The 63585-nt window shown below is 34.3% G+C and overlaps 8 protein-coding genes and 1 non-coding gene across 16 annotated transcripts; 4 read left to right on the top strand and 5 right to left on the bottom strand.

Moving 5' to 3' along the window:
• Positions 1-9498: 9498 nt before the first annotated feature.
• LOC102619486 (membrane-associated progesterone-binding protein 4) lies at positions 9499-13618 on the bottom strand. 2 transcript variants are annotated; one of them, XM_006474160.4, is made up of 8 exons: positions 13409-13618; positions 13245-13321; positions 13071-13142; positions 12824-12861; positions 12584-12627; positions 12058-12104; positions 10468-10708; positions 9499-10005 (listed from the first exon to the last, which is right to left on the bottom strand). In XM_006474160.4, exons 1-8 carry the CDS (start codon positions 13517-13519, stop codon positions 9838-9840), a joined length of 798 nt encoding a protein of 265 aa, XP_006474223.1. In that variant the 5' UTR covers positions 13520-13618; the 3' UTR covers positions 9499-9837. The 2 variants fall into 2 exon arrangements, with proteins under 2 accessions (XP_006474223.1, XP_006474225.1); XM_006474162.3 differs by having other exon boundaries at positions 10468-10642; positions 13409-13614.
• A 517-nt stretch (positions 13619-14135) lies between these two features.
• On the top strand, positions 14136-17581 carry LOC102620150 (2-methoxy-6-polyprenyl-1,4-benzoquinol methylase, mitochondrial). Of its 2 annotated transcripts, none has more exons than XM_006474163.4 (9): positions 14136-14297; positions 14581-14693; positions 14772-14898; positions 14995-15056; positions 15500-15658; positions 15855-15996; positions 16601-16672; positions 16879-16987; positions 17162-17581. In XM_006474163.4, exons 2-9 carry the CDS (start codon positions 14600-14602, stop codon positions 17261-17263), a joined length of 867 nt encoding a protein of 288 aa, XP_006474226.1. In that variant the 5' UTR covers positions 14136-14297; positions 14581-14599; the 3' UTR covers positions 17264-17581. The 2 variants fall into 2 exon arrangements, with proteins under 2 accessions (XP_006474226.1, XP_006474227.1); XM_006474164.4 differs by having other exon boundaries at positions 14137-14297; positions 14589-14693.
• A 331-nt stretch (positions 17582-17912) lies between these two features.
• On the top strand, positions 17913-22530 carry LOC102620628 (18S rRNA (guanine-N(7))-methyltransferase RID2). Of its 3 annotated transcripts, XM_025097290.2 has the most exons (11): positions 17913-18182; positions 18642-18832; positions 19242-19343; positions 19428-19503; positions 19708-19791; positions 19909-19964; positions 20519-20575; positions 20930-20979; positions 21218-21370; positions 21700-21835; positions 22023-22530. In XM_025097290.2, the coding sequence occupies exons 3-11, from the start codon at positions 19245-19247 to the stop codon at positions 22185-22187; spliced, it is 876 nt and encodes a 291-aa protein (XP_024953058.1). In that variant the 5' UTR covers positions 17913-18182; positions 18642-18832; positions 19242-19244; the 3' UTR covers positions 22188-22530. The 3 variants fall into 3 exon arrangements, with proteins under 3 accessions (XP_024953058.1, XP_006474228.1, XP_052290219.1); XM_006474165.4 differs by lacking the exon at positions 18642-18832; XM_052434259.1 differs by lacking the exons at positions 17913-18182; positions 18642-18832 and adding an exon at positions 18839-18990.
• Positions 22531-22684: 154 nt separating this feature from the next.
• On the bottom strand, positions 22685-30212 carry LOC102621102 (pumilio homolog 6, chloroplastic). 2 transcript variants are annotated; one of them, XM_006474167.4, is made up of 10 exons: positions 29880-30212; positions 28808-29493; positions 27049-28424; positions 26826-26967; positions 26620-26727; positions 25520-25732; positions 25319-25429; positions 24961-25149; positions 23777-23948; positions 22685-23160 (listed from the first exon to the last, which is right to left on the bottom strand). In XM_006474167.4, the coding sequence occupies exons 2-10, from the start codon at positions 29423-29425 to the stop codon at positions 23138-23140; spliced, it is 2952 nt and encodes a 983-aa protein (XP_006474230.1). In that variant the 5' UTR covers positions 29426-29493; positions 29880-30212; the 3' UTR covers positions 22685-23137. The 2 variants fall into 2 exon arrangements, with proteins under 2 accessions (XP_006474230.1, XP_024953055.1); XM_025097287.2 differs by having other exon boundaries at positions 28808-30212.
• A 1444-nt stretch (positions 30213-31656) lies between these two features.
• On the top strand, positions 31657-34994 carry LOC102621557 (mitochondrial outer membrane import complex protein METAXIN). The gene is made up of 6 exons (XM_006474169.4): positions 31657-31917; positions 32391-32725; positions 32879-32955; positions 33102-33162; positions 33840-34002; positions 34637-34994. Exons 1-6 carry the CDS (start codon positions 31758-31760, stop codon positions 34816-34818), a joined length of 978 nt encoding a protein of 325 aa, XP_006474232.1. The 5' UTR covers positions 31657-31757; the 3' UTR covers positions 34819-34994.
• Positions 34995-35389: 395 nt separating this feature from the next.
• LOC102622049 (hypothetical protein) lies at positions 35390-40979 on the bottom strand. 2 transcript variants are annotated; one of them, XM_006474171.4, is made up of 5 exons: positions 40818-40979; positions 37957-39382; positions 37548-37759; positions 36969-37192; positions 35390-36238 (listed from the first exon to the last, which is right to left on the bottom strand). In XM_006474171.4, the coding sequence occupies exons 2-5, from the start codon at positions 39266-39268 to the stop codon at positions 35506-35508; spliced, it is 2481 nt and encodes an 826-aa protein (XP_006474234.1). In that variant the 5' UTR covers positions 39269-39382; positions 40818-40979; the 3' UTR covers positions 35390-35505. The 2 variants fall into 2 exon arrangements, with proteins under 2 accessions (XP_006474234.1, XP_006474236.1); XM_006474173.4 differs by lacking the exon at positions 40818-40979 and adding an exon at positions 39771-39905.
• Positions 40980-44040: 3061 nt separating this feature from the next.
• Positions 44041-46454, top strand: LOC102622752 (2-oxoglutarate-dependent dioxygenase DAO-like). 2 transcript variants are annotated; one of them, XM_006474174.4, is made up of 3 exons: positions 44041-44532; positions 45577-45892; positions 45997-46454. In XM_006474174.4, the coding sequence occupies exons 1-3, from the start codon at positions 44198-44200 to the stop codon at positions 46246-46248; spliced, it is 903 nt and encodes a 300-aa protein (XP_006474237.1). In that variant the 5' UTR covers positions 44041-44197; the 3' UTR covers positions 46249-46454. The 2 variants fall into 2 exon arrangements, with proteins under 2 accessions (XP_006474237.1, XP_006474238.1); XM_006474175.4 differs by having other exon boundaries at positions 44050-44532; positions 46000-46454.
• A 649-nt stretch (positions 46455-47103) lies between these two features.
• Positions 47104-47853, bottom strand: MIR169A (microRNA MIR169a). Its single transcript, NR_129295.1, has one exon. It is a non-coding gene; the product is annotated as a microRNA MIR169a (primary transcript).
• A 4208-nt stretch (positions 47854-52061) lies between these two features.
• LOC102623242 (putative inactive cadmium/zinc-transporting ATPase HMA3) lies at positions 52062-59089 on the bottom strand. Its single transcript, XM_006474176.4, has 9 exons — positions 58584-59089; positions 57360-57617; positions 55438-55535; positions 55048-55303; positions 54817-54954; positions 54395-54722; positions 54103-54305; positions 53719-53921; positions 52062-53583 (listed from the first exon to the last, which is right to left on the bottom strand). Exons 1-9 carry the CDS (start codon positions 58774-58776, stop codon positions 52243-52245), a joined length of 3018 nt encoding a protein of 1005 aa, XP_006474239.1. The 5' UTR covers positions 58777-59089; the 3' UTR covers positions 52062-52242.
• Between the last annotated feature and the right edge of the window lie 4496 nt (positions 59090-63585).

Below are 63585 nucleotides of genomic sequence, written 5' to 3'. Positions count from 1 at the left end.
GTAATGGGAACTCACAGAAAAGGTCATTTACAATAAATAAATTTGGTTATTTATTATAATATCTTGGAACTTCTCTCTCTTCTCTCCCTTCTCTCTAAAATTCTCTCTCTCTCTCTCTCTCTCTGGGAATAGGAATCTGGAATCCGAAGACAAAAATGAATTTCTCTTGTCTTCAGATTAATTTCCCATTATTTTCCTTTCTTCTCTACAAAGAAAACCAACCGATGTAAGCATTTCATTCCAGTTTCATTAAAGCATTTGTAATTTTATTTAAAGCAATTTACTTTCCGCAATTTAAATTTCTGCGATTTAATTTTATGTAACATTTAAATTTCCGCAATTTACATTTAAAGCATTTAAATTTCAGTCTTTTAAAGCTTTTATGAACGTACAATTTATATGGCAGATCTGATACAGATCAGTCTGCAGAGCATGCATAAAAACTTTAAAAGACTGAAATTTAAATGCTTTAAATGTAAATTGCGGAAATTTAAATGTTACATAAAATTAAATTGCAGAAATTTAAATTGCGGAAAGTAAATTGCTTTAAATAAAATTACAAATGCTTTAATGAAACTGGAATGAAATGCTTACATCGGTTGGTTTTCTTTGTAGAGAAGAAAGGGAAATAATGGGAAATTAATCTGAAGACAGGAGAAATTCATTTTTGTCTTCGGATTCCAGATTCCTATTCCCAGAGAGAGAGGGAGAGAGAGAATTTTAGAGAGAAGGGAGAGAAGAAGAGAGAGAAGTTCTAAACTTAGAAATGAAAAACCTGAGGAGTCTGAGTCTTTCTCTCGGTTTTTATACAAAGATCTTTAAACTGTTCACTGTAGTGGGATTTTAAGTGCACAGTAAACTCTGGAAATCTGCACTATTCACTGTAGCGGAGCTTTAAGTGCACAGTAACATTTGGATCGTATCTTTGAATAGTCGATTCTTTGTAAAAAAATTGAAATACGATACGGGTGAAGAGACACGTGCGCTCTCACTTGTGTCTAGAGGACCACCCGAATATACAGAAATTTTTTTTTTAAGTAAATAACTAAATAGTTATTTACAATGCTTTAAAGGAGAAAAAATTCCAAAACAATCATCTTCATTTTCCTCTCCAAGAGAAATGAATGGCTCTTCATCTTCATCTTCATCTTCGTATTCAGAGGTGTCAGCCACTGATGACTTTGACCGGGAGGCGAGGAGCTGTTCCATGGCTTTGAAGTATTCTTCTTCTGTTTTGGCACCTGTCAATAGTGATTGGGCTTTGGACTTTTGGGTCAAAAAGGTTTGTTGGGCTTTGGAATGAGTTATGGTGGGTTGAAGAAGGCCTTTGGCAGAGAGCCAATCTCGGACCAAATTTTCAGTCAATTTTGACTGTTCGTCAAATTTGGACCACCATTTTACTTTAAAGGTTCTTTGAATGATGAGTTGGGAATCTTGGGTATGAAGCCTAAGGTTCCACATCCATACCCATGGAAGGAAGAAATTTGTACAGAAACAGAGAAAGATGGGAAACATTTTCTCGGAATCAGAAGGAGTATAGTGGGCTTTGAAGAAGTTTAAACAATGGGTGGCATTCGGGGTTAAAATTTGTGGTATTGGGCCAAAAGTATTCCACCAATGATGGAACCAGTTTGGAAGGCTTTGGACGGTTATTTTTGGGTTAAAGAAAAATAACCAAGAATAGGATTTTTTGGGATTTTGGATAAAAAAGGTGTTATACCAGGCTTGTTGGTAATCTCAGTAGGAATAAATCCGACAATGAGGTAAACGTATTTGAAAATTTAAAGGGAAAGTTTTAAAATTATGGAGTAGGTCACCCCATTGGTTTGGGCTCAAAACTTTTAAAATAGTAGCCGTGGAATAGGCTGGTTCTGAATGAGATTTACTGAAAAAGAAATGTTTGAACTTAACTGAATCAGTGATTTCTAAAATGCTTTGATAATAGGACTGGGGTTTTGTTAAATCCCATGGTTTAAAAAACCAGCCCTTAGGGAAATACTTTGAAATTGCTTGGAAATGATCAGCATGGTAAAATCCATCTTCTAAAGAAAGAATATTTTGAAAATGGGTTTTATCAAACCAATCGGAGGTTTTCTTTGAAGGTGATGGTTGGGAAAGCACAATTTGGGAAGAAGAGCTTTCACTAGAGACAATCACATTTTGAGAAGAGGGTTTTGAGATTTCTTTGGAGATAGGGTTTTCTTTTTCTTCTTTTGAGAAAATCTGGCTTTGGGAAAGGTTTTGTAAGGCGAGCATAAGCTCAGGAGACTTTGTAATGGAACTCATCCATTGTTTTACTTGGTCATCAGAAGAAGTGGTTTTGTAATGGGCACCATGTTCTTCAACCATTTCTATCCAAGATTTAATAGGCATGGCTGAGGAAAGTAATTTGTCTTTAGAAGGGGTAGCTTGGGGTTCTTTAGAGGTTGCTCTAGATTCAGAATCTTTAAGAACAGCTTTACCTTTGTCTTTCTTCTTTGGCGGCATTATCTGTTTTGAAGAAATTTCCGAGTTAGAAAATCAGGAATAAAATTTGTATCACCTTTAATATATTCAATATCAAAATCAAAAACACTTAAAATGGCTTGCCATCGTGCAAAAATCTGTTTTGATGCAATATTTTGAACATCTTTTTCCAAAACATGTTTTGCAGCTTTGCAATCAATCCTAAGTAGAAATTTTTGATTTAATAAATCACTTTGAAATTTTGTAATGCATAAAACAATGGAAATGATTTCTTTTTTGATAGTAGAATAATTTTTCTGGCAATCATTCCAATGTGCAGAAACATATTGTACTATCTGTTCTTTATCATTTTCTTTTTGCTTTAATATGCCTCCATAACCTAAATCAGATGCATCAATTTCAATAATTTTAGGTAATGTAGGATTAGCAAGATATAAACATGGGATGCTTTTCACAGAATTCTTTATAAGCTTTACAACCTTGGTATGTTCATCTGTCCAAGGAATAGGTTTTTTCTTTAATCTATCATGCAAGGGTTTAGACATCCTATTAATGTTAGGACAGAAATCAAGAACATAATTTAAACTTCCAAGAAATCTTTGTAATTGGGTTTTGTCAAGAATTTTATCAGGAAATTTATCAACAAACAAAAGAGATCTCTCGATTGGAGTGATTGTTCCTTTAGAAATATGATGACCAAGGAATCTGACTTTTGTTTGAAATAAAGAAACTTTAGAACTGGAAATTGCCAATCCAGCCTTTCTGGTGGCAAAATAAAAAGTCTTTAAATGTTTGAAATGTTGATTGATAGAATTTGAAAATATCAATACATCGTCAATGTAAACAATGCAAAAATCAGAATAAGGATTATAAATATCATTCATAATTCTTTGAAATTCTGAGGGTGCATTCTTTAAACCAAAGGGCATAACAGTCCACTCATACTGTCCAAATGGAACAGTAAAAGCAGTTTTGTAACGGTCGTTAGGATGAATTTGAATTTGCCAAAAACCAGATTTCATGTCGAATTTTGAAAAAATAAGAGCAGAACATAGTTTTTGGAGTAAATCCTTTTTATTAGGTATTGGATACCTAATCAATTTTAGAGCGTTATTAAGAGGTTTGTAGTTTATAACTAATCTAGGAGTGCCTCTTTCAATTTCAGAATTTTTATTAACATAAAAAGCGGCACAAGATCATGGGGACCTTGACTTAACAATGAGTTCTTTTGACTCTAAATCTTTGATTTCATTTTTGCAATGTTGTTCCAATTCCATGTTCATCTGGATTGGACGTGCTTTAGTGGGGATTTGTCTTTCATTAAAAGAAGTTTCATAAGGTAGATCTACCATGTGTTGTTTTCTGTCCCAAAAAGCAGAAGGTAGATCAGCACAAATTTCTTTTTCAATGAGAGTTTTGAAATCAGAAACCTTTCTTTTAATGAAATCACTTTGTAATTGGCTTTCAATTCTTTGTAAGTTTAAATCCTTTTGTAAAAACATTAGATCACACTATTTTGATTTAAGTAGGTTATTTATTCTGTTTTGATAAACAGAACAGGCTTTAATAATATTCAAATTCCTTGTTTTAGGTTTTTCAATAAAAGGGAAAACAAGTTTCTTGGTTTTTGCTTTGAAGGATATACTATCATAATTGACAGTATATGGAGTTATAAGATTTATAAAAGGAGTTCCCAAAATGATGGCATGATGAATATCATTTGTGAGGACAAAAGAAGTTTTAAAATCAAAACCATTATTATGGATTGAGGCTTCAACCTTGGAACTGACATTCAGTTTTGAATTATTAGCGGCAGAAAGTCTTTCTTTTGTTTTTTCATGAAATCTTTTGGGGACGATGTCTTCTCTAATGCAATTTAAATCGGCGCCAGTATCAAAAAGGGCAATGACGTCCATTGCAAAATCATCAGAAAATATTAAAGTGACTTTAACCAAATACTTTCTTGTGGTGATTTGCTTTAAAATAAATAGAAAATCATTGGGTACTGACTCAATATTTTCTACTTTAATATCATCACCATCATCAGGATTAGATTCATTGTCTGAATTATCCTGCAATTGTTTTTGTAAAAGAAGTTGGATAGTATCAGAATCACTTTTTTGTTTTTCTTTTAAATCTCTGATTTCACATTTGATTTCTTTTATCTCTTTCTGAAGATCTTGGATATTAGGAACCGTCTTCTTTGTTTTCTTTTTATCCAAAATTTGAGTAAGATCATAAGAATTCTGTTTAACAATTGGGACTTTAGAAGTCTCGGCTTTATTAAAATCTAAAGTTTTCAAAAATTTATCAAGATATTCTTTTTGAAGATTTAGATCAGAAATATGCTTTACAAGTTCAAGAAAAATTTCTTGGTCTTTAGTCAAAACATTGATTTTCTTTAAATATGAATCAGATTCAAACTCACTACTGCTAGATACAGAGTCATCTGAGTCAAAAAGCTCATCAACTTGATATGGATCACTGTCTCCCAACATGGAAGATTCGAAATCAGAAGATTCGACAAGAAGGGGGGCTAATTTGGAAAGGATCTCTTCATCGAGGTCAAGTTCATGAAGCTTTTTGTTCATCCTGCAATAATTTACAGTATGACCTTTCATGCCACATTTATGACATATAGCTTCTTTGTAATTAAAAGGGGTCTTTGGTTTGGCTCTAAACTTTTTTCTTTTAGAGAATTTGAGTTTCTTATAAGGCCTCAAAGGTTTCTTATAAGGAAGTTCTCTAAAATTACGGAAGGGTTTCTTAGAATTTTTTGATTTGTAATGTCTCCTGCGGGGTTTAGTAGAACACTCGCCATTACAATCTTTGGAGATAGAAGTTTTAAAGGGGTCATAATTGAATTGTTTACAGAAACCGCCTAATTCTTATTTAGACTTCTTAAGCTCCCACTTAAGTCGTTTCTGTAATTTCAAATCTTGACAAATCTTTAATCCTTCTTTATTGACAAAACTGACGAGTTCACCATAGGTGAGCTCATCATAAGGAATACGGTTATCATAAAGGGCTTTAATAGAATTTCTTACCTTTTCACCTAGAAGAGTAGGTAATCCAGCGAGAAATTTTTCTTTCCAAGTTATATGATTTGCATCATCTCTTAGAAATAGTCTGGTAAAAAATGAGATTTTGTAACTTTGAAATTCACTAAGTTTCCTACATATTAAATTATGTAGTAACTCAGCGTTTTTATCACGAATGTGTGAAGGGTCACCAATGAAATTGAGGGAAATAGTTAAAATTAGAGTAGCAACAGCATCCTGAATTGGATTATTGAACTCATCAAGAATAGGGACTCTATTTTCATCGACTTGAATGGAATTTAGAATGTCTAATTGTTGCTGATTAGTGAGAAGATGATCCCACCAACCTTTTAATTGACCAGTAAAACCGGCAATGAGGATTTCTGATATAGCACGATCAGAAGTTCCTGCTTGGGTTTTATAGCCATTGGCTGCCATTGTCATTTGTTGCAACAATCCTAGGATATTGTATTCGGACATGCCGTCAATATTCCACTCATAGACTGAAGATGCATTATATCGGGATTGATTTAATGCACTTGGTCTACTATCTATTGCTAGATCCGGTGGAGTCTTGACAGTGGGAAGGGCTAATTCCCAATGAATTTTGTTGGCTTTAGGAGTAGAAGGTTCTTCTTTGAAGGCTTCTATATCAGAAGAGGCTATAGACATTTGGTCTTGTTCTAATACTCCAATCTTGCTAGATTGAGGAGTATCAAAGGCTATCTGAACTTTGCTAGATGAGGAAGAAGCAGCTTCTATCATATCTAATTGTTCTCTAATGGCTTTAGCAAAATCTGATTTTGACTCTTGAACAAGCTTTTGGCTAGTTTTCGAAACCTGAAAGGATTTGAAAATAGGTTCCTTAAGCTTTTTGTCAGAATCTGATTTTGTTGGAATAGGAGAAATTGATGGAACAGTAATAGTTGACTTCTGAATTTGGTTTTCTATCCTAGTCAACTGCTTTCCGATTGTATTTAAGTTAGTATTACAGAAATTATTCTGTTGGATAATACTACTTAAATTTGCCTCTGAATCATTTGGTTTTGGAATTTTGTAAGGTGAAGCTCGAATTTGGACAGGAGGTTCACCGTGATCAACGGTTACACTCCGAAGAGGTGGGTGTTCAGACTCTATAGTTCTATCACTATCAAGAAGTTTCCATTCAGGAACTTTCTTCTTAATAGTAATAGGGTTTGACTCTTTAAAAGGATAAGAGATGTTGTTATCAGAAGAATATATCTCAAACCAATCAAAAAACAATATATGAATTTTATGAAAATTCACAAATTCATAGTAAGTTTGTTGGATTTCTTTTCTTTGGTTTAAAAAGTGTTTGAAAAACCGAAGTCTTTTTTCTTTGTTTAAATCAGAATAAAAATCATTATGCAGAGAAGTTTTATCTAATTCAAATTCTTTTTCAATGACATTAATGACATTTTCTGTAACAGCAGAAAACGTGGGGGAAGTTGGAGGAGAAGGTTCCTTCTCTTCCTGACTTTGTACATGTTGATTACTAGTGTAGATCGGATGAGGAACACTAGTGGTGTAATCAACTGATCGAATGGAAGTACTAGGTATATTTGAAGTAGAAAACCTTGGTTGACTTTTTATGGACTGAAAAGGGAGATTTATAACAGAGGGTATTTTTGTAAATTTCCTTTCTAATGAAGGATTGCTTGAGCACGATGCTTTATCAGAAAATCTGGATGAGGTAGATCTCCTGAATGACAGTTTGACTTTACCATCGGAATACTGAGTCACATTTTGCAACTCTGTATTAGGCTCAAGTTGTTTCGGAATCGCTGGTGGAGCGGCTCCTTCAAGGATCCATTCCTCTGGAAGATTTACATCTTTCCATTGGATTGGTTTAGGAATGATCGTGTTTGCTTTGGACAAATCAGTCTGCAAGAGAAGGGTCTCATCTCTTTTCGACTGGTATTTATGCTGTGTGCTAAATGCAGAAATCATGGCTTTGTAAGAAATTTTAAAAATTAATGCAACTGGGATGGATCCCTTAATCATATGATAATTATGGGTTTTGATTTGTAAAATTATGCTCTTTAAAATATTTTTGTCTTTAAGAGAAATTGTTATATTTGGATAACAATCAAAAGATATAGGACCTTTACATAGACTAGATTCGATACTACTTAGTAAAGAATCATCAAAAGAGATGAATCGCCCATCTCTAAGGACAACAATGATAGAAGTATCCAAGCCTTCTTTGGTCAAATGTTTTATTCCTACTTGGATTAAACTAATGTGAATATATTTGAAATTCTTTTCTTTTAATTTCTTTAAAGATTTTTCTGAAAACAAATAAATTGTTTCAAAAGGCTCTGAAAGAGTTATATCACGTTCTTCAGTCTTTATAATATAATCATGCTTTAAAAGATCAAGCATTTTTGTTTTGTAAATCTTTTCTTAGGAAATTTTTGGAAGTTCCCAACAATCAATTGCTTTATCAAAGTTCTTAATAATGAATTCTTCTGAACTCACAACATGCTTTGACTCACTAGTCTTCCCGGAAGAAGAGCTAGAAAAGAACAATGTTCTACAGATCGGAGGATCCATGGTCAAGACCTTATGGTCTATTTTTGGTTTGGTCAATATGGCTACAGGTATGGATTTACAGCCCTCAGCGGAATCCTTATCCTCTTCAAAGCCCACTATACTCCTTCTGATTCCGAGAAAAGGTTTCCCCCCTCAGAGGTTTGTAGTTTATAACTAATCTAGGAGTGCCTCTTTCAATGGTGTTATACCAGACTTGTTGGTAATCCCAGTAGGAATAAGTCCGACAATGAGGTAAACGTATTTAAAAATTTAAAGGGAAAGTTTTAAAATTATGGAGTAGGTCACCCCATTGGTTTGGGCTCAAAACTTTTAAGATATTATAATAAATAACCAACAAAGTATTGGCTCCACCGGCAGTGAAGTTCCCTTAAGTGGTTTGACTAGGTTTGCTCCTCAGTTCGAGCCGCAAGGAAGTCGCTTTATTGAGAGAATATGTGCCTCTCGATTCGAGCGGGGACTTCTAGGCTGAGTTGTGATACGAGTTTAAAGGTGTCTCCCACAATTAGGGCCCTCCCCAAGATACCTCATGGTTAAGATAAAAAAAGAAATATCTTATTATAAATACCAAATTACCAACGAATCAAAATAACTTGTCTAAGTTCAAATCACTAAGATTTTGAAACGTCCATGTTCTTTATCCTTCTTGCATTGTATTCATAGCAGCTTTTAAAGAGTGAGATATTGGATCTATCTTTTTCCTTTTATCAAAATATTTTGATTTTACTTGGTGCATGCAAAATAACATTTTTCTTTTTCATTAGTATGGGTTATCTCAATAATTAAAATATCAATATTTTCATAACAAATTCTTTTTTTCTTCACTTGAATTTGCTCAAACTTTATCTCAAAATAACCACGCTGATATAGGGCGTATTAATCTATAAAAGTAACTTTTTTCAGCCAGACGTACATCATATCACTTTCGTTGAAATTTCAGTCTAACGCATTTCTATTCGGATACCATAATATTGCAAGAAAATACTTGTGTGCTGCTGTGTACTAATTTGATTTGATTTCGGTTGATAAATTGCGATATAGGTTCATTACTTAGCAATGTGAAAGGAGAAATATGCTCAGAAGATTTGGGTCCATGTTATGCTGCTTGTGATTCAAAATGCAAATCAAGACACTAATGGGAGAGGATCCTGTGAAGTCTCCTTTGGAGCTCCAATATGCAAGTACTACTATGAATGTGGCACGGCTCCACCTGATCGCTGCCGCTGCCAAAACACAAAACATGCACCGCTGGCCTTGGTCCATGCAGTGAAGCTTGTAATGTGCAATGATGTGATGAAAATTGTGCAGCAAAATATGGCCAGGGAACCTGCAGTGAACTTGATCTGTACAGGTTTTGTGTCTGCACATTTATTTGCCGAAGTTTCTCAAGTGAAAGAATTGACAATTACTGAAAATCTGAAATAAAGAGCTCTTCTTTCTATTTATTTCTCTTATTTGATTTACATGTGATAGACTCAAGTCTTGTTGTAACAAGAACTTCATCAAAATTTCAATGTTCCTAATCAAACTCAAGAGATAAAATCAGTATTGAAAATTTTCACTCCTCTTCTACTAAAACTAATCGAATAAATTTCCTGAAACAGCTGCCGATTTTAAATAATGCAGGAAAGTTTCTCCATATTTATCACTCTGTTTCTTTTCATCTTTTCCCTATTTCAATATATGAACATGGTGTGTATGTCTATGAATATAAATACACTCGAGAAAAAAGTTAAGATCTCCAGTATAGGACCTTTTAAACTCGGCATGTCTGGGCAAGATAATCACATCCTTCGTACACTTCCAAACCTTGCTGATCAAGCTGATCTTCTAGAAAGCAAGCACATCGCTTGCTCATCTTTCCAGTCAAAGCAATTTCTAAAGGTCTTTGAACTAACCTTGGGAAGCCGGTGTCGCACCAAACCTAGCAAAAACAGACGTACGAACTGTCAGAAAACATGAAGATGATTCATTACAATAATACTGAGATCAGGTTTCATCTTTTGTGCTATGGAGCCTGGGGTTAATTGCGGTGTTGCAGTTTTCAAACTTCCCATTAGAGGTTTCAACTCAAGAGTTTGGAGGTTACAAGTTTGTAATATTACAGACATGTATATTACCCAATCCCAAACATGAGAGATGGTTCTTAATCTGCAGGAAATAGAGTTGTGTCATTTTAAAGGTGTGCCCCTACTATCATGACTGGCTTGGCTACAAAATTAGTTCAGATGGATACAAAACTCCAGTTACCTCAGACTGATGGCTTATATACTAATTATAAGTACAAACAGCAAATTTTTCAAAACTATATCACATTAGGGAAAGTGGCATTGCAACTTGATCATGCTTGGATAAGATGACAATGCCAAGTTCCAGAAACTCATACCTCTCCACCCTCATCCTGACTCCACCTTGAGTTGCAACCAGGTTGTTTAGCCTCTTCAGCCTTCTGTTTCTCCAAAAGCTGTGCCCCTCTAGCAGCCTTTGCTTCAGCTCCTTTCAGATATTTTGTAGCATTCCCCTGGTTATCGTAGTAACGACCCACTAGCTTACCAACAAATCTGACAGCAGGAGAAGGCAGAGTAAATACCAAGCACTGTCCTTCAGAGGATAAACTCAAGCAACAACTGCACATAAAAAATAGATTTCCAGATAGATACCCTAAGAAATTAAAATCTTCTCAAGGATGGGCCAGGAAAAGAAGAAATTGTCTCTTTGGAAATAAAGCTGATGTTTCACATTCGCAATACCTTTGCTAGCAAATCGGGAATCAAAGTACCGCATCCTTTTTGTTAATAGATATTGCAAGTCATTCACAACAATAGGCCGCCAAGGAATTAACAAGGTTACTAGACACTACATAACAATTTTGCTTAGGTACCTGATTGCTCATCGGCATCTAATTGCAGATACAACGTCGTGGTCAAAGTTTTTTTTTGGGACAAGAAACTCAAAGAAATATTAATGAAGAAGATTTAAAACAGATAGAGGACCAGCTGTCCACTAAGAAAACAAAAACTAGGACTGTTTGTGCTATACAAAAGTATATACCCAATCATCCCTATACAAGGCTAGAATCAGTTATAACTTCGTATCTCAAAACCCCATCCCAATTTAGATGTATGAAGACAAAGGATGAATCTTGAAACTCCTTTGAAACTGAAGCCCAAAGTGAAGCAAGAAGACAAACTCTATCCCACAGTCCTTCAGCATTATCTACACTTTTCCCCTAAAAAAATACAAACATTTCTTTCCTCCCATATTACCCAAAACAGTGCTGCCACTGCACATTTCCAAAGAGATTTACCCTTTGTTCCTCTACCAAAAGCAAAGAAATACTCCATAAGATGAGAATCACAAGCCAAAATGAAATGCAAAAATTAGCTTCTTTGCACAACTTGTAATCTTGTATCACAACTTTGAAGCCTCAAACCAGAGAAGAAAAAGATGATTCGAAGCTTCTACACTTCTGTTGCGCATCACACACCAAGAAGGAAAGAGACAAAAATTAGGAAACTTTCTTTGAATCACTTCTCCAAAATTTAATTTTCCTTGTGCCAAGGCTGACAAGAAGACATGCACATGGTGGTCAATGTGGCCATTGTCACTTTACTAATGTGGCAATTGGCTCCAACAACACAAAAGGTGACTCCAACTTTGCTTCACTGCTGACTCATTTGCACTATGAAACTTCAGAAACAGTGCCATACGTGATGGCAAATGATACTTACGGATCATCACATTAAATATTCACGGAAACAAGTTTCTTTCTTTTGGCTGCTTTATGATTGATTTTGAAGATACAAAATGCTAGCCTGTATCTTACCAGTAACCATGGTGGACAGGGAATGAATTACCACTTTAGTTCACTGGCCCTTTTTGATAATTTCCTTTACAATTACTTTTTCTTTCTTGCTTCATTTTTCAACTCAAAGGACTGCGCATGGAAAATATAAATAAATCACGTATTACTCACGTGTAACTTCTGAAATAAAATTCCCGCCATTCGACAATGCTCTTTACCTGCAAAATTTTCAATCAGCAAACCAAAAGTTATGCCATTCATCTGTTCTAACGACATTTGACACAAACCGTGCAACAAAAGGCCTGTGCAGATAGCATTGGGGTTTTGTTTTCGGTAAACTATTGTTTTTGAAGAGAAAAATTGAATGAAAGTCAGTTGATACATTGGTTAATGTGTACATGTCGGGTGTGTATACGTGTGAGAATGAGAGAGAAAGAGAGGGCAAGGAAAGAGGCATCTCAGACAGTTGAAAGCATAACGATATTTTAATATACACATTAAAGCATAGTCACCATCATCAGGTGCATCAGCAAAAGTGGAGCCACCATTTGTAAATGCTTAGATTCAAGCTTCAAAAGAAGCAACTTTAGACAAAAATGTTTATAATTCCTGTTCTCTTACATGCATTAATAACTTGCAATGACTAAAGTAGAACTAAACTCTGACAATGAGAAAGAGCATGCAGAAAAGAAATTACCTCTGTGCTGGATAGACCACGCAATGAATCAGTGAGTCCATCTCCTATGTCAAAAACAAAAGAGAAGAAAGAAATAGACAAGTAAATGAATGAAAGTAGCAGTATGTAAAGGAGCACTGATATAGCAGCTTCGAAAGTAGGAAATTTAGTGCTCGTTTGTTATGACTTTGCAAAATTGTTATCCAAAACTTTACATCACCATAAGAAAAGCAGAAAAAGATATATCATTGAAGATTGTACCTGTAAAGTTTCCTGAAACGAATGCACGGGAAGCATCTCTAAGATTACAAGACAGAAAAGCAAGAAGCTATCACCATGAGTATATATAGCTACTAAAACCACTACCTCCAAAAGAATAAAACACTAAAAATTCCTACAAAATCATGTACTTCATACCAACCCAATTCTCAAGCTGAAACCAACTCACTCGATTACAAAGCATATTAATAAAGCAAATGATACTAACTTTGAAATTGGTTTAACTGACCTTCCAGCAAAATGATTATAACCTCCTCCAACGCCATAATGAGATTTTCCTTTGGTCACATCAAACACTGATCTGATTCCAAAAAAAAAAAAAAACCCACCAAATAAAATCAACTAAAACAGCAAATCAACATCACCAACTGAATTAAACAAACATAAAAATAGAGACGAGTACCCAAGAATTCCTAAAAGGATTGGTATTGATTCATCAGTTCCATTGTGCAATGCCAATTCTTCAGCTGTGAACAATCTCTGAAAGTAAAGTAAAGCCAATATCAAAGTAAAGTAAAATAAACAAATAATCATTAAAGAGACATAATTTAGTTAAAGGATTGAAACCTGTTGACGGCTGAGGAGGAGTTTGGGAGAAAATCTGAAAATTACAGCGACCAAAGTCACTAAAACTGCAATTGCCACAAATGGGGATGATATTATTTTCTTAACAACCATCGGAAATTTTGTTAAAAGGCTCAAAGTTTATGTTTTTTCAACGGAGAATGAGAAAACTCAATCGGAATTGGAGATTAAGAAAATGGCAAAGTAAACCTGCAGGTCAGAAGTCTATACTCTCCTATTAGTCAACATTTTCTCGTTTTATCAGTTAAGGGTAATGTTTGTTCATTTTTATCAAATAGGTCCCAGATCCGGTGACTCGTTAACAAACTAGCCTAACCAGCAAATAAAGGTTCTAACTTCCAACTAACACGTTTAAAGTAAATAACTAATCGGCATATTTTGTATAATCTTTTATTCTTAGGTAGAAGTTGAATTAGAATCTCGTACAACTTTTATTTTTTGAATATTTACACTAAAATAAAAATTTAATAGGTACGCTGAAATTTTTTTAACCAACAAAAAAATCTAACCACCACATCATAAAACCTTCGCGACCCTATGAAAAAAAATCACAATCCAATTATTCTCGTAATTGAAATCTGACCATCAATAGCAAGAGTAATACTTAAGGGTATTCATGCTATTCCCAATGAGGAAGGGACCAAGTTGACACAAATTAGAAAATTGTCCATTTTATAAAATTAAAAACAATAAGAGACCCCTATGTTATTATCCCAAAAAAATTTCAGAAGAAAAGAACACTCGGCAGCCTGCAATTTCACCGACCGAAGAGCGAGGGAGAGTTGGAGAAGCGAATATTATTAGAACAGAGAGTGTACAGTTTTATTGGGCGCCCGTTACTGTTTCAAGGTTTTCAGCATCCATTGCATTGGTATATCGTCGACTTTCATAGCTCAATAGATTTTAAATTAGTTGGAAAATTGTATAAATTTGTTTTTTTTTTTAATTATTACTTAAACTGTCAGTTTGAGTTTTATATATGATGTTTTCTTTTGGGTATTTATCAAATTTTGATTTTTTTTCTTTTAGGTAATGAGATTTAGTGGAATTTGTTTTATTTTTATCTTTGTTCATGTTGAATGTTAATTAAGAAACCATATGTGATAATACCTGTAAGGCTGTAAGTGAGCCGTGTGTTTGAATTTGACTTTTAGTTAGAAAGTTGTTGAAGCCATGGCAGTGCGGGTGGTGACGAGGAATTTGGGGAGTAGACTCTTACCGATGCTCTCTTCCACTTCTTTACTGCATTCACATGCTACAAGCTTCGGTAAGCTTTCTTTCTGTCTTTGTTAATGTTTTTTCAAATGCTCATTTGGATTGTAGATCATGTTAGTTAAATTTTCAGGGTTCAAAGAAGTACCGGCAGAAGAAAAAAGTCAATTGGTTAGCAATGTTTTCAGCAGTGTTGCTAAAAACTATGATCTCATGAATGATTTGATGAGTGGTGGATTGCATAGATTGTGGAAGGATAGGTTAGATTCTTGGTGGCATTTTTAAATAATTTTCTTAAGTTTGAAATCTACTTTACTTTACCTAACATTGTTGGGTATCCTCTTCGCATTGCTCAGACTTGTTTCCAAGTTGAATCCATTTCCGGGAATGAAGCACCTTGATGTTGCTGGTGGAACAGGTCAGTTTAACTAATGCTATTACTTTTTGCTACGCATTTAGAGGTATGTAGAGTTTGTAGAACTTCAGGGCACGGGAATATTTAGAGTTGGTGGAGAAATTTGAAACACTATTATATAAGATAATACATGCGTGTTCAAGGGAGACTTATGTTGCATCAGCTATGAATTTAAGGGTTGACATTTGCAGGGTCACATTATAATAACTGTTGACCTTTGATATGATCTGCTATTCTGTTCATTCTTCTATGAGATTTTCCTTCTTTTACTTGTCTGGCACAAAAGTTTTATTTTGAATGCTCCATCTGCACCTTATCTTGAACAAAAATGATATTTATTGATGTGTGGTGATTCACCTCTCTCTCTCTCTCTCTCTCTCTCCCTCCCTCCCTCCCTCTCTGAGTTTTCTATTGAGGTCTTCAATTTAAAGGACTTAATTTTGCAGGGGATGTTGCTTTCAGGATTTTAGACACTGTAAATAGCATCAAACGAAGAGCACTCCAGGATGTTCTTGAAGATGATTTACAGGAGGAAACTCGGATATATGTTTGTGACATCAACCCAAACATGCTAAATGTTGGTAAAAAGCGTGCTTTAGAGAGAGGTAAAATAGAGGGATTGTTCATGATTCTGATTTTTTGGTTTTTCTTCTGTACGAGTGAAACTCAACAAATTGAATATTGGTTAAGAAACTTTAATTTTTGTTAGGAAGTGAAGTTTCTATCTTGAAACCTTTTAGGTCGTGGACACCGTGTTTGTTTACGAGGATATTTATTTACTGAAGAATTACTGTTCATTAGGTTACCAGGACAAATCACTTTTGTGGGTGGAAGGAGATGCAGAAGCCTTGTGCTTTGAAGACAGTACTATGGATGGTTACACAATTGCCTTCGGAATTAGGAATGTTACTCATATTGAGAAGGCTCTAGCTGAAGCTTACAGGTGTGCTCACAGTGTTCTCGGCATAGTTGTTCTCCTTAGTGAATTTAAACATTTAATAGATATGTAGAGTGCAACCGTTGTGTAATAGTGCTAAGAAAGAAACACTGTCAAAAGTGGCCGTAACATTCAACGTGAGCCATCTTTAGAATCAATTATTTTGTCAAGCCTGAACCACATTACTTCCATTTGTCATAGAAAGTGTGGGTAAAGGAAGCCATCTTTAGAATCAATTATCTTGTCAAATCTGAATTACATTACTTCCATTTGGAATAGAAACTGTGAGTAAAAGATCAAGAAGACTTCAAATTGGTTCACTTGCCCATGGACATGGTTATGAGTGTGATTGTGACTATTCATTATTTTATTTACTGCTCAATGCATAAGTTGAATGGGTAGGGACCTACAAATTGATGGGTCTAGCCAATGGGATATAACTAGGATATGAGGCTGTTAATATTGTGCGCTATGTTTGGGATTTAGTTTTCAGGATGGGTATGGCCTTTGACTACCTTTATGCTTGAAATATCTTCCAGTTTTATACTTCTAGCTGTATATTATTACTTTGTTGTATATATTTATCATGTTTGATGGTTTTGTTCATTAGGGTACTGAAACGTGGAGGAAGATTTCTGTGCCTTGAGCTGAGCCACGTCGATATTCCTGTATTCAAGGAATTGTGAGTATGTTTTGCAGTTGGATGTTACCTGTAATTAAACTACTTAACCCTCTTTACAAATCGCATGCTTAACATATTACTGTCCTTGCTTGTAGTACTCCAGCATTCCTGTTGTTACTGAAGCTGGATCAAAATTTAATACGTGTTTCTCTTGTATACCATATGAATTGTAAGTTACCTTAGTTTTCTTTTAACCCCTAATGCAGGTACGATTATTACTCATTTTCAGTCATTCCAGCAATAGGGGAACTGGTAGCAGGTGATCGGGGTTCTTATCAGTACTTGGTTGAGAGTGTCCGCCGTTTTCCCCCTCAGGTAATTAATGATTTTCAGTCCTTTGCATTGTTTTCCGTCATCAGAAGAAGCAAGTTTGTTGTCCTACTAAAAATGTGATACATTGCGGCTATCAGTTTCTTCCTTTTTATATACAATGTGATATTGTTTCTGTTTTGGAATGACATTTCAATTTATTCCAATTGACGAATGCAGGAAAAATTCGCTGCAATGATTTCTGATGCTGGATTTCAGAAGGTTGAGTATGAAAATCTTGTTGGCGGAGTCGTCGCCTTACACTCAGGATTGAAAATTTAGAGGTGTAAATATGAACGAAAAATCCCATCTTACCCAATCTTTTGTTCGTTTGAATTTAAATGTTGTTTTATTTATTGAAAGGAAAGAGAAAAAAAAAAAAAAAAAATTTCAGTTAGCCAAACTGAGCTAACTGTCCTCTGTAACTCTTACGTGTTGGTTTTTTTTCCCTTGCATTTGATACTTTTTGAGTTAAATTAGAGAGAGACTATTCTATTCTTGTAAAAGTTGCTTCTAGATATTTCAGTAGAAGTTGTATGTACCTCCGTAACGACGTTATGTGATGTGTGATACTTGCAATATCCAAAGCCAAATTTATTATCTAATATTTTAAAATTTGTATTGAGGATCAAACAAAAAAAAAAAGAAAATGGCTAGTTTTTCGTAATGCTAGGATTGAGTCTCGGCAGTCAAAACGTTATGTTAGATTGACTTCTTTTTTTTTTTTTAATGGGAAGGTTAAATTGACAATATGATTATTTTAGAAATAGAAAAAAAAATTCATTATTAATGGACCAGCCTAAGGGTGGCAATAAAATTCGGATCCGTATATGAAAAAATGCGGATTCGGATATGTAAAATGAGGATCCGTAATGATAACAGGATATCTGGATCCGGTTTTATTTTGTTTTAAATTAAAAGTCTTAACTCTTAAATCAAAAAAATCCCTAACCCTAACAATATTGCCGTAACCTTCAAATCTCTAACGCCGGCCAAATCTGAAGGGCTTGTAACGCCGTCGACCGGTCGCCGTCTTCCTTGCAGCCTCGCCTGAGCCTCGCGTCGCAGCCTCGCCTGAGCACGTTGCTATCGCTGCACACTGCAAGCCTTGCTGTCGTTGAAGCTCGCCACACCGCTGTTGCTGCATGCTTCACCCACGTCACCATCGTCCAAACCTCGCCTGATTGGATCATTCGTGCCTGTAATTTGCTCTTTGTTTCTGTTAATTTTCTTTTGTTTTTATTAATTACATGGGTTTTTCCTTTCTCTGGTCAATAATACTATTTTCATTAATTACATGGGTTTTTCCTTTCTCTGGTTAATAATTTGGTATTGTGGTTAATTGATTGTATTTAATGAGTTTAATCTAATGTAAACTTGTTTAAACTTCAAAATATTGTTAGCTTATTTTCATTTCTTGTTGATTCAATTTAATTTGATTTTGATTAATTTTCTTTGCTGATTTATTTAATTACTCTAATTAAATACATTAAATTTCAATATAATGTAAAATGCTTAATTTTTTTTTTCCACATATGTTAACTCATTTTACTTTAATTTCTCTAATTAAATGCATTAATTTTCTTGTTGAATTGTTAATTTCTGCATTATGGTTGGATTTTTAAATTATATATTAAATTATTAAATTTTAATTTTACAGATCTGGATATTCGGAATATCCGCAGCATCCGTTGCGGATCCGGATGCATATATGTAAATCCGGATCTGAATCCGGATTTTGCCAACCCTAGACCAGCCCGGTGGGGATCCCAGTAACCCGCTGACCTGTAGCCCACAAACTTGTGGCAACAGAACGAAACAGAAGTAGAAAAAACATGTCATCAAATTTAGGTATCAGCGAGAACAAAGCAAACAGAGAGTCTTGTTCACTTGGCCGCTTCAAGCCCTCATTGCTTCAACCATAAATTACAAAATTGAAAATCGTTTCAAAAACCCTTAATTTCACAGCTCTTTAACGCATCTTTTATTATTTCAGCTATTATTTACAGGTTTGCCACTTTCAAATTGAAAAAATTTATTACCTTTACAAAGCAAAACCTTAGTAATTGTTAGAACATGGTTCACTTTGAATCAGTTATTTTTTTAGCGAGTCTTTATTTTTTATTTTTTAATTCAGCATTCTTTCTAGTTTAATGGGCATGAGCAATTTTTTTTTTATTTTCTTTTTTTGGAGGGTTTATGGCCCCCGCCGGCATGAAGGGTTTAAGCGTATAATGATATTTTCAAATGGATTTTGCAGGAGATGGCGAACCGACCGGAGTTAATAGCGCCACCTGAGATATTCTATGATGATACTGAAGCTCGGAAATACACGTCCTCTTCTCGTATCATCGACATTCAGGTTTTGTTGATTGCTCGTTATTAGTGTTACCTTATTTTGGGATAGAAGAAAGATAGCAGAATTTATTTTTGATTGTCTTGATAGGCAAAGCTTTCGGAGAGAGCATTAGAGCTGCTTGCTTTGCCTGATGATGGGGTCCCCAGATTACTTCTTGATATCGGTATTTGGAGGAAAAAAAAAAGATCTTTCTTTTTTAATATATTTCAATAGTTTGAGATAATTCATCTCATTAAATTAAGTCAAATTAATGTTAAATATTCTTATTAAACTATGACTTAGTTGTCTTCACTTGAGGTGGATGTGTGGTGAAGGATTTAGTGAGCATTCAGATTTCAGTAGTTGTTTTTGGTATTTATCTTTGTAGGTTGTGGATCAGGTCTTAGTGGTGAGACACTATCTGAGAACGGGCACCAATGGATTGGTCTAGACATTTCCCAGTCAATGCTTAGTATGTGAACTGTCTTATTTGCTCGAAGATATAATTTCCTGCTACAGGTTCATTTTATCTGTAATTTTATTTTATTTTATTTTATTTTATTTTTATTTTATTTTTCCCCAAATCCAGATATTGCTTTGGAGCGAGAGGTTGAGGGCGATCTATTACTTGGAGACATGGGTCAGGTATCCTCCGAGTTATTTTTGCTTTATTTTGTATTACAGTTGCAGGAACTAGGATGCAGGGTTTTACTGTGTTTCTTTCATTTGAAAGAGGGAAATGAAGGAAATTTTTTTAAGATTTGAGTCTAATTTTGTTTCTGTATTCTTACCTATTTGTATATAACATGCATTTCCAAATTTGTAACACACACACGCATACACACACACATATATAAGCAACAACTCTTCAGTATGATTAACGTCACTTAGCTGACAGAAAATAATTTACAGAGCAACATTTTATATTTTATTAATGTAATGCATAAATTTCTGTCTCTCCCTCTTGTATGCATTCAATTGTTCGAGCCATATAACTTTTTATACGTACTAATCTTTGTTGAATGTTAATCTTCTGCACTGCTTTTTTTCTGAAAATTCTTTTGGTTGGCCTTGACTTTTGTTAAGTGCTCGTTTTATTCTTCTTTTGGTACTTAAAGAGTAAAATTTCTGTAATATTTAGCAGTAACTTCAACCTGGAGTTGACTGGATGTGTATAATTATTCGTTATTATGTGGCAGGGCTTGGGACTTCGGCCTGGAGTTGTTGACGGGGCCATCAGTATATCGGCTGTTCAGGTTTAGTTTTTGCCTATGTTCCCCTGACACATTTGTGTTGCATGTTGGTTTTGGGTTTTGTTATCAGTAAATTAATTGCTTTAGTTAATTCTCTCTTTAGACATGAATAATCTGAAATTTTGAATGTATTTGACTGTTATTAGATTCCTGACAGTGCAAATGAACTGAATAGAGTTGTAACAATCAGCATACAACACTGTGTGTAGTATATTCAAATCCTAAAAATCTTGTCCGTAGAGCCTTGTTATTTTCTAACTTTTGTAAGATATCCTTCCTTTTTTAGTGTGTCAGCGAAGTACCTTACTGCATCTGTCTTGCTAATATTTTCCTTGTTTCCTTTGATCGGCCATGCAGTGGTTATGTAATGCTGACAAGGCCTCACATGAGCCACGATTAAGATTGAAGTATGTTAGGGTTCTTTCATCCTTCTTATTTCTTATTATTATTGTGATTATTATTTTCAATTCATGAGTAGCATAACTAAACTATGTTAGGATGTCTCTCTTTTATTCACCGGTGAGCTGAAATCATGAAGGTTGAATCAAATGAAATGTTCTTTACTCTAAATTCTCTCTTCAGTTTCCGCCCTAATATATATTGCTCAATCCCGTGTTCAACCCCCCCCCCCCCCCCCTTTCTCAGGGCTTTCTTTGGGTCATTATATAGATGCTTGGCGAGGGGAGCAAGAGCAGTATTTCAGATATATCCTGAAAGTGTAGCCCAGCGTGAGTTGATATTGGGTGCTGCTATGCGAGCTGGTTTTGCTGGTGGTGTTGTTGTTGACTACCCACATAGGTATGCAAAAGATCTGGTGAGAGCATCCTTATAATGGCTTTTCATCTGGTCCAACAACGGAAACTGTTTTTGGAACTGAATTTTTTATTTTGTAAGCATGTTTTGTGCATATTTGTACCCCATAACTTTTCTTTCCTTTGTTGACATTCCTCAATAAGGGTTAAATTTTGAATTCTTGGTAATGGTATTTGATGAGAATTAGCATCTCCAAGGAAACTTTGACGATAAGTTTGCTTGGAAAGTTCTAATTAAACATCTTTTTATGTTGGTGACATACTTCCTATTAATTATCATGGCTCATTAAATAGAGAATACTTCTCTTCTTGTAGTTCCAAAAGTAGAAAAGAATTTCTAGTCCTCACATGTGGTCCACCATCCATAAGCTCAGAGGCTCCAAAGGGAAAAGTTGGAGACATGGAGAGTTGCTCTGATGATGAAAGTAGTGGGGATGAAGAAAATCGAACGGTGGGTCACATTTCAAAGAATCTTGAAGTTTTATTTCTCCTCAGAGCTTCTATTAGGTTTTCTAATTTGAAGAATTTCTTTCAACATTCTTTTATTTCCCCCGGAAATGGGAAATAAGTTCTTCAATCCTGGTTTTGCCTTTTCTTTTTTACCAAAAGCAAATTAATGATTCTTTTTGTTCGTGTAGGTATGCATTTCAGACAGGCACAGACCCAGGAAAAAGCAGAAAATAACAAACAAAGGGAAAGGTAGAGAGTGGGTGCTGAAGAAGAAGGAACAAATGAGAAGAAAAGGATGTGCTGTGCCTCCCGACACAAAGTACACAGCTAGAAAACGGAAGGCTCGCTTTTGATCTTCTGAAGGGAAGTTTGTTCTTCCTTCCTCTTGCACATTCCAATCTGTGTTGATTCTTTCGAGTGACGAGCTTTCTTCTATTAAGCCTGATGAAGTTAGAAGTCGTCTGGGTGGAAGATCACAATACAAACATTAGTCGGTCATCTTTGTGTGGGAGCTGACGGTAGCACTTGGTTACTTATGTACAACCTAATGTACTAGATATGCTTGGTTAACTCTTTCAGGCATTTGCTTTCTGAGCATCTGCAAAAGTTTTGGATAAATTGTTTGAATTATGCGGGTGGATAATTTACAATTCGATGCATTTGCATAATTCAGAATGCGAGTAACATCTTTGTCTACATTCTCTTATTTTAGAATTAAGCTGATTATGTTAGAGAACCGTTACTTTCATGCCAACCTGCCTCCACTTAAAATTACCAACATCTGAAGCCGTGCTGCAGAAAGCAAGTAAACATGTATCTTCATTCTTCTACTGCAACTATCGTTGTACATTTAATATGTATTCTATAAATTTTAATTTTCATAAAACCCACAAAATAGAAAACAATTCCAAGTAACGCTTTACGATAACAGCAAGATCTCCCTTCCATCTAATCTACATGAATATGCTGCAGCAACTACCCTACAGTTAATTCTTTTTCTATATCTTTTTGGAGCTGTGTCAATTGTTTTATTTCAGAAACATAAACAAACCATATGGAGATTTACATATGTACTGACTGAATACCAACAAAGAGACCTTTTACTAAAGGTTAATTAAAGCCTCCTAGAGCAGAAGACACCAAATTGCAGAAGCTGCATTCACAGTAAAGCAGAACAGCTTTCTTAAACCGCATGGAACTGGAACATTTGTCTCATCCTCAACCAGGTTTTAGCTCAGCTGCTTTCCTACACCACAGCAGCAGTAGCACAAAGATCCAGGATTAACCCCAATCTTGCTCTACTTCAAGATTCAGATGTCTGATTTTCTGCATGCATGAGAAAGCAAATATTATACCATTCATAGTCAATGCAATACAACAACTTAGAAAGTGACAAATGATTGGAAATAACCCCTACATTTTGACTTGTATGGTTGTATTCCAACCAGCAACCACTATTAATCAACCATTCTTCTCAAACTATTGAAGAAGAAAAATGAATTTACTTTAGTTAAATAAAACATTAAGGGGTAGTCTTCTACATCAAAGAAGGTAGAAGAGTATTAATGAAACAAAGGGGGTGATTTTCTAGCTAGCATTAACAAAAAAGAAATGGGGGGGTCCGCATGAAATTAACCCCAATTAATTTATATCTATCTGGTGGTCCATTGTTGCCCCTAGATTGAACAATGTTAACGAACTTCAACTTGATCCAGAGACTGGCAAAGATCTAGTAGACTATTTTGCTCGGTGAGAAATATGTGACCATCTTTGAGCAGATACCATTCTTCGCCAAAGATAACTACTCTCCACAGCAGATATTATGTGGAGTACAGTAATTCTATGACATGAAAGACATCTTCCAATACTGAATTTGAAAATTTCAATGATGCAAATATCAAATTTAAGTAACTAAAGCAAGTCAATACATAAGAGCCCACACCTTCTCCAATTAGCATTTCAAATCGAGCAACAATGTGCTTCCCATAAGTGTATTTCTTTAAAACATGAGCATGTGTTCTGATACGACTAAGCATCATGGCCTGCTGACTCTCAGAACTTAATTCAAAAATCTTCTGGACAACATAATTTGCAAACTGGTCCTTCATCATTGTCTGGGAAAAAAAAGGTTAATGCACACCGTGAGAAGCAATTTTCAAGAATCTATCTCCAAAGCCTACATTGATCTATATAAATTTAATATTTGCTGCCCCACAACAAGCATGCTACACAGGTAATAAGAAATTTAGCCTTCCCAAAGAGGTTGGAAAGGAAAGCAACATTATCACATAAGTTCTCGTCAAATTCAACATACTCAGACCCTCAAAAAATAAAATGGAATACAACAGAATAATGGATGCAACTTGAAATATTTTGTATCTATATAAGAGCAGGAATCGTTGTCTTACTAAACTGAGCAAGACAATGGTGTAAAGTTGAGGGGGAAAAAACAGAACATAACTGAAAATGATTACTTATCCAGTGAAATAGAAAGTTAATCAGACATTTACGAAAAGCAGCAGTTCATCATTGAAATCAATACCAAACAAGAAATGGAAAGAACAAATAAAATGTCAAAATCATATATCATGTGTTAATTTAATATGACATTAAGCGTGTTTAAAACACCCTAATTGCATCAATTATAGTACAATAAGTTATTTTTTGGTCTGTCATGCTTGCAGTGGTGGTTGAGTTTGATGCAAGTGCCTGCCACATGAAAAGATGTCCAAAGCTCTTAAATATTATTATTGGGCCCTCACCTATCAACATAAGCTCTTGTGTTGAGTAGTTATTGAATAATGTATCAAAACCAATATGACACTGTGGTCTTGTATGTGAGACTCCCCATCTTTTTAGTATCAACTTAATGGTAATCAATTTGCTTAAAATTATGCTTGTGAATATGGTTGTAAACTGTCTCTGAGCTTTGCATGCAAGGGAGGCCTATTAGAACTTAGTTACTGAGCCCTTCCCAATCTGCTTAAGGACTTTAGAGCAGCATGTAAATAAATATTAATAGACTCAAGAAGTTACTATCAACCTCATACAACACCAAGAGACATGTTAAAATTTACTTTTCAAATTATCTTTCATACCAAGGCCATAAAAACTTATGCAAATTACCAATAAGGTTTCCTCATTATGCCCAAGAATTTCCTCAATGATAAGTTCTCGTTCAGCAGGACCACCATATGCCAAGCATTTCTCAATAACATTTGATGCAAATTTATGCTGGCTCAGTTGTACAATATGCCCTGACAACTTCCTAATAATTTTGCTTCTTTCAAGAGGTTTTCCCCTCTGCAGTACATGCTGCAAAGTGTAAAGAGGACAGCCACTGATTAGCATTAAGCAATAACAAGAAGCTCACGTATAAAAGGAATTTCATTGCACACCGGAAAGTAGATTTCAGGAAGTGACTATATAAAATTCATGATCAGAGAAAAATTGCAAGTTAAGCGATCAACAAGAAAATACCAACCTGGGTAACATAATTGCCATACTGATCCTGAGCAAGAGCACAAACGTTATCCAAAATCTCATCCACTATAAACTGGCATTGATGCTTATCTGCACAATGCTCTAAAACTCTCTACAAGAAACCAAGACAAAAATTCAGAATGTTAAAAGCACCAAAGAAATATAGAAGGGAAAGAAGAGATTCCAATAAAGTGTCAGTAACCTGTATAACACGGCAACCATACGGATGCATTGAAAGTGCTGCAACTTGGCCACAGAAAGCAGAAATTATAAAACCAATTTTCTCTGGTGGAATGCACTCGATGCATTTTTGTATAACATGATTTCCATTTTGGTCACGCACACATCTCATAACCTGTCCGTCCAGTTCACGGACAAGTTGTGCTTTCTGTTCAATCTCAATGGTCTCAAGTGCCTACATTAGCACAGGATGAAATGAAAATCTTTTCCACTGAAGCAATTGGAAAGGGAGTAACAGAGGATAACTTACGATAGCAGACCAACTAATCATCCGTAGAATGCTCCATTGCACTAAAGACGCTACTATGAGTAAAAACAGGACATGTTTTGGAATTCTTTTGGCGCAAATCAAAGTTTCATAAGCATGCATTCAAAGCCCAGTGCGGGGAAATTTTCACCTCTCTAACTCTAGAGGAACATCTTTAATATAGGAGCATAGCCTAATTTTGTGTGGGGAAGTTCATAGTCCCCATAGATCAACCATATTTTATGGAAGATAATGGAAAACAAATTTGAAATTTCAGGTCTATCATGATTCCTAATTTTAATTCTTTAGAAGCTTCAAATCTCACAGTACAACATATTGGAAGCTTTCAGTTAGGAGTCTGATGCTACACATATGGGAATAGGAGCTGTTTCAAGTCAAGAAGCTCAGCATAAAGATCCCAATAGAAGCTACTACTACTTACTTATCCCAGGTTCGGGATAAAACTTGAAACCCTCAAAACGAACCTAGTCCGGATTATTTCCTTATGTAACTAGCAAGCTCTTAGGTCAACAGTCTAAACTGATCTTTCTAAGAAGCAAACTCTAACATTCCAGTACATGGTGGTGTTTCGGGTTACAAGTAGATGAAACATTATTCAAAATGGAAATTAAATGCACAAAAACAGTTAAGACAGACAAGAAAAGCCAGGAACTGCTAATAGAATGCAAGCAGTTAAGACAGACAACAAAAATTCAATAGTAAAGAAACACTTCTACCATATATTAATATCATATCGGTACATAAATGTACCATAACAATCTCACATATAAATGTACCATAACAATCTCTCATACCTTTTGGATTACACGACAGCCATACATCTGCATACTTAAAGGCAAAATCTGACCAACAAGCTGATTTGCCAGCTCCTTCCGCTGTGCAGGGCTTCCATACTCAAAAAACTGAAAGTACACAAAGGAAAAAGGAAAACAAATAAATAAGAAAAAAAACAAGCTGTAGGCAACAGTTACAAAAGTGGAAAAATGTTCAGAAAGCACACCTTTTGAATAACATAATTACCAAACACATCAGTCATCAATTTGGATGCATGTGGAAGAATTTCTTTAAAAACAGATGCCTTCTCATCAACACTACAATTCTCCAACTTCTGCTGAATAAATCGACTCCCATGTTGATCAGCACTAGAATCAGAAATACTAAGTTAGTTATGTTTCTAACAGGGAAAATACATGGAAAATGAAACTAAAAGCTCAAAAACTTGCCTAAATTCAACAATATGTCCAGTGATATCAGACAGCTCAAATCTTCGACCTTTGCCAGATTTCAACTCTTCAAGAAAATTACATATTTTGGGATCATTATAACTCTCAAAACCTCTTTGACCTTGCCAACCAGAATATCTATTAGAAACAGGTGAAAACCTCATTTCATTTCTCCCTCCAAGAAGGCCTGTCCCCACTACGGGAGACCCAGGCAAAGCTGGACTAGCAAGTGGTGAGGAGGGGTACACAAACATACCCATGTTTGGTGGGTTCCCCATATGATAAGGACTCACAGTCACTTTACTGGTGCTTGGATTTTCTGTTTCTCCACTTCTATAATGTTGGAATGTCTGAACATCAGAAGCAGCCATGTCAGACCCCTTTTTCAATTCATGGGAATTAGTATGGCTCCCCAAAACACCACCTTTAGAACCCAATGGCTCAAATTGACCAGAAATATTATACGCCTCCCCAAAAGGTTGCTGATAGTATTGCAAATGCAGAGGATTCGCAAAAGAAGGCTGCAGTGAAAACCCAAACTGTCCATAAATCTTGTTAAGATACTGCATATCAGAACCATGAACAACGCTTCCTCCAGTTGAAACCCCAGATGGCTGAGGATGAAAGCTTGGACCAGCACTGCCATCAAGAACCATTGCAATACCACCATGGGGAGGATATCCGGCAACTAAAGGAGGACCAATTGATGAATTCATTACATATCCACCTACACCATATTGGGGAGAATAGAAGCCTGGGGCTTGAACATTAGAGTAAAATGGATTAGGAGAAGCCATGTAGGCAGCTGCACTTGCATATAGTGGAGGTGTGAACCCAGATGACTGGACTACTGGCTGCACCGCTGTTGAAGGCCTAGAAGGACCATGATGAAACTGATCCATGCCAATGTGTGTGCCAATTAGCCCTAGGGAACTTACTTGAGAATGGGCATTTTCAACTTGAGATGAACTGCTGACTTGTGAATGTACATTGAGTTGAGCTTGATTTTTCTGATTTCCTAAATTTGAATGGCCCGTATTAAAATCCTTCATATTTGAAATAATAACAGAAATATCTGAATGACTGATATCCCGATCTAAAACTTCATCTTTTGTCCAAATATCTGTGTCATTTGAAGTTACTTCCTCAGTTGGAGGAGTAGAAGATATGGTTGCTGTCCAATCATGAGACGACGAGCTTACATTATAAGCAGTTGACACATCCACTTTTGATGACACCCCTGTATTATGAGCACCAGTAGTTGTTGAAACACCATTTGACGAGATAACAGAGGGATCTCTCAAGGAACTGGAATCAGAATAGCCGAAAGAATGAGACTGATTATACACTGGTGATGAAGAACGAGGAAAGTCTTCCTGTAAATGTGAAAACATAGCTATGCGTTCACAGGCATGCAATTCAAAGAATAAAAAGCTAGAGGTAAATTTGGTAATCAGTAACTCTAAAATTCTAATCACCAAAAGGAAAAAACCACTCTGAAATTCACATGACGGTATATGCAGAGCTTATTTCCCTACAGTACTATTAACAGAAGATTATTTTCCTACAGTACTATTAACAGAAGAATGAGGAGTTTAAAAGTTAGCATCTGAACATCGGAAATGGATATTAAGAATACATTAAGGATAAATGGATCGTGAACAAAGTAAGTGATGTAAGTTACTTGAAAAATGTCACAGAGATGTTTACCTGTATTATATCAACCAAATTTCTTGAAAAATGTCAGAAAGATGTTTACCTGTTTTATATCAACTAAATTTCTGTTCTGGCCTGCCACTTTAACAGCCTCATTTCCAGAGCAGAACCCATTTTTCCTGTCTACCATTTCATCAGAAAAGTGTTTTGGGGAGCGATCATCCTCAGACTCTTCCTTATGTGTCGAAAGGGTGACTTGAGACACATGCACTGAACAGTTACTGCTATTGTCTAAAGAAGTTAGTCCCCTACGATTACCAAACCTATTGAGATCGTGATCTAGATGTCGAGGAAGTCTAGGATTCAAGTTGACGTTTGAACCGTAATATTTTAAACATGTTTGATTAGCTTGTAACCGTTCCTCAGACTCAGAGTTTCGAATATTGCCATTGAAATTAGCCAAATTCACCCCCGAGCTAGAGCTCTTACGGGCTATAAGATTCTCTATAGCCAAAAAAGAACCCTCCATGTTCGGGGGTGCACTTCCACTTCTATTAGGCACAGCCCTTTGCACACTTCCATGAACATCACAACCTTTTTGGAGCAACCCTAACTCTTCTGCTGCCATGCTCGCAGAAGAGTGTGCAAATGCTGCTGCTTTCTTCAGAGCAGGCCATTTCCCACTTGTTTCCGACATTCTAATTGGACTCTCAGTAGCCATACTTAATGAAAAGATTTTATCTCCTCTTTTTCAATAAAAATTCAGCCAACTGTTATTCACATGCTTCCCTGAAAAACACCACTTATTTTCACTCAAAGCTCAAAAAATTGGACCAACACTATAGAAAGTATCGATAGAATAAACCCAGAAGAAATCATCAATTGCAATTAGCACTCTCACTTTGATAAGTAATATTTTAGTCCAAAACTACAAAGGTGCAAGTGAGAGTCCAATCAAAACAATATCAAGCATATGGGGTTGCAAGCATAAAGATACACTTTGACAAATCACAATCACAACCCATGTAAAAGAAAAAACTTTAGTATCCAATTCAACTATATATTCATTCGAGCAACCAGAAATGAGAAAGAAACAAAAAGCATAAAAAAGTTGCCATTTTTTTATGACAAAGCTTCACTTTTTGAAGCCCACAAATCAACACAGAGTCCCTTACCAAGTAACTGAAGAAGAAAGATTCAGAGTAGAAAAACCCTAGATTCTCTGTAGAGAAACCTTGGCTCTGAAAATTGATATATTTGGCTTTAGAGGGTTGTTTGAAAAATGGATGCGTGTTGGTATTAATATTGGCAAAGAGTTAATAATACAAATAATAATAAAAAAAAAAACAGTAAAAATTAAAGCGCTAAAGGCAGACCAAGTATTGCTAAGTTTCAGTTATGTCTTAGTTTTGTTGTGTTTTTGGGGGTTTTGTCTTTTGGTTTAGGTTTTTTTAGAAGTAGAGGAAAAAATGAATTGACAAAAACGGGAAATAGCCGTGAAAGTGATTGATAGTTTCATGAAGATAACAAAGCCACTGACGCGAGAGTGACACGTGAAGTTAATTAAAAAGACCTTCCATTTTTGAGGAATTACATCCATTCAATGATGTTTTGTCCCTTTCTTTTTCCTTTTTTTCTCGCAGTCATGTTCCTTTGAATCAATGAGATAATTTGAACATTTTTTTTTTCCCAAAACCATGGGATAATTATTGAAAACACAGTCTTATGATTAATTGGATATGTTTAAGCTCATTGACTAGAATTTTAACTTGATTTGTATGTTCCTTTCCATTGTTTTTTATCCATTATCAGTATATCATATGCACGATGATTAGAAGTTATTAAAGACATGATTATCATAAAATATAAAAGATAAGATATTTCTTAATAATACTTAATAAGTGACTACAAATAAAATCTAACAAAAACAGTTCTTTTAAGTTCTATGAATTGTGCATTAGTTGTTAAATCCTATCAAATTTAATGGCATAAGAATTTGGCTAAACGTAGAGATAAGAATAGGTGGTAAGAATTGAAGAGTATAAATGAGTTTGTACACTAATTTGACAATAAATCAAAGAGTTCAATATATATATATATATATATATATATATTTGGGTACTTGATGCAAAGTAAGAAATTGAAGAAATCATATTAATATTTAGGAATACTTTAATTAATTTATATTATAGTTCAATTTTATTACCCTTATTTGAGTTTGTATTATTAATTTAGGTATGAGTCTTATTTAAGTAAGTTTTTTAGTTAAATTAAGATAAATTATAGTTATATAAATAAATATCTTTTCTATCTTTTACATGCAGACTTTAGTTATTTATTATTAATTATTTCTTGTAATAAACTCTTGGTTTGAATTTTGTTCTTTTTATTTTTTGATATTCTGTGTAATCAATAAGTTTTAACACCTATATTTGTGTATATTCTTAAAATCAATACATATTTAGTTTATTTGTTTATTATAATTTTTTCAAGAATTAACAGAATATTAAAAATATACTCATCTATTTATCACCCCTATATATATATATATAATTTTTTTTCCTTCCGCTGCATTAGTTTCACTATCAAACCTTCTTTTTTTTATCCGGTTGTAGAATTTTTACGCATCATTAGTTTGAAAATTTTAACAAGCCAAAGTCTATGAACTTTATATATATATTTCAATTTAATGATGCAATAACGTGCCAACGTGCGCTGCGTAGCGCAGGCCTTATCTTTTGATGCATTGTCCACTCTAGTGGGTCCATTACGAACCCGGTCAGAACCCGAATTATATGTCTACATAACCGAGCCGCGAGGGGGAATCCGTACCTAGGACCTTTTTGGGCCTCAATAAAGTCAGTAGTTTGGCCCAGCCCATTGGACTGACTTGGCCCAAATAAAATATGCAGGGCTATTCCAAACCCTCCTCTGTTGCCATCACCCACCTGCAAAACCCTACTTACTGACACAGTACTTGAATTCAAAATCATTTTAAGTAATTATTTGTTTTAGTTGAAAAACCCCAAAAAGGGCAGGCGTTAACGTAAGCAATGGAACGAGTTAACGAAAGAGAAGATTTCACGCTGGTGACGAGGAAGCCTTATTTCGGTTTGCCCACGGCATGCCCAATTTGCTTACCTGTTTACATTTATCTCAAGTTCGCTCGCCTTCCTTTTCACTTGGCCTTCGATTCTACTTACCCTGACTCCGGTACCCTTTTATTTTCATTTTTTCCTTTAAATTTTCAAGCTCTGCTTTTTCTGCTTCATGTTCTGTTTTAGGCTTCTGATTATGCCCTGTTTCGGCATTTTTGTATAGGATTTTTGGTTGCTTTTCTAATTGTGTTTTTCGTTTATTTTGGTAAATTTGTTGTCTGGGCAATGCTTATTTTTGTTCATTTAAAATCAAATGATTGTCATTGTGTATTGTATTTTGTAATTCTATCTCTGTTAAAGGCCGAAGCTTTTTTTTTTTTTTTAAACTAATGTTGATACAAAATGGAATCAGTAGCTGGGTGATTGATAGACAATTGTTGTGGATTAAAATGGGTCCTTGTCAAATGTTTGAGGAGACCAGCAGTAATAAACGTACCTGTTTCGTGCATATGACTATTCGATGATTTTTGTTATCTTTTGAAGGTTTGTAAAAAGTACATGTTGATGTTGTATAGATTTTAATGTCAGATATAATTCCTTATGTTGAGTCGGCCACTTATGTGGCATGCAATAATGAGAACGGTGGAGTTATTGAATGTTTAAAGAAAGATGGCATTGTTGATTTGGACAATGGATATCAGTCAGTACCAGAATGGATATCAATGAAAGCATTGATTAGCTCATGGCTTGAAGAAGCACTCATTTACGAACTCTGGGTGGGATCTGATGGAAATTCTGTTCGCAAGATTTATTACTCTGATCTTGCATGGCCAATAGGAAAAGTTTTGTTCCTACAGCAAGTACGAACAGTTAAGCAGCAACTTGGGATAACTAAAGAAAACTCTGATAGAAGGGAAGAAGAGGTTGTACTTTTTTTTCAAATGAATATTTGTACTGCATAAACTATTTTGCTCCTTCACTTTTGTCAAGTTGTATCTTTTGGCCACGATCCACTTCATTTTAAGATGTTACTCCTGTTGCCTTTCTTTAGATACTTATGTTCAATTTCTTGACAGATCTACAAGAGAGCGAGCATTGCTTATAGAGCATTGTCAACTAGATTAGGAGAGGAGAGCTTTCTGTTTGAGAATAGGTAATTTTGGATGTTCTGTTTTAATATCTGGTACGGTTTTAAGGAAAATTTGTTTTAGACTTTTTTGATTAACTGGTTCTTTGCTTATTTGATTTGACAATTAATCTTAAACCTACTAAGATGTATCTACTCACTACTTCTTGCAGGCCATCAAGTGTAGATGCAATTTTGCTTGCACACGTGCTTGTCACTCTTCATGCATTACCAGTAAGTTGCCTTACAAACTGCACACTTTCTGTCTACATTGGCAGTTTAAGATCCATATAAATTGTCCTTCCAGTGAAAGCTGATACTAATATGGTTGATTGATAAAAAAGTTGACATACCTAGTTCTGGAGTCAACTCTTGTAAGACATATATGAATTGATTCTTTATCAAATATGGATGAACACTCAAAATACTTGATTCTTGTAGGTCCTTTGGTATTCCATTTCAGGAACTTCAAGGCAGTGGGAAAGACATTATGTCCTATTAGGTCTCAATGATTTAACTAATGGTGCGGAACAAATATGTGTTGACTTGCTTGACCTGAACTTTACCTGTCCAGAGAATTAGCATAGATCCTTCGGTATTACAGTTTAGGAGCTTCAGTACTTGCATAAGTTGGCAATTACAATATAATGTTTGTAAGATGCTTCAAAGGGATAGTTCCTGTACCTCTTGGTGACGTTATCATCTCTGGTATCTTGATTATTGAAAGTCTACATTGTGAGCACTTGTGCAGATGGTGTTCTTCGTATTCCAACCATGTATACAAGCCTATAACTGTTATTAATTAAACATTCTAGTTCTTTTACCATATACTTGTATATGTTCATTTATTATTTCTGACCTTTATATTAACATTATACATTTTTACTTTTTTGTCTATTATGAACTATTAGGAAACATCATTGCTCAAGAGCAAACTCTTAGAGCATGGTAACCTCGTAAGATATGCGGAAAAACTTAAGACGGAGTTTGTAGAAGCTGGTTCATCTTCTTCCATCCCACCGTTCCCTTCTGATCCGTCATCATCAACTCCAAGAAAAGGTCCCTCACATTGGAGTAAGATATTCAAGCTACATATGTTTACATTTACAATTTATATTTGTTTGAATTCGCACCCAGACGTTGGTTTTAAATTTTGGTTTTTGTGCCAGAAATTTTTACTATAACCAAACCAGTTAGGAATAATGGGATGGTGCACCATTCTTGCTTGATTATGCACTGATGATTGGCTGTTTGCTGAAGTTTAGTAGAAATCCAAAAATGTGTCTGATAGTTTTGTAGAACTCAATTTCTATGTAAATCTTTTCAGGAGGTTTGCAAAACCCAATGATTTTTTTTTAATTTTAGGAGCTGTGTGTTCTCTTTTTTTGGGGTATGAGTATCTGCTTTAGTATCATTGGGGTACATCATTTGTGCTTCCAATGAGTTATTACGTAAGTTTAATGATATTAAAATGTAAAACTTAACTTTTTTCTTTTATATCAATAGAGTTACACGACCACACTTGTGCACTTTAGTTCAGCTATCACATCCATACAAACAATGATTCTTCTGTCATTTGTGTTAGTTTATTTCAATTTCCCATTTCAGATGCTGATTAAGTTCAGCTGGTAACTTCTTTCGTATGATACGAATTCAAACTATCGTAACATTTTTGGTTTTTTGTTTTTTGTTTTGTTTTTTCTATTAGGTTCAAAACCTAAGCCAAAACCCAAGAGGGAGAAAACAGAGGAGGAAAAAACTTTCAGAAGAAGGGCCAAATATTTTTTGGCAACGCAACTAGTTGCAATTGTACTTTTCCTATCTGTTATGAATATATACGATATTTCAGAACCTGAACTTGACAACGAGGGAGACATCGATTTTGACTGATGTCATAACTTTGTCTTTCAGCTTCTGTTGCTCAATACCAAATTTTTTTTTCCATGATTGCCACCGGTCAGAACTGACTCCATAATGAGGATATTGCTATTTATTTTCTACCCCCTCAATTTTGTAACTTTCCTTTAATGTTTTTGGAAATAAAAGCAAATTCAAGTTGAAGGATATGTTGTGTGCAAAGATTAACTGTAATTTTGGAGGTTTCAGGACGCAGAGCGAGCATTTATAGCTGGTTTCTGATATTTGACTTTTAAACTTTTGCGGTGCATATCTTCATTAGCTAAGTTTACTTTCAAGTTTCAGATGATGTGGGGAATGAGGCACTATAAAATGGGTGTTTAGCACTTTATAGCCCACTATTAAGGGATTTTGGTTTGCCTAGATTGTACTATTTAATTTATTTATTTATATTTCGAATGCAATCTCTTGTTAAAATGCAACAAAAAATGGGTATGCTTTTATCATCTGCAGAGTCTTGCAAAGATTATTCCCTCCAAGTAATATTTGATATATGCCTTTTATATGTGAAGTAAGCTTCATGACCATCCCATGAGCAATATGGTAGCAAAGCAATAGGAGACTAGAGGCATTTATAAATCTATGCTACCTTGTCATAAATAGCCATATTCGTAATTACTACAACAGCTTCAACCAAACTACCTAACAAAATATCGTAAGTTACGCCTTCTCCCTACCTGAACTTTGTGAACACATGGTATTCTCCCACTGATTAACAAGTTCTGTATACCCGTCTGCAGAACCGATAGAAAATTCAGCCAGTGAACTCATTGCAACTGACATTCCAGCACAAAGTACTCTTATGGCAACTTCAGCCATTTTCTCTGCAGTCATAACATCTTCTACTTCTCCAACCTCCACCAATTCCATATTACCACCAGATTCATCTGAGAATCCGGTTGTAAATCTCTTTGACCCAACTGGGGTCCTACGAGAGTCCTCTCTTTGTTGCTGTGCATAGAGGGACCCCATCCCAGCAGCAAAAAAGTCCAATCCGTCAAGTACTGGCATCTCCTGGATGCCATCAAGAAACTTTGACCACTGTATGCAAAGTCCAAATATTGGAAGGGTTCCACTGGACCGTCTTGGAGAAAATGGTAATTTTGACATATCAGCTTCACATCTCATGCAACGAAGAAGCCAGCCAGTTAGTGCATGCATATAGGATCGTTGAGAAGTGATCCATGACTCAAAACAAGCTCGCCAATTTCTAAGCTCTGTTTCAAGATTGGCAGCTGATCGTGCTAGCTTGTGAGGGTCAATAACTGACATGGAAGAGTGCCTCTTTGCATGAAGTTTTGATGGTGTGCCTGCTAGTAAAATCTTGGCTTCATCTAAGGTCTGTTTCTGTATTTGATGGCTTTCAGCCATTACTTTCCACATCCTCGCTAACCTGCAACACAATTACCATTAGTTTTCAGAATAGTATACAAAAGCCAAAAGTTCAGTTGCTGCAGCAAGTTTAACTCTGCCAAAGATTTTTGGGTTCAGAAAGTAATCATTTATGTTTTGCCATAGAAATTTCTGGGAACATGTAGAAACTAAATACCACATAGTAGCAATGAAGAGTAGCAAGATATTTAAAATTAATCCATATTGATACTGATTCTTTAGATAAACTGCTGATGCTTTCAATTTACATTAAGACTGACATATAAATATGAGAAAGGGGACAAAGTCAAATCTCAAAACTGTTTGTGCTGTTTATACGAAAGATATGATGTGAGAATGAAGCTACCAAGGAAAGGGAAAAATGAAGTTTGAAAATGAACTTGGATGAGAGGCTAAAATAAGGCAACACGAATGATCATACAATTCACAGCATGAAGAAGGTGTCAGTGAGTCTAGACTAATTAGGTTCCATAATGCTAAATTCAATATTAGATAAGAGTTGAAAATTAATTATATTTATCTTTTGAATCCATGCCCTCAATTCTTGCATGGATGATAATAAGACATTTTGAGTGCCAATTTAGATGCAAAATGGGCATTGAATGACCATTGTGTTCACTCTGCACTTGTATTTGAATAGAGAATGATACAGATGACTTTTACATTATGACATTTCTCTGGGTAACTTAAAGTCTGTTGTGGAGTGTACAAAAATAGTGTGAGTGACATACCCTTGTATCAATTCTACAAGTTGAGGCTGCAATTCTTCATCCCTCAAAGTCTCAATCCTCTTTGAGATAGCTTCAATTGAGTGAATTGAAACCTTTATCTGGGTATGCAAATCTCTAATAGCTGCCCTAGTTTTATCCACAGCAGAGGGATCGTCCCCTTTCACATCTTGATTTCTGAGTTGCTTACACTTTTTGTCATAAGCAATCCGAACCTTTTCTCCAGACTGCATTACAAGGTAAGAAAGGATCAATTTTCCATTTTTACTTTTGGGAACACATAATCAGCAATTAGCATAGCTTTGCTAGAAAGTCTAGAGAAAATCAATTTTATTGACTATATATTTTAACTGCAATGAGAATCATGGGCGATGTAACTTCAAAAGCAGAGAAATCATTTTTATCCAAGTGTATACGATAAGGAATTGGTTAAATTTTTCAATAATTTCATGATTACTATGCAAAATTTCGTTGAGAGTAGATTTTGCTTGAACTTTTCATTCTCGGATAGAAATTCATCTGAAGAAAATTCTGATAAATCACTGACCAATGTAATATGTGAGTTGAAGTTTATAAGTATACCCTGACTTCGTCGTAGAGTTTCTTCTCCCAGGCATATAATCTATCCAGTGTTGACTGGTGGCTGCCAGAAAACATGCAGGATTCCTCTGAGAAATCACTACTGCTTTCATCCCCTTCATCTCTGGAACTTGAAGATTTGATTAAAAATCTTGATGAGGACGAGCGTGATGAAGCTGAGCGGAACAAAGCTACTGGATTCAACATTTTCATGGCTGCAAAAACAAAATATAAAAAGGATTCAAAATCTTCAGAATTTTCACTGTTCTAGATCCCCAATTTTAAACTTTTAATTTCCACCAAATCAAGATATCATAAAGATCAATAAGATATCTTTTCTCAAGTTATCAAACATAGAAGTCAATCTTCATTCTAGTTGCAATGAAATAAATCTGTTAATATAAGTATGAACCTGAGAGTTCATTTGATGTTGCTGAGTGCTGGGCTCTGCTAGCCTCTAACAACACTGAAACTTCATTGGCAGCATTGCAAACAACCATGAATTGAGCTTCAAGGTCCTTGATCACTTCTGCCATGCTTGTTGGCCTCCGGTTTACATAGACAGTAAAACCTGGTGTTTCCTTAGCTTCCTGATCACCAACTGCCATTTCTTGATTTCTAACTCGAACTTGCCCAGCTGTTTGAGCTCGCGACACTTCTATGCTTGCCCTATCATGGGATTGTAAATCTTGCATTTCATGTGTGGCATCGCATTCACAATCTGTTTCCCCCTCCTCCTCCTCCTCATCATCATCATTGTCGTCGTCGTCGTCGTCATCACCAACATCTTCCACAAGAACTTCTTCTGTTCTGCAATTTTTATCAACTTTAGCCCTTTCATCTTTTACATGTACCTTATTCTCAGAATCTTCTTGTTCAGTTACATCTTCCTCTAAGTCAGGAATCCCTTCTTCTTCTCGAACCTGCCTTAGCCCTCTGATCTCATCATCCAAGGTTGTTTGTTCAAGACTACTTCGGTTGGGATAGCCATAGTAGTCCAATGATGAAAATGGATTCCAAAAGAAATCCCATTGTGAAGTCTGTGGTGAAGGGGGAGGAATATTGGGCCTATTGTTGGGGGAATAAGAGAAAAATGAAGAATTCATTGGTGACGATTGCGTTGCAAAGAACCCCTCAATTCCGAAGTGGTGCATTGGAGAGTAAGTTTCAACTTGGACTGCTTCTGGTGATTGAGGCCTTTCTTCAACTGAAACTGCTGGGTTCCCACGTGGCCTTAAGTAATTTAGGTTCATGCTTGAATTGTGTTGAGATGGCATTGCAAAGAATCCATCGTCAGTTCCAAATTGGCGAATTGGAGAATAAGTTTCAACTCGGACTGTTTCTGGTGATTGAGGCCTCTCTTCCACTGAAATTGCTGGGATCCCAGTTGACCTCAAGTAATTTACTTTCAAAGTTGAATTGGGTTTAGACTGAATTTGTGCTGGTGAGAAGGATGTTGGTGAAATTGAGATGAAGCCAGAACTCTTTTTCTTTACTGGGGTAAATGGTGGGGTTATAAATGAATCTAGCATGAACTCGCGGGGTTCATCTCCTTCAACATACTCTTTAAGTGCAGCAGAAACTCTTTTCAAGGACTGGATATAGGCTAAATGTCCAGAGGCAAATCGGGTTCTTTGCTCTACGGCCTGTTTGATGAATCGCCTTCTATCTTTACAAAGCTGAACTGCCTCTTCATCATCCAGCTTCGAAGTAGAACATCCCATTTCTCACTTCTTTCACTTTACCTTTACTACCTCTGAATATTTAAAGCTCAGACCAAAATGAAAATTCCAATAGCTTTCTTTCGTATTTCTCACTAGATTCATAGAGCTGTGATGCTGCTCAACAAGAAAGACAACGGTCAAAAACAAACTTAAATCATATCAAAAGATTATCAAGCATGTAGAGAGCAAGAACACAAACAAACAGGGATGAACGACTAAGACATAAGTTTGAGGGTAAATTTATTTGCGAAAGAACTTCAAAATCTTTTGGTGCCTTTCTTAAATTTCAAGTCATTTAGAAGCCTTGCATAACAGAACATGGAAATCAAGATTCTTTTGATCTCTCTTTCAAATAATCAAGAGAACTCAGCCCCCTCAAACCCTCACTAAGCAACAACAGTCACACAATTTGGAACAATAAGCCTGACACGAAAGAAAGCATCAATGATGACCATATAATTATTTGCAAGACCAAAGGATAACCACCAAAAAGCAAAATTACCGAGAGATTGTAAGAGAAGAGCAAACAGAGAGAGATATAAGTTCCTATAAAGAAAAAAGGAATGAACAGTCAATGTGTAGAAAGATTATTTTTAGTTACAAGGTAGTGATCAAAAGAAGATAAAGCTTTTAAAGCAGAAAAAAAAAGAAGGAATACCAAAATGCAGAGTTCACACGGCAAAATCTGGAAGTGTTATAAAACTAAATTGCTACAAAAACAAAGGAACAAAAAACGTAAACCCCTTCAAAATGAAACATTTTCTTCCTGCTCAAGATAATTGTATGAGCTCTCACACTTTGATGAGAAGCAAATTCTGAGAGAATATTACTCTTGAACCTCATGTAGACCAGAAATTAAAGTATCAAAAAGAGGCAACATAACTGTAAATGGAATCATCCATTGGAAAATAAAAATAAAAATAAAAGAGGACGCAGATGCTAGAGTACTAGCAGAAAGAAGAGTATGATAGAAGATGTATCCAAGAAAATAAACTGAAAAATGGTTTTCAAAAAAATACTTAAAATTCCCATTTCGAGAAATAATAAATTCTCACAAGGAAGAAAATAAGTACTCATGAAGACGGAAAAGAAATTAAAACCATATCACAATATGAACATTAAATACTACCATTTGCAAAAAAATGACAAATGACAGATTAACTATAAGCTAAAATTTTTTGAAAAAAAAAATGACCGCCCCTCTGAAAAATCTGGAAAAATAAATTTCAGTGTGGAAACAAATAAAGATGTGAGCTTTACATGAAACATAACTAAACGTACAAACTTGAAATGAAAAATCGGAACTTGGGTTTCATTTTAGGAATTCTGTCAGCTCTTTAACCAAAAATAAATAAAAATAAAATAAAACAAAATAAAATCCATAACTAAAACAGCAATGAATGAGCAAAAACAAGCTTCCCAGGGCATGAAAATTAGAGGGGGAAAAAATAAAGAAAAATGAACAGTAATGTCGATTGACATTTGCATTTTGCGGCATAATAATTCTCAAGAAATGGGAAAATTAAAAGAAGTGAAGAACGTTCATTACCTGAGAGAATTATAAGCTGATTATGAGAAGAAAATGGAGCTCGATTAGAGAGAGAGAGAGAGAGAGGGAAATGAGAGAGAGAGACGTTGAGAAAAAGCAACGGTCAAAAATTGTAAAATTGCAAGTGAAAGAAGAAAAAAAAACATAAAAAAAACAAAATTAAAGCTTCGGGTTGGAGAACTAACTAAAGTGAGAGAATAAGATGAGCAAACAGCGAATATGACTCGCTTGGCTTGTTGCCCTCCATGTTTAGTTTTATTTCGTTTTTGCCACTGAACTTTTTCTCTAGTTATAAATTATTTTTGTATTTGCATAGTTAATTCTTTTCGCATTTTAAGACTTTTTAGACTGAAAATCTCTCCATTAATGAAGTTCGGCTTTGAATATCAATAGACTTCTTTAAAAGGAAAGAAAATCTGAAAATGATTACGGTAGATTGCATTATTGCCCCCCAATTTGATTGAAACGGACTTATTCCAAACCATCAATAATAATCAATAATTCTAAAATTCACAATTATTATCTTAAAAAATTTTAAAATATGACAGCTCAATTATGACTGATACGTCGTTTTAGTCATCAGTATTAATAAATTTATTATAAATTATAATTTCACATGTGACAACTTAAATGTTACATTTATTAAAATTAAATTGTTGGAATAATAGTTAGAAATCGAACACCTGTAGTTGTAAGCTATGCTTCAAGATTGAAACTTGAAAGAGCATCAAATCACGTTATGCCATACGAATTTAGATATTTGGTGGACTCTTTATTAATATAAATTCATTTGTGTAAACTTATTTATTGTTATCCGAATATCTTTATTAAAAAAAAAAAAGGATAAATAATGTAGCATCCGAAACGCATTTACTTACCGCTGTGTACTTACAAGCTGCTGGTAACGTCTAACAAGTAACAGAGTGGGACCCACAATCACAATAATGTATCTGATAAGTTCTCACGTGCCGAGTTAAATCAACAGACGGTACGCTACAGACGTCACGCCATCCAATCCTCAGAGACAAAATTTATATTTCGGATGGGACCCATTCGACAGCGGCACTGATTCTGCGTGCGCCTGTCTTGTAATTCCGTAAGGAGGTGAGGGTATTTGAGTAATTTAGGCAGTCGATAAAGTAAAAGCAAGCCCACCGTAATCACTGTAAAGATAAAGAAGGAACCTTGTCCCACGCAAGACTTGGAAGATGCCTCGATAACGGCAACTTTGGAAAATACCCTCAGCTTGTCTTTTAAATTTCAGAATTGCCCTTCTATGATAATGTGAAGTCTTCCTCGACTCCATCGGGTATTAGTTTAAAGAATTTGTTCCCACTAATGTTTGGGTTATTCAAAGTGAATGATTAATTTTATTGCAGTGTAATTTCGGTAACATATCAAATTTATCTAAATAATTTTATAAAAAAAAAAAAAAAGACTTTTCATACGGGACTTGAACTCTTACTTAATAATGTGGATTAGAATATAGGCGATCCTAAAAAAATTAAAAATCGTTTAAAGCTATTGTTTTGGATTAAATTAGTTATGATGAACATTTTCATTATTTAAAACTATTGAAAGAACGGGGGTTTGACTTTATTATATATGTAATATCCAAAAACTAAGAAAAACAAAATAAGAAAATTACCATTAGGGACTCTTGAATCCAGATGTACATCATGTGAACCAACCAACTTGGGATCCTTCTTCCCAATTGCATTATCATATTTATATATATTATTCCTTAATTTGTCCCTGTAATCATAACAGCGAAATAGATTTTTTTTACTTTAATCAAATCCCCTAAGATTCTTTACTGCTTGTACCTTTTTATTTTGTTTTATTTTGGTTAACTCTCGGATGGAATCTGCATCTGTATGCGCAGTACAGAAGTTATACCTTAAACTATGTAACTGTTGTTGGCTAATGATCATGTTTGTTTACTTATGTTATGTGGTTAATTAATGTAGCTAAAAGGATTATTTAAGAAGTTGGCTAGTGTACAAAGGTTGTCCTTGGATGCATGACTGTATAGTTTATTATATCACACAAGTCAGGAATGTTATGAGACACAACAGTAACTCTTGTGATTTGATATGTTAAATTAACAGTTCTAGTTATGACATTATGATCATTACCATGCAATAACCAAACTTATTAAACAAAATAGTTATAAGAAAAATTATTTTGTGATCCCATAGATGATTCGTTGATAGAGTCGAGGGAGTTAATAATGTGAAAACAAGAAAATAAAAATAAAAAAGCAAGAGAGTCTGAGCTTATAATTTCCTGAAAGGCAGTCCATCTTGGATGAAATTGCCACAACTTTTCCAAGACATGCCGGACTTTCAGCATTTTTGTTTATATTCATCATATTGGAGCTGTGTCCTTTTCCTAGATTGTAGACAAACAAGTAAACAATTTTTAAAATTCAAATTAAACTATGAGTATATGAAAAAGGGAAAATAAAAAATAAAATAAATAAATGCGTGAACAAAGCCCAATTCTTCCCCCTCACAAAAATACTCCATATTTATTATTTGTTTACTTATTTAATTTCCCATTCCTCTTGTAAATGCACGACAGTTTGTTGAACCGTTCGATTAATATTGTATTACAACGGGGCATAAGTAATAAACTGAATTGAAACGTGCAATCTTATATATGTTAATTCAATACCTTCAATATTATAATCCAAATTATAAGCAGATTCAATCTCAAGTATAGTTTATTGTGTGTCACATAACTCAAATAATTAAAATCATTTGTGATTATAACTAATACTACATTGTCTCCTTCCATGTTCCCTACTAGCTTCTTTGCATTATAATAACTAGAGGCATTTCATAGAATCGATGTTCTTGAGTTTCAAGTTGATGAAAGAGTTTGTAAGTGTCCAAGTGTAGAGACACGCAAATTAAGCGTACAAATCAAATTCCCTCTTTTTTTTTTTTTTTAAACCGTACGTCGATCATTTTTTATGGCACCATCCTTGTCTATCTTGGAGCTAATCATTACTAGAGTTTGTTCAATCAAATATTGTCAACAAAATTACCTATTTTTCAATTGCAAATCCTTCATGTGGTTGTTTTAATCATGTCACAACCTTTTCAAAGAACGTAATGATGACCGATTTAATAATTGAATCCTATCATATAAGGTTTGTTCGTGATCAAATATTTTGACACGATTAATGTACATGGATACATCCTAACATTCTATGCATTTTGCAGGCCAAGTTAACATTAGTCAACAGGCCGGGACACATTTGTCTTGACCATGATGCTTTTTAACATAAACATCCAAAATTGGTATAAGAAAAGTAGTTCAATCTTGTCGGGCAAATTACGTATTCACCAGATAAACAAATAAAAAGTGAGATGGAGGAGAGGAGAAGGATCCCGACGATAGATCTGGGGGAATTCCCGAAGCAGCTGAAGAAACTGAGAGAAGCAAGCGAGGAATGGGGATGCTTCAGGGTGGTGAACCACAAGGTCTCGTCAACGCTGATGGCGGAAATGAAGCAAGTGGTGAGGGAGCTTTTGGATCTTCCTCTCGAGATCAAACGACGCAACACCGATGTGATCGCCGGCAGCGGCTACATGGCTCCCACCCAGAAGAATCCTCTGTATGAAGCTTTGGGTCTCTACGACATGGCTTCTTCTCAAGCTGTTGCTGACTTTTGTTCTCACCTGGATGCCTCTCCTCATCAGAGGTATGTCGTGTCGTGTGCAAAATTTATTTATTTACTTTGTTCAATTATTTAATTATTCGCTCCGTATATTTTACGGATTTTGTTCAGTAGTAGTAATAGAACGAGTCACGTCTTGACAGTACGTAATACGTGCAACAGTGGGCACCGAATCAGAATTGATATCAGAGAGTTTATCATCATCAATTTGGATTACACAAGTCCTTTTCTGAAGAATATAGTCATTTCGATGTAAAGTCGGGAACAAACTTATGTCCTCAATTAGAAAATCGTGAAAAGTCAGGAAAAATCTGTGGAAAATCATGAAAACTATGATTATTTCAATATATTGTAGGGACTAAACTATCTCCTTTTTAATTTATCCATTATTATTATTATTATCATGAGCTGCCTTCCCAATGAAAATGTGCCACTAGATCAAGGTCTCAGTGGCGGACTTTAAAAGTTTACTCCTACAATTTTTTACTCACTTAGTTCCTATTGAATGTTATAATTTTTAAGTTATAGTTACTATAAAAAAAATTATAATTATAAAATAAAAATTAATAGTGTATAATAAATATAACTTTCACAAAATTAGTAAAAATATCATGAGTTCTTTATTACATTAGCGGTAGATCAAATGAATTTATCTTCTAAATTATAGCAATTAGTGTTTATCAAATATTTTATTATTATAGTTTAAGTTACAGTTGTTCAGCTTCAATATTAAATACGTCTTTAAAATTTCAATTCTAACTTTGCATTGAGTAGTTTGCATTGGTAACGGTTTAAAAGAAAAAAAAGATTATAATATATAACAATTCTCAACTTTTTATATCAAATTGAGTTAAAGTTTCTAAAATTTCTTTTTAAGTTAAAATAAAAAAAAATCAGTCAAAAAATCTAACATATAACTAGAAAACATGATTGGAAAATTTGAAAAAAAAAAAATCATATGATGAACCATTTGGTAAGTTTAATGTATCCTTAGTCCTCACTGACAGTAAGTTATTTTCGAGTTGCAGTTTTATTCACTCACGTTTTCTTTGTGCTTGAAATTACCAGAGAGACAATAGAGAAATATGCTCAAGCAATACAAGAGTTGGCCGTGGATTTGGCGCATAAATTGGCCGAGAGTATGGGGTTGATGGACAGTGTGTTCCAGGATTGGCCTTGCCAGTTTAGGATAAACAAGTACAACTTCGCTCCAGAAAGCGTAGGCTCCCCTGGAGTGCAATTACACACAGATTCAGGGTTCCTTACTATTCTTCAAGATGATGAAAATGTTGGTGGCCTCGAAGTGATGGACAGAGCTGGTGCATTTGTACCTGTTGATCCCTTGCCCGGCACCCTCCTTGTCAATCTTGGAGACATTGCCACGGTGCGCAAATTGTATTTTTCACACATGTATAAATTTTTTTTTTCCATTGACAATTAGATTCTTAATTAATTTGAGTTAGTTGTTTGTGATTTGATAAAAATCAGCAGGTATGGAGTAACGGAAGGTTGCTCAATGTGAAGCATAGAGTGCAGTGCAAGGAATCAGCAATAAGAGTATCGATTGCCACATTTCTATTGGGACCAAAGGAGGCAGCAGTGGAAGCTCCAGCAGAGTTTGTTGATGCAGAACACCCACGTCTTTATGTACCAATTACTTTTGAAGACTACAGAAAGCTCCGACTGTCCACGAATTTGCAGGCGGGTGAAGCTCTTGAACTTGTACGTTCTCATTCCTGAAACAATAAGCAAGAAAATTACATTGCATAGCTGACTGACATTTTAAATAACACAGCTCATGCGCAACTCCCCGTCTTTATCCATACTGCAAATTAAATGTGCCTAAATGGGATTCAATTTCTAGAATTCAGGTATCTGTAATAGCTTTCATATTTCAAGAATGGTATTTAATCAATCATAAGCCCACGAGAGATTGATCCAATTAATTAATGCTTAAACCCATGGTTAGCGCTCATGATGTTTGGGGTTAGAACAGCACCTGTGGGCGCCTCTCGTTGGCGTTTGGCACGCAATTGGTTACCCCTCGTACAAGCAACTCCATATACAGAGTCTGGCATCATCAAACACTCTTAAAGACAATCAAGTGAAACCGTACAGTCTGACAAAGGATCAAAGAGAGCGAACTTGAACGAAGGATAACCAGACCGCCGGAAGAAATTAACATATAGCTAATACATTTAGCTATCAAATGCTGCGTATGCATTAATTTCGACGCCTTGTCATCCCTATAACAATGTGTGATAGAAATTTTCATGGGACCCTCTTATTCGGTCTGGGATTATACATACCTCGGGAATCAAACTTTTCAATTTCTTTTTCAGGCTGAGCTCGGAGATGGCAAATACTTACCTGACCTAGTCCATTGTCATCCCTACTGCAAAATGATACAGAATTACAAAGTTGTAAATGAGATATTCATGAGATGTTTTCGGTAATTGAAATATCTTGCATATTTCAATAATTTGGGACGGATTTTTCATGAAGTAGGGACTTCCCGGTTGACCAATTGGTACTTCTTTTATAAAATTATAATAGTAGTCATTAAATTCGATCGTAACTTTCATAGACGCACACGCTATGTACAAAATTATTAAAATTTCATGATAATGCAGATGAGGAGAGGTTCCTCACTCCTTGTCAAAATTGATGCACGATTAATTATTTTAATTTGTTCGATAATCAAGCTATCTATTCCTTCGCTCCAGTTCTTGCATGAACAGTGGATCGACGAGCCCGCTATTGTGTGCATAATAAATACAGCATAAAATCACACTCCAACCAAAGATTGTGTCATCCCCAATTCTACAACTGTTTGCATAAAAGGTTGTACAAATGCAAGGAGAAACGCCAAAGCTCCAAGAAAAAACTTTTAATTATTTCTAACTAGATTATTGCAAAATATATGCCACCCTAAAATAAGCTTATCATTAAGAACAGCATTGCTTAACTCTGTTGGTTGTAATAGAGATTTTGTACTGTTCATGGATCCGGAAAAATGGCTCAAGGAGGAGAAGTCAGAAAAATGGGGGAAAAATAAAAATGTGACGCAGAGCTCATTAGATGAACATAGTATCATAGATCACCTGAGAATAGAAAGAATCATCTGGTGCTGCATTGCTGAGGTTGGTTGTCAGTGTCCGAGAGTCTCAGATGAGAAGATAGAGAGCGGAGTTGAGACAAGAATGGCCTGCCGTATGATATTATGGTCAATGCCGTCGGCAAGTCATTCTTGGCTCTAGATCCTCTACCTGTCCCTTCATATAAGAAACCCTAGACCAATTTCCAACCTTTGTTATTCTTTCTATATATAAGGTAGCACTTGATTGTAAACTTCTACACACTGTGAATATTTATCGGATTTTGAGTCTCATGTGCTATTGGGGGCATCATGCGTTTTGTAAACTTATTATCCGAAATAAGTTTGATGCTATTAGTTGCCCATACTACTTGCATCCCAAATTCCCTCTTAAGACTTTTTCGTGAGGTATCAAAACAACTAGCTCAATAAAAGCTTTTGAACTTTATTATTATACATTAATAATTTTTGGCCGAGCAAACGAGATGAACTTCTGAGTTCTGACCTACTAGTTCCCTTGCAATTAAGTTTATGGGGACTGAGAGAGCGAGCGATCAATATGACCGTGGCCATGCTTCGTATACAACATGTTATTAGTGGGGTATTTGTTCTGACTCACGATCAACAAATATTTCAAGTTCAAGGATAGAAAATAGGATAAGGCTAATTTTGACTCCTATTAGGGCATCCATGTGGCCAATGAGCTGGTTGAGTTCTTGTTCTAGCCTTTTCTTTTGCATACGAATATACTCTAAAGCTTCTTCAACAAAGAACCTGTAGTTCTTGTCTTCGCCATATCCAAATGGTCACCACAACCCTAGCTAGCAGCTAGATTAAAGACGTGTAACGCACTTCAACCGGGACAGGGAAAATTAGTAATCCAAATTAAGCAAATTAAGTACAGAACAATGGAATAAAGTTTCTAGCTAGATTGAGAGAAAGAGAGAAAATTGTTGCCGTGCTCTTCAATTCTTGATGCCGTCCCGCACGTCTAAAGGAATTTATTCTAAGAACAAGCATGCATGATTTAACACATTCACAAGGTACAGAAAATTGGATAAGTTTTTGGCCCAACGTTATGGCATCTGTGTGGTCAGTGAGGTTGGTTTTCTTGTTCCATATATAGGCTTTTTCTTTTGCTCACTAATTAAATATTATAAAGCTTCTTCAACAAGAACATGAGTTCACTTCTTCCCCACATGCACTTGAAGACCTTGGCTGGTTTAAATGTGGGGAATCCTAATCCAATCTATCGTTATGATTGTATGTGGGGAACTTATGTACATAATTAACACTTGTCCGAGAAGCGTTTGAGTGGATAATTTTTAAGTAATTTTATTTAATTATTCACTTAAAGTTGAATCTTAAAAAAGATAGGAGTTAAAAAAATTGATTTAAACTTTTTCATTCCCTATCTTAAATAATAATAATAATTTATGTGGGTAACTTATGTACATAGTTAACACTTGTCCCCAAAGCGCTTGAGTGAATAATTTTTAAGTAAGTTTATTTAACTAGACATCTAAATTTAAATCTTAAAAAAAATAGGAATTTAAAAAAATTAATTTAAATTTTATCTATTTCTTATCTTAATAATAATAATAATAATAATAATAATAATAATAATAATAATAATAAACTCTCAAATAATTATAACTTTGAAGAAAAGTTATTGATGTAAAATTTTGACTTTTTGAAAGGAAAGAGGCATGAATTGTGGGACTAAGGGAATCGCATTCGCATATAGTTTACAGATTTTATATCCTCTCATCTCATGTTTCAAATTTTCAATAAAAACAACTAATTATCTATTATGTTAACCCACTAAGAAACAGAATCAATTCCAGCCGGATAAAATTTTACATCAATAACTTTTCTTCAAAGTTATCAATTCTAGATGTAAACAAGCACACAGCTATTTTCACCGCACCCTTGCGTGTGTGTGTCAACAGCTTTTCAATATTTTACCACATAATCTCGATTGATTGAAAGGAGACGACTAACATATTAGTGAATTGTAGAATCATTAAAGAAAACACAAAAAGATCGAAACATATTCCATAGCCGTAAAAAGGGTAGGCATCACTTCTTGACTTTGAAATTAACTTGGCGCAGCATTAAAAAATATGGAATAAATTAAGATCATGCTCCCAATCTCTTTTGTCTCACACTTATTTGACTCAAACATTTTTATTAACCAATCAAATTCGATTAGTTTTCACTCTTCATAAGCTGTCATGGTGCTACCTTTGTAGTTTAATATATAGAAGCCAAAAGTTGCATTCACGATTTAAAGAATTTGCTAGAGTCAGAGATTTTGAGGGAATGTACCTGCTTATTCCTTTTGGGTGGCAAGCAGCTAGTCCCTTTTAGAAAGACGCTGGTCGGTTGAGAATAATATATATCAGAATCATCTATTAGTTTATGGCATCTCCTTGCCTATATATATATATATATATATAAGCTGTCAATAATTTTGCAAGCTATTTTACAGCCTTTATGGTAAACTGATACTTCGATGTGGAGGAGTTTTTGTTATATTGCTTGTGTTAATTAATTTGGTCCGAGAATTATGCGTAGATAGCAGGGTGGACCCAGCACTTTATATTACCATGGACTAACTAAAAATTTTATATTTTAAAGTGAGTACAAATATTCATTAGTAGAAAGAAGTATATCAAATAAGAGTAACACAAAAAAAACCTATAAATATATACTTTAAACAAGAATAAATTTACAAAAAGAGTACAAAACAAAAGACAATTCAAATATAAAAATACTATTTTTCAAATATGGAATTTGACATTACAACCTATAATAATATGTAATTATATAATAATTAATAAATCAACTAAGAATTTGAAGTTAGAATAAATCAATACATGTAATTATAATCAATTAAAAATTGCAAGTAGAACTTTTATGTTTGAAAAATATTAATTAATAGGCTTAAATAAATTAAACAATTAAAATCTATTCATTTTTTTTTTAAATTGTAAAAATATTATTAGTCAAAAGTTTCAATAATAAACTAAACTCAATCTAGTAAAAAGGTATTTGTGTGTCGTTCTTTCTTTGTCAGGCCCTTTGACTCTCTTTGAAAAATCATATGCTGATGATTCTTCTTTCAAAATCTCCTCAAAATACTCAAATTTTACTTTTTAACTCATCTTCTTAGTTGATGTAACTAATAAATAAAATCTCAACATTCAAATAAAAATTTATGAAATTGTTAATAATTATTACTCTATGTTTTTTAATACTTTTAATACTAGTGACGATGTTATGTTACATTTACATACTTTTTTCAACTAAAATTTTTAAAATTAAATTAAAGCAGCAATAAAATTTTAGACGCCTAATGTTTTCAATCTATTCAATAAATATATAATTAATCATTTTATAAATTAATTTCAAATAAAAAATATATAAATGAATTAGGGACATATTTGAAAATAAAATAAAAACTCTATTGTTGTATAAAATTGATGAAAATATATGGGTATTTGAATTAGGGACATATATGAAAACAAAATAAAGACTTTATCCTTATATAAAATTAATCAAAAAACAAGGGGTTTAATGATTTTATTGGACCAAGGATGACTTGCCGGTCCGCCACTGAGGTGGAGAGCAGAATGCAGCCAAGGATGACTTGCGGCGGCGCCATTTGCTTGCTGCGAGGCAAAAGGCTGCCACAGCGCCACATACGTTGGCAAGTTGTTGTTGGCTACATTTGGTTCTCTTCTTTCTCATGTAAAGTCTCAATGGCCTATCATTGGACTCTAACGGTGTCCAGCAAACATGCTATGACACACTCAGATAAAACCCAAATAAGTCTAAAAACATATGGCTATTTTGAAGTATAAAATTAACTATATTTAGACACTATTTTGTATTGAGGTATCATGAAAAGCTATTATTATTGTAAAAAAAATTGTAAATTATAAAATAAAAATTCATATTGTGTATTAAATATGATATTTAAATAATAATTTTGACAAAAATAGTAAAGATATTATAAATTTTTTATTATACAAGTGGTGGATCAAATTAATTTATCTTCTAAACCACTACAATTATTGGTGGATTAAATTAACTTATCTTCTAAACCACTACAACTATTATTTACTAAATACTTAACTGTTATATCTTTAAACTATAATTGCTAAACATCAATACCAAAACAGAGCTTTAGATGGTAAATATTTTACTTACAACTTTTTCTTCGTGCTTTTTTAAGATGAAAAAATTTCAAAATTCTTGCTCAAATTTTTTTTTTTTTTTGGGAAAGTAAATTGTATGAAACATATAGACTATAAGAAGCTACTAGTGTATATGTGCGTGAAGCGCAGGCCTTTAGAGACTGATGATTCTTCTTTATTCCTTTTGAAGTTGTCACACTGTATGAGGATAACAATCGGGCACTTTCCTAGTTGGGATATATACACTACACTTGTAATGTTAATGGATCTAATTCATATTCATATATTTCGTTGAGTAACTTTTGTCCTTGGCTTGAGCCATTTCCATTACTCAAAATTTGCAAAAATGCTCTGCAGCCAAAAAAAGGCATGTAAGTACAAATAAAAACTAAAACGATCTTAAATTTCATGTAAGCTAGGTACACTTAAAATCTATTCTGTGACGATTTCACTTAAGCCTCCTCCAAACTTAGTTCCAAAATGGACATGGTCTCCGCAACATTGCTTCATGTAGTAGCTCTTGCAACACCTTTCATTTTCTCTCTTTCCCAAACTCATACATGCACTCTTCGCCACAGATGATTCCACTTGATCTGTTCCCAACGGCATATGATAGGCAGCGTTGTGACGCCCTTCAGAGTGATCTGTATAGCACTTTTTTATCACTGGGATAGGCTCAGGGCAATGATGCCCACAACTATGGCATCCTGAGTCCGTCACATGAACATGGTTTTTCTCATGCTTTTCACTGCAATGGTGCGAATGCTGATGTTCATGATTTGTCACTTCTCGGCATATTTCTTCAGAAACAGAATGGTTTACATGATCTTCCCCACAGTTACCTTTTCTTCCAAAACAATTTGGCCATGTATTGTTTTTGGAGAAATTTGAATTGTGATAGCCTGAACAATTATGAGTGTTCTGTGCCTCGATATCATTATCATCTTTATTGAAGCTCTCATGATCACAAAGCTTATCCTCTTCAGCTCCATGATCACTGCCTGCACAGCACTGATTATTCCCGCATAGATTTGGGCTGCGAGAGCCCGAATCATTGCTTCTTGAATCACATCCGTGGGAAGAATAATCTTCAGGTTCACATCGGTTTTGAGCTTTGCTATCAGAGCAACAAAGCTGTTGGTTGTCAGATGGATGGAAATGATTGGACTTACATCCATGTCTGTGAGTATGAAATTCAGCTGGAGATTGGCAACATTTTCCTTCATGCTTTCTGGTTTGGTTTGCAGCTGAAGATTTGCAATGCTTCCCGCTAGAGTTGCAACATTTTTTTACATGTTTGGGAGTATGTGATGAAGAAGAAGAAGATTTAATGCATTTACCTCTGTGACTGTGTGTTTCATGCAAAAGTAGCATGCTATTAAGGATCACAATCAGGCATGTTCCAACATCAGCAAGAACAGCTGCCCAAACAAGAGGGTGACCACCCAAGGCCAAGGCAATGATACCAGCCTTAGTTGCAATTGACACAGCGATGTTTTCAATCACTTTCCAATGAGCTTTTCTTGCAAGTCGGATGGCTTCAGGTACTTTTCTTATGTCATTTGACATTAGAATGACTTGTCCCGTCTCAGTTGCAAGTGCAGAACCTGAAATTCCCATTGATATACCAATGTCAGCTGTAGCCAATGCTGGAGCATCATTTATTCCATCTCCAATCATTGCAGTTTTTCCTTCTTGCTTAAACTGATTGATGATTTTTGCCTTATCTTCCGGTAGAAGTTCTGAATGGACTACATTGAGAGCATTACCTAGCTGCAACATTAACATATTTTTGCTTGTCTTGTTACCTAAGGTTCATTAAATTTTTCAAAAGCACAAAAGTGCAGCAGTTCTAAGTAACTGATGCTAATGCTGTCAAACGGAAAAAGCACAAGACTTGAAGTGAACCTGCTCTTGTGCCTGCATAGCTGCTGCTTGATTATCTCCAGTAAGCATAGCAGTTCTGATGCCTAGTGACTTCAGCTGATTGACTGCCTCTGCAGCCCCAGTTCGACAGGCATCAGAAAGACAGAAAATTCCAACAGGGGATGCTCCTAAGAATATGTATCCAATGGTGTTTCCTTTCATTTTAGGTCCATCTACAGATGGAACTACATGCCAAAAGAACAATATACGGTCAAGAGCAATAAAGCATAATGAATGCATAGCTAATAAAAGGAATTACATAGAATGAGAACAATGGATTTGGAAATTAGTTGAATGAGAACAATGGATTTGGAAATTAGAGGCTTCTTATTCAACAAGAAAGGTTAGGAAAGCGAAGGCTAAAACCTGTGCCACAGCCAGCTCTCTGTGCAATTTTTCTGTTTCCAATGTAAATTTCTTCCCCACCAATTTTCCCATATATTCCTTCTCCAGGAAAATTTTGATAATCTTCTACATCTTCGGGCTTCGGCTCAATGGAAAGCGACCTCCCGTACTCAACAAGTGCAGCTGACATCGGATGGCTTGACTTACTCTCAATGCTCGAAACCCTTCAAAAACTTTCAGTAATTAGTATAACTTTATTGCAAAACTTTCGTCCCTAATAATTGAAAATATGAAAACCTGTGACGGTTCTTACCAGTAAAGCAAAGTGTTTAAGTTTATATCTTCAGATAGTGGTTGAAACTCGGACATAACAAATTCACCCCTTGTGATTGTTCCGGTCTTGTCAAAAGCCATGAACCTGACTTTTGCAAGAGTTTGAAGATAGTCTCCTCCTTTGATTAGAAGACCAGAAGTTGCAGCCTTTGTAAGGGCACAGTAAGTAACAACAGGTGTGGAGAGGATTAGTGCACAAGGACATGCACTTACTAACACAACCAATGCTAAATGAAACCACTGCTTGTGATTTGAAACTCCCAGAGCGATTGGAATAACGGCCACACAGGCTGATATAAATATAACAGCTGTAAAATACAGTAACCAAAAGAGCTAAATTGTAAGTTTCTGTACACTTCGCCATTCTCCTGTGAAAATGAATTTGATGAAAAATTGACTAACCTGGAGTGTAATACTGAGAAAATTTATCTACGAATCTTTGTATTCTAGATTTGCTGTTTTGTGCTTCTTCCACTAGCTTTGCCATTTTAGCCACGACACAATCTTCGGCTACAGCAGTAGTTTCTACACTAATATAACCTGTAAGTTAAGAAACCCAAACACTTTAGTATAACAACTTCAACATCTTGGATTTATAGATAAGCATTAACAGAGAAATCAAATAAATGGAACCATTTAGATTAATTGTGCCAGCCCAAACAGTGGAACCCTTTTGCTTTGAAACAGGATATGACTCCCCGGTTAAAGTTTTCTCATCCACTTCACATTTCCCATCCACAACGATTCCATCAATCGGTATAACTTCACCAGCCTTAACCGCAAGAACAGTGTTCAATTTCACCTCGCCGGCATCAACTTCTTCTCCGGTTCCAGCTATTATTGCTTTTTGAGGAGCAATGCTCATCAGTGATGACATTACAGCAGTAGCCTGAGAATTAATTGGATATTGATGATTATTGTTCGAGTGATGAAATGTCCTTACAGCTCACGTTAAATTAATTCATTTTATAATTTTGTGAGCGAGAAAAAATATTGAATGAGGAAGGCAGTCTGATAGCAAACCTTATGGCTTGCCCTGGACTCAAGCCATTCGGCAATTGTGAAGAGGAAGACAATGATGCCAGCTTCAATATAATCGTTCATGGCAATTGTACCTATCACTGTTGCAAGGATATACTTTGCGTGTAAGAGAACCCATAAAAAATTAATCTAATTCGTTGTCTTATATATTCTGAATTCAGGCCAGTGCAAGTTATTTGAGTTGAGCATCTTCATCATATTTCATCGTTGAGAGAAATTTATGAAATTTATATGTATTATTAAAATAATTCTCCAGTGAGGATGTTCGGACATATAAAGTTCAGATTTGATATTATATAGTAATGTATACATATAGCTACTAAATAACATTGCATAACATCAGTTCAAATTTTACAACATGCAAATATCTGCACTTAAAATTTTTTTTACCAATAATAATTCTTAAATTTTAATGTTTGTCTATCCTAAAATATGAACGTCCACGCCTAATAAAAAGTATAAATGAGCATATATGATTTTGTTTGTTTTTGGTTGGATTTACTTTAGCTAGATTACAAAGCAAGGCAACAAAATGCATGACTAGTGCATGGTCAAAAGACACTACCAAATGAAATTTAAAAGAGAAGAAAAGGATAGGAGAACGGGCGAGAAAAGGATGTAGCTTTTCCAACCTTTTGAATTTTGAGTTGTAAAGTGAATGAACACGTAGCCCACTCGAACAAGTCACAACGTTTCTCGCGTTTGATATTTTGTCTTTTGTGTCAATGCAAAAAAAAATTTTAAAAGAAAAAAGAGATTGGAAACTCAGTTGATTTATTTGTTATTCATGGAATGGAAAGAATTGATTGGGTTTATGTGGCTTTCGAATGTATTAATTGGGTCTATGTTTACCACTTTTACAATCTATTTTTGTAAATAATTATTAATGGAGACTTGGTTCTGGCTTTAAAATAATGATACTACCGTTCATCTGTCAAATTTGTGTTAGTAAAGATAAATAGCAAGGATTTATTTGATATATGTCATAAAACTACAGACGTAAATAAAGTTATTGTGAAATACAGTGACTAATCTGCTAATAACTTATTTTAATTGCGGCTGGTAATATTTCCACCCACAATTTTTGTAAACCCGCCCGACTCTCAAGAAATAATTACAATAAGTCTAAATTATTTTTAAAAATATAAATAAAGAAAAAATTTAGAGATTTAATCAAATAAAATTAAATCCCTAAAGTATTAGATAAAAAGCTCATAATTTTTGGGGTAATTTGGTCATTTTATATTAGTAGGGTAAAATAATTAAATAAAACTTATCTTAAAGTAACCACTAACCATAATTGTCAAATATATCTTAAAATAAATTACAAGAACTAAAAAGGATTTAATTGATCAGTTGTCAAGATTATTTGTATAAATTCGATTTATATATAGTATTTATTACTATTCTGACTAAGTATGTATGTCGAAATTATCCTTCTAATAGAATAGGAAAAATAATTAAGTAGAAAATCACACCATATCATCAAGCTAACCTGATGGGGTTGTTCAACAAAAATTTGAAGAGAGAGAATTTTTTTAATTATTTCAAATTCAATTAGAAATTTTATCTTCTTTCCTTACGAGAGAGTTTGGTTGAATGGTCTCATTATGTTAAAGATAACGGCTAATAATAAATTAAAAAACACTTTGTTATTTGATCTTTTACCAAAGAAATTTTGATAAATTTTGAAAATAACCAATAACTTTTCAACTTTTTAAAATAGTCAAGAATCCCCGAAGTTGGGAATTTTTGACAAATTGAAGGGAATCTTGGCTATTTTATAAACTTAAGGGAAATGTTTTTGACAATGGACCAAACGAATGTTAAATTAGATTCCATGTTCTTGATATATAATATTCCCAAACGAAAAGAAAAGAGGAGAAAAAAAGAATCTGACTTACCTGCTATAAGCACAAGAATGTTGATATCAAGCTTAAAATTTCTTATTGCGGCAAGTCCTTTTAAGATAATTGGAAAGATGCCAATGGCAACAGCTCCAAGGGCAAACCAACGTAATGGATGATACACATATTTCAATATTGATATTGCAAGCAACACCCCACATGCCATTGCATATGGACTTGGCCATTTTTTCTGGTAACTTGTTCCTCCATATGCTCTCACATTTGCCTCGAATCTTGCTTGATTTAGAGCCTTGACTGTCATTAAGGGGAAAAATAAAAACCGTAACCATAGTAAGAACAATTAACCTTTCATGATTATCGATCGATACAAAAAATAATGAGTGCTAATTAATTTAATTGGCAAGACCTCATAGATTTGTCAAAGAGATTAATTGGTTATTCAATTAATTCTGCTCAATTACACTGGCTAATGAAGGGGTAATAATTAACAAAAATGATAATTTTAAAAATTGAAAAAAATTTTTAATCGAAAAATATAAGGGGGATGGGTATTGTGGACAAGAGCATTATTAGTAAAGTTGGTGGTCCTACAGTTCATCATGGGTCGGCACTCGATCTTTAAACGAATTTATTAATAAAATGTTCAGGTACTTAATCATGATTAGGTGTGTGAATTCTGAAAAAGCATGCATCAAAATGCTCAAAATCCTCGCCCGAATCAAGAATAAGCAAAATAGATAAATAAACCTCAACGACGAAATGTACGAATCATGTGACAAAAATCTTGAAATAAATAAATAAATGAATAATAGTGAATAAAATAAAATAATTCAGTTGGGACGTTTCATAGTTTTGCAAGGAATTCAGTTACAATATATCGAATCCATACGAAATAAAATAAAATTACAAGGGAGTCTGGATTCTGGAACAAAATCTCCCTAATCAAACTTTGTAGATTTTAATTATGAACCACGACATTTATCTGTCAATTCGTTAATCACCCCACCAAAAAGGCAACAAATTATAGAGCTCCCAAGTCCCACCTAATGACCACAGCGACACATCAGCTTGCACGAACTTGTTCCACATATGGAAACTTTAAAAAAAGGATTTTTTTTGGGGGGGGAAGGCAGTCTGGCAAAAGCATTAATATCATGACACCATGCCATTACAATTTTGTTCCTTTTAAAACAAGTAAAGTTTGTTAATGGAAAACAGAATAACAAAAAAAGAGGGTGAGGGGTAATTAATTTTTCTTACCAATTTGATGCTGAGAAATGAGGAGAGCATCATGAAGAACAATGACTGTTCTTGACGGAACAATCACTGAAACTTCTTTAACTCCTTCAAGAGATTTGAGGATATTTTCTATCAAAGGAACCTCTGAAGAGCAGCAGATTCCTAAGACATCAAAGTAGCTTTTCTGATATTTTCTTTCTTGAGCATCAGCCATTAATATTGTAAGTTAAGAAAAGCAAATTAAATGTTGTTGAATCTGGAAGGAGAAGAGTGGTACGATTAAGAAGAAAGAAATAATAAAGAAACTGATCAACTTGTTTGCATATGGGGGAGGAAAAAGCTTTAGCTTTGAGCCTATTGAAGGTCTTGGCATGGGGGATGTGATGAGAAGAGCTAGGCAAGCTAACAAGGTTTAAGTAGGCAAGAACCGATGGAAGAGTTTAATAAATAAGCAGAGGAGGATTCTGTTACTGTGTGAGTGAAAAGACAATTACAGAAAGCATTACGAATATTTAAAAAAACAAAAAAGAAATTCCACCCAAGCAAAAGATAGCGATAAAAAGGGAGAGATAGTGAGATGATTTTATGTGACTTGTGACTTATGACTACCCTGGGAGCCATTTGCCCTAAATCTCAGTATTTTTTGCGGAAACACGTTGGCTCCGAAAAATAATTCCTTGAAATCACCAACCTGTCCATACGCGGCTGACGGCCTGAGCCTAGCCTGGTTGAAATGAAATTACTAATAATCGTTATATATATACAGTGCTGATATTCAGCCGGAACATCGATAGATATAAGGTGGCTAGCTATATTGAGGTGCCATTTTGATGTTCATGTTCAACTTTTTGATTTTTTTTTGTGTATTAAACTATCTGGTATCCGAAGATCACATTGGATCACTAGGATGGCGAAGCTCTCCCAACAAGTATTTAACGCATATGCATTTTCAAGCCTCGAAACGAAGACCTTGGTTAAGTTAGAACAACCTCATGCCAGTTGATCTACGCGCTTGTTGGTCAATTTTTTGGTTTTTGCTGTCCCTCAATCAACATTTGGACTGAATATTATTATTTAGAAGTATATATTTGTCCCATCTACCTGTACGTGTAGAAAAACCTGGGATAAAATATTGTTAGGATACATGTAAATAGCTAATACAAATTTGTAAAGACCTTGTCACAGCATTTTATCCTTGTAAACATAAAATTCAAGAGCATCACGGACCGTGGATTGTACGCAACTTTTACTGCTTTATTTGTTGAAAATTGGCTAACTATTGATCCTCTTAATGGAATTTACTGTATATTATTTTCGAAGGGAGTACATAATAATAATAATAATAATAATAATAATAATAATAATAATAATAATAATAATAATATTATTATTATTATTATTATTATTATTATTATTATTATTATTATTATTATTATCATTCGTGGGAATGATGGCTTTCTCTTAGGGGTGGGCAAAAAAACCGTAGTCTTAAAAAAACCGAACCGAACCGATGGTTTTTTCTAATTCGGTACGGTTTTTTTTTTAAAAAAAAAACCGAACGGTACAATTTATAAAAAAACCGAAATGTCGGTTCGGTATTCGGTTCATTTAACTGAACCGAAAAATCGAATTATTTTTAAATTTTATTAAATTAAATATGTGTTAATTTTTAACTGATTGTGTAAGATAGCTAACATAAACTTGCATACACACAATCAGAGTATATATATATGTTAGTGTTACAATTTCGTAAATTTTTATTTCCCAAAATAAACCCTAAAATCAAATATAAAACAATTTCGTAAATTTCAATTTCTTGAAGAATTTTTGAGGCCAATGCAATCTCAAGAACAACAGCAAGTAGCTGAGGAGTAAATGATAATTGATTGATGTTGCTTATTAGTAAGTTTTCTTTATTTTTTTTAAACTAGCATCTTATTATATAGATTGTTTATTTAATTATTTATTAATAGTTAGTAAGATATTATTGATAAAATGTGTTTTGAATACTTTGTATTTATTATTAATATTTGTAATGAAATTAGGATGAATTTGTTGAAAAAAATTATTACATTTATGAAGCCCAATGGGCTAAAAATTTGAAAATTCAAAATAGGCCCAATAAGCCCAGAACCAAAAAAACCGAACCGAACCGAATCGAACCGAAAAGAACCGTTTGAGTTCGGTTCTTTTTGAGTTCGGTTCTTATTCGGTTCTTTTTATAAAATAACCAATTTAAATCGGTTCTACTTAATTTCGAACCGAACCGAACCAAACCGAACCGTGCCCACCCCTACTTTCTCTTCTTTGCTCTCGTGGGATGGGACAAAAAGTGTGGAGTATTAACTGAAGAACAAATTAAAATTGGAATCCACACGTGAATGCACACGAATGCTTAGATGCCAGCCATATGTGCTCAAATTGATAAAGATTTCTAAATTTTTTTGATTTGACATTTATCCTAATTTAATGATCCAATTAATTAATCTTCAAACACTCCAATCACTTTCTTTAAGCAGCCAATTTCTATCTTTAATCTTTTTCATCATTTTTTTTTGTTTTAAAAAAAATATATATTTTAAGTAATAACTCATAATTTTATTTTTTGTGTAACTCATAATTTTATTTTTTGTGGCTTTCCATATAAATACATAATCACATGAAATGGCATACGAATTGTCCTCTTCACGTTGAGTCATTTCAGCAAATTCCATTCTTCTCTTCACTTTCCTAGTGCCCAACAAAATTTACAGAATTTCTGCCTTATCACCAACAAAATTTTCTGGATATTGAAGTGACTGAGAAACAAGTGCCTGACTTGATCCGAATATTCATAAATAATGGGAACCTATGCTTATTGCAGACGAAAGTAGACAACAACGGATCAATTTCATCATTTGGTTCTGAGTTTTCATGTTTTATTTAAAAAATATATATTTATTTGGGGGTGGGGGGGGGGGGGGGGGGGGCTAAGTTGACAATCTATTGACTTATTTTAATGTGAATCGATCCTAAAGAGGTACAGTTCTATGTTTACCCCTTGACAATCAACAATTATCTGAGAAAATTAACGAATATATAACATAATGAGTTAATATCCCGAAGTCACAGCTAATTCATATGGGTGAGGAGGTCAGGATGGTATTTAATTGTAACAAAGGACGCATCCGTAATTTGAAAGGTCTTCACAATAACACAACAGGCCAACAACAGATATTTTGATGATTTTTTGTTTCTTGTAAGGGCAAAAATATTTGAAAAGCAAATAAAAGACGGAAAATGTAACCGACTCATAAAGAGATACAGGCTACTACAAGTAAAAATGTTCTATACAAAATCATATATGAGTGTGATTTTAGTACATTTCGACATCTGTAAGATGAAGAGAAATTCTTGGGTCTCGGTCCCTTTTTTTGGCCCTTTCACTGGTAAAGCCACAAGACAAGAGTCTTTTAATGTAGTACGCAAAAGATAAAGGAACTTTTATTGGATACTCAAAAACAATTTCTTTATTAAAGTACTGATATTTGAACGTGTGCGTGTATATATATATATATATAATGACAGCATTATTCATTTCATATTATAGTATTGCTGTCTCAATCATAATTAGGGATGACATTAAGCATAGTAAATAAGACGGTCATTTAAGGCCTTATATTTTTTTAAGATTTTATTTTTTTAATATTTTTTTAATAATTCTCTAATTAATGAAATTTTTTTTTAAAATTATGTATTGTATAAAAGCCTATTAGACATCTTGATAATTAACAACTATACTATAATTAAGAATTATTTTTTTATAAAAAACAATATTTAGTAATATTAATGTTAAAGAGATATAATTACTAATATTGTTTAATCATTAATTCATTTATTATTAGTTTTTTCAAGAAAAAAATTAAATTCTTTATCTTTTCGGTTTCCTTAAAAAAAAACCTTGATTATTTAACGTTGAAATCTTTGGCTTTTAATATTCCTTTTAATTTCTATTAAAATCTTATAATATAAAAAATAATAGATAGAAAAATTTCTTGCTCCTTTTTTTACAAAGAAAATTATTACATTCATTGGTTGATTTAAAAAGGAAAAAAAGATTCTTGAAATTCAAAGTCCATATCTATTATCTTTTAATCAATTCATCATCTTAACTTTTTATGCGCAACCATTCTAAATATTCTATTTCAAAATAATATTGTTCTTATTTATTTTTTGTTTATTTTGGTAATAATTCTAATAGAAGTAAAAAAAAATCTTGACTATTTTTTAGGTTTTGCTTTTGAAAGTTTTTAAATCTTTTTTATTACTGATAAAATTTAAGAATGAAAGATGGAATGAACTTTTGAGTCTTTTTATATTTCTTTGAGTATTGAAATTATAAAATAAAAAGAGGGCCCACAAAAAAAAATTTGCCCAAGACTTCAAATATTTTAGAGCCGGCCCTTATCATAATAGTATTATATATGGATAATGAAAGAAATAAGATATCAAGTAAAGTGATGCAATTGAAATTTCTTCTCGAACTACACGCTCATGTCATTTTTTCATTGTTTGTACATTTAGTTCAATATTCTTTATTTCGTGTGTCTGAATATTGCTACTATGATAAGTACACAATTACAGAAAAATTTAAAAAAAAAAATTGCTTGCAGTGAAGCTGAATTTTTTGGCATGTATGTAAATGTTTGGACAAAGAAGGATTAATATTAAAAAATAGGGTAAGCTCGTATACGTAATAAAGGATTCTCTGTCTGATCAATCGGTTTTGCACTTTAAATTTGAAGTTCAGCTCTAGCAAATTGCAGGCAAATGCATGTATGTCACTTTTGGTTGGCTAAATTTTTTCAGGCTTTTTAAGCCAATTTTACGTTCATGAGAATGGTCCTAATTGTTTTATTAGTGAGCGAGGCTTGTGTTCGTCCCACTTCATGCGAAAACGATCCGACTGAGTCTGCCGCTCATGACTTTAGGTAGCGTTTACTTTTTGGATTGTAGTGGGTATCCTCAGGAGTGAGAATCCTAT

Source organism: Citrus sinensis, chromosome 9 (genome assembly GCF_022201045.2).
Source record: "Citrus sinensis cultivar Valencia sweet orange chromosome 9, DVS_A1.0, whole genome shotgun sequence".
In the NCBI taxonomy this organism is placed as follows: Eukaryota; Viridiplantae; Streptophyta; class Magnoliopsida; order Sapindales; family Rutaceae; genus Citrus; species Citrus sinensis.
This window is presented reverse-complemented; position numbering and strand designations above follow the sequence as displayed.

Bases quoted from the DNA above. Each gene is read 5' to 3' on its own strand.
- LOC102619486 (XM_006474160.4), bottom strand. From the start codon at position 13,519: ATGGTTGTTAAGAAAATAATATCATCCCCATTTGTGGCAATTGCAGTT. The intron at 13,322-13,408 runs GTTTCAATCCTT...CTTTACTTTCAG, and splicing joins TCCTCCTCAGCCGTCAACAG to AGATTGTTCACAGCTGAAGA. The intron at 10,709-12,057 runs GTGAGTAATACG...TTTTATGTGCAG, and splicing joins TTTTATTTCAGAAGTTACAC to TTGTTGCTTGAGTTTATCCT.
- LOC102621102 (XM_025097287.2), bottom strand. From the start codon at position 29,425: ATGGCTACTGAGAGTCCAATTAGAATGTCGGAAACAAGTGGGAAATGG. The intron at 26,968-27,048 runs GCAAGTTTTTGA...TTCTGATTCTAG, and splicing joins GGACATATTGTTGAATTTAG to TGCTGATCAACATGGGAGTC. The intron at 25,430-25,519 runs GTTACTGACACT...GGTTTCTTGTAG, and splicing joins ATGGTTGCCGTGTTATACAG to AGAGTTTTAGAGCATTGTGC.
- LOC102622049 (XM_006474171.4), bottom strand. From the start codon at position 39,268: ATGGGATGTTCTACTTCGAAGCTGGATGATGAAGAGGCAGTTCAGCTT. The intron at 37,193-37,547 runs GTATACTTATAA...CTTGTAATGCAG, and splicing joins AACTCTACGACGAAGTCAGG to TCTGGAGAAAAGGTTCGGAT. The intron at 36,239-36,968 runs GTATGTCACTCA...ATTGTGTTGCAG, and splicing joins CTTGTAGAATTGATACAAGG to GTTAGCGAGGATGTGGAAAG.
- LOC102620628 (XM_006474165.4), top strand. From the start codon at position 19,245: ATGGCGAACCGACCGGAGTTAATAGCGCCACCTGAGATATTCTATGAT. The intron at 20,576-20,929 runs GTTTAGTTTTTG...TCGGCCATGCAG, and splicing joins TCAGTATATCGGCTGTTCAG to TGGTTATGTAATGCTGACAA. The intron at 21,836-22,022 runs GTGGGTCACATT...TTGTTCGTGTAG, and splicing joins GGGATGAAGAAAATCGAACG to GTATGCATTTCAGACAGGCA.
- LOC102623242 (XM_006474176.4), bottom strand. From the start codon at position 58,776: ATGGCTGATGCTCAAGAAAGAAAATATCAGAAAAGCTACTTTGATGTC. The intron at 55,536-57,359 runs GTAAGTCAGATT...TCCTTGCAACAG, and splicing joins CATTCTTGTGCTTATAGCAG to TGATAGGTACAATTGCCATG. The intron at 55,304-55,437 runs GTTTGCTATCAG...ATTAATTCTCAG, and splicing joins AGTCCAGGGCAAGCCATAAG to GCTACTGCTGTAATGTCATC.
- LOC102622752 (XM_006474174.4), top strand. From the start codon at position 44,198: ATGGAGGAGAGGAGAAGGATCCCGACGATAGATCTGGGGGAATTCCCG. The intron at 44,533-45,576 runs GTATGTCGTGTC...TGAAATTACCAG, and splicing joins GATGCCTCTCCTCATCAGAG to AGAGACAATAGAGAAATATG. The intron at 45,893-45,996 runs GTGCGCAAATTG...GATAAAAATCAG, and splicing joins ATCTTGGAGACATTGCCACG to CAGGTATGGAGTAACGGAAG.
- LOC102620150 (XM_006474163.4), top strand. From the start codon at position 14,600: ATGGCAGTGCGGGTGGTGACGAGGAATTTGGGGAGTAGACTCTTACCG. The intron at 14,899-14,994 runs GTTAGATTCTTG...CGCATTGCTCAG, and splicing joins CATAGATTGTGGAAGGATAG to ACTTGTTTCCAAGTTGAATC. The intron at 15,997-16,600 runs GTGTGCTCACAG...TTTGTTCATTAG, and splicing joins GCTCTAGCTGAAGCTTACAG to GGTACTGAAACGTGGAGGAA.
- LOC102621557 (XM_006474169.4), top strand. From the start codon at position 31,758: ATGGAACGAGTTAACGAAAGAGAAGATTTCACGCTGGTGACGAGGAAG. The intron at 32,726-32,878 runs GTTGTACTTTTT...ATTTCTTGACAG, and splicing joins CTGATAGAAGGGAAGAAGAG to ATCTACAAGAGAGCGAGCAT. The intron at 32,956-33,101 runs GTAATTTTGGAT...TACTTCTTGCAG, and splicing joins AGCTTTCTGTTTGAGAATAG to GCCATCAAGTGTAGATGCAA.